The sequence below is a fragment of the Hetaerina americana genome, unplaced genomic scaffold (genome assembly GCF_022747635.1).
Source record: "Hetaerina americana unplaced genomic scaffold, ioHetAmer1.1.p SCAF_19, whole genome shotgun sequence".
Taxonomy (NCBI): Eukaryota; Metazoa; Arthropoda; class Insecta; order Odonata; family Calopterygidae; genus Hetaerina; species Hetaerina americana.
Window position 1 is genome coordinate 1,124,169 of NW_027286752.1, and position 72,089 is coordinate 1,196,257.

Below are 72,089 nucleotides of genomic sequence, written 5' to 3' on the forward strand. Positions count from 1 at the left end.
ATCCAGAATGGTGATTTCAACTGAATGGTGGGTTTCCCTCTCCTCTCGGCGGTCAGCGCGCAGGGTGTCCCAAGTTACAACGAGTTAGAAACCATATTCGGGAAAATATTTTATGCTGCAATACAATAGATTGTAATAGTGAGACTTACCCAATCGGTGAGAAATGAACAAGATTCCTTATTCCTCGCATCTAAAATTTGTTTCTCCTCGTGCTGGACATGCACGACTAAAATTTAGTAAAGCAATGCGAAAGAATTCATTAGCTACTAGCTATTCAATACTACATGAATTCTCACTTTAAATTCAGTATTCCTTTCATATTGACGAATATGAAGTCCTCTAACATTCTCATACGATTTACCTGTGTTATGCTCGCACTTCCATTTACCGTCACACTCACTCCCAGAGCCGGAGGCCGAAGCTGTTGGCATGTGAAACTGCGGAAGAGGTCGGTGAAACTCCCAGTAGGCATCAGAAATATGTATTTTCGTGAAAGTCATATTTGATTTGCAAATGTATGCCCTCTAACAACAGTGGCCTGTTGGTCTAGGGGTATGATTCTCGCTTTGGGTGCGAGAGGTCCCGGGTTCAAATCCCGGACAGGCCCAATTTTTTGAGTTAATATTATAAAATTAAAATGTTAATTTTTAGGCACATGTCTTTTGATCCCATGTGAAATTTAATACCATTCACAGATATTTTTGGAGCAAATTTGTGTCCTCTTCAACAGCCTTGCCTTGTGGACAATAGTCGAATTTGGGTTTCGGCTCCAAAACAGTCATTCCTACATTCAATCAAGTACATTCTAACTTTACGACAAGAATTTACCTAATAAGTGAATAAATGTATGGCATATAAGATCCGCGTAGAGGCAACTTTCATGCAACCATGAGCATAAATGTATGCGGATAGAGCGTCCTGTATTTAAAATTCATATTATGCTCGCGGAAATGTGTCGTGCTGAAAGAGGTAATTAATTTTTAGTTACTTAGTACGGGGTGCGGCGAAATAACTTCCTTTATTCAATGCAAGTTTGTAAATTAGGAAAGTTACGTTGCCACACCCTGTACACAAATATGCAGAGGTGAGGAGTAGCGTTGAATTTTTCTAACGCCGTACTAGTCTTTGGTAGAACTTATAAATGTCTAAAACTGATATTCATGGATGACTTTTATAATTTTTCAAATTATTGAATCTTCCTGGAATCACTAATGAAATTGCATTGCTCTGGGAAAATATAACTGACTACCTTGCTGTTGTGTTCGATAATAATAGTTCCTCAATAACTGACCATCAAGGAAAGTGTGCAAGGAACTTTTAGGTAAAAGAAAGAAGTATTGTTCGGATTGATTCAGTATGGAGCCCCTAGATATTCCTCGCTTAATCCACACTTCGGTCTTCAGCATTTATATCTACACAATTCAATTCAGGCAGCAGTAAGTGCAATGTGGCGGGGACCCATGCTTATACCACATAGAAGGGAGAAAATCTTTTCAAATCATCTGTTCTTGAAGCTGATTAAAGTATCGACACCATAACTTCAAAATTAATTTTAGACAGTGGCAAACTAGTTGTTGATAAAGGCAAAGAAATAGCCATCTTCAGTAATTATTAGCATTAGCATGTACAGGCATCAATAAATGGCCGTGTTTTAAGTTCGCACACGCTTGTGGAACGATATATTTATCTAATGTGTATTAAATGTTATTTATCAACTAGGGCAATATCAATCGCTTGTGCGTCTCCTCTATGCCTCCTCTATGGCTGCATGGTTGTAAACAGCCATAGAAAAGAGTGATTATAATGCTATAACCACGGCTAATAATGATATTGATACAGAATTTTGAATTCAGGTAAAGTCTGTGAATCGGGAAGTTGCTACTGACTATAAGGTGGAGTAGTTTTTAGAGAAAGATGCGATTTATAGCTATTAACCTCGTACCATATTTATGTATACATTTTGTCCACCAATTTATTCTTTGCTTGAAATAATTTGATATATTACATCAAAAATTACTGTTTTATAAATAATCACGTTTAAAAAGCGTTTTCCTGATATATTTCTATTCATCTTACATCCTTACTAAATTATTTTAAATTATATTTTTTCAGTTTTACGCTATTATTTTTTGCACAAGTTATGATCCATTGATTCATAAATTAAATACGCATTTATTTTGTTGATTAAAGTATCTACGTTGTAGGAGGAATTTCAGTCGTAACTTGGGCTGGCAGTCAGGCACATCAATTTGTTTAGTATACTAGTTTATTCATGTTACTTATACAGTCCGTCACTAAAAGTCTATCACATAATTTGTGGGAATTAAATGCAATTTTCGACTAAACCTTTTTGTTAAAACATTACGGGTAAAAAATTAGTTTCGACTAAACATTTCGTACAAAACATTATTGATTTTCGAATGCAATGACCAGGATTATTTTTTGTTGACCCATTGGCTTGGCCTTCGTCTCCTAGTTCCCCCTACATCTGTATCTCAATGGCTATCAAACTACCAAGAGTGGGAAATTAATATTCCTCACTAGGCTAAAAACACTCCACTATTTTTTACGGCTTGGATTTGTCATAAACATGCTCCAGCTAATGAGAAACGCTCATTCGTGGGCAGTAGGACAGTGAAGAAACCGATTGGGTGGCTCCCTTCTATTTTTTTATTCTCGTCTGGGCCTCCCGCCGTGAAGAATCTTACCTTTTTGACCAGCCGTCCTCTTGACTCATGCACTCTTGGAATAAGACCTCCACCCTACTCTAAGAGCCCTCCCAGAAATACGATTTTTATGCTGCTTTATGTCCACTGCATTATCACATGTCAATACAATAAGCTTGAAGTTTATCCCCTGCCTTGAAGGGCGTGGGCGGGACTCGATCCGTTGTAACTCATTTACCACTGCAAAATATCCCGGAGTAAAGATCATTCCTTCTCTTGCCTGCAATAATGCTGGTGAGGGAAATGAGTTTCGTTGCCTTCATGTCTGGTCTCTATTTATTGAAGTGTTACCTCATGATCACAAATTAATGTAACATATAAAACAAATATAGAACAGCGGGTCAACAGTAGAATTATCAATGAAAGATGAAAATGTACACTAAAAACAAAATACCGGATATATGATCACATGTAGCAAATAAGGGGGACCGAGGCGGTGAGGTGGCTAACGCACTGGCTTCCAACCGAGAGGCCAGGTTCGAATCCTGGAGACGGCAGATACTTTTTCGGTGGTATCCTGATCCCTACTTGAAGTGTTTTGTGGAGAGCACTTGGAGTGAGTACGCCGTCCGTCGTTAAACTGCGGACCCCTTGGCACCTTTCGTTAAGAGTTGGCTAATGCCGACACCGGGTTTCTCTCCACCCTTCTTCCTTTTCCATCCATCCCTAATGGCGCTAATGACCTTAGCTTTCGGTCACCTGCTCTAAAACTACTTCTACTATGAATCAAATAATCATCCCCATAAATACTCATAAGGAAAATATAATCTCCATATGCCGTATTTCAACCTACAGAACATGTGCGGAAAGTGATTTTTGGGGAAAAAATCCGCATTTCGCACCTGTACAATTGGTACAGATGATGAACCCTTGAATATTGAAATATTTATAGAAAAATATCATTTACTGCCACTCATCCATGGAAAATATCAGTAATCACCTGCACCCATTCGAACTACTCGTATCAAGGGCGATGGAAAGGAAAGGTTGCGTAGAAATTGCCTCGCTGGAAATTATTATCTTCCTGTTTTGTTAATCTCCATATCATTTATTTTATATAATAAGGAAAATCTTTCCGTGCTTCTAGGGGAACCAGATGCGGAAGAAGCTTCGTATTTTCGCACCCCACATGAAATAATTGACCATTAAATTTCAAGATCAAAACAGTTCCATTGCCTGACAAACAGTCCCTGATGGTCGTCAACGGAGGGGTTGGCTTGATCTCAAGGAACTCGATCACCGTGCGTTGATTCCCATTACTACCATTAACCTAAACTTTCCTCGCCGGCAGTGCCAAAGTGGTGCCATCTGTGCAGCACACTCGCATTACTTCACTCAATTAGGAGCATCCATCAAAACCACTATAAGCCCCTTTCAGCCCTCCTCGCCCATATATATATTTCTTGGGCGCATTTCAACCCTTTTTCTTTCCTTCAAATCTCCTCTTTCCTACCACCCCGGGTCCAGGATGCCATCTCTCCCCCTCGACGTTAAAAGCCCCGCCTCTTATTGCGTTCTTCATCTTGGTCTTTGCCTCCGCTCCCCCACCCGCGCTCTCCTCCGTCGTCGCCGGCCCCACGGGGGCGGATGGCTGAAGAGGGGTGATGGAGAAGGGGGAAAGGGGAACGGGGGCGGCCCAACTAATTGTAAGATATTTACTGCAGCACATAAAAAAGGAAGGAGACTCGAAAGACTTTGTGGGGGCGAGGGAGTGGGGGCGGGGAGGAGAGAAAGATGGCGACACTGAGATGGGGAAGTGGAAGGGGAGAGGGGCGGGGAGAGGAGTCGAGGTTACGTCTTCATCTGCAGAAGCGAAGGGGGAGGGGAAAGAAGGTCGACGCCGCCTCACTTGGCCCGCGGGTCGCAACCGCCTTCGTGCGAAATGGTTCACTTCAGCCCGTAAGGCCTTGCCGTTGGACCTTACCACAACTCGGAAGACTCGGACTTTCATGATCTCAAAGCAAAAAATGTACATGTCCAATAATGTACAAGGCGTGTACCAAAACGTTGGTTCAAAAATTAACAGAGGTGAGCAATGCCAAATAATTGCCTTTCCGGAAATTATGAAAGCAGAGACAAAAAACCATTGCTATATTAAATAATCCTGAGGCGGAACATCTTATTCAGAGGTAGAGTGAAACGGAAAACAGCTACCACATCATAACATTTTAAAACTGCGTGTTTAATTGTTTGCGTCTGCTTTTTGAATCCTTTCCAATGATTATTATTCTATTTTTTCGGTATTATAATGGATATAGGCTACATAGTATCTCCATCGGTAATCCGTAACCAAAAATTTAGTTAATTCGAGTGTGTAACCCTATTATATTAGTTAGATTAATAAAATGTTCACTCGCATGAGAGAGCAGGTAAGTACGAGGGGGTCGTATATCAATTACGGTGTAGATAATACCAAATACATGGAGGAAAAATAAGAATGCATTTCACTAACCTCTGCACTCTACTTTATGATAATTAGCCTCCAACTCAAATATCTGAGGGTTATGTGAGTGGAGGCTAATTATCATAAAGATGAGAGAAATAGACTGCTCTCAGTTTCCGTTCGCAAAATATTGTCATGATTTTTATACTACATTGAACTAGGGGGTTCGTGGTTAGGAGAGCCGTTTCTTCTGCGGTCTAAAACAAGAGAACCCTTTCCACGGCACCAAATACCGGAGAAATGTCTTGGGAGCAATACATTGCTATGATTTCGGAGCATAATAATTTTTTTAATGATAAAAAACCAAAACGGAAACAAAAAAGAGGAAAAAATTGTGACACTTTATAACGTAATTTAATTTTAATATAATTTACCGAATCACAAAAACTACAACTTTCTCGGTACATCCCACGCCTGAGCATTGGTCTAGCATGCTGGTACTTTTGAATGTATTTATATTCCTCCCAATATTCAAAGACTAGATACTATTTACATATGTGCCAAAAACTGCTGATTATGCTTAAATATTAGATAAAATCCATTTCAAAGGTTCTTTGGTGCAAATGAGGGTAGATTAGTCTAATGTACGCAATTTATGTCTTAACAAGGGGAAAGAGCTGTCGTTAGAATTTGCTGGTTGGATCAGACTGACCATGCACAAAAATAAAAACATATCGTTCACAAAAACGAATATTCGGCCACGGTCGACTACTTTTAATCCAATTAAAACTAGAGACTCCTAATATCTTCATAAATTCAAATTTAAAACCTTGCACTAATTGAGTTATGAAACGATTTGTGGTCATTGATGAAATAAACTATATCAACACATTTGAACATCTTACGCGAAAACAGGGAACGTCAGAATTCTTGGCGGTCATAATTAAAAAAAAGTTTATTCATGGATGAGAAGTGATGATAAATGTTTGACATATACTTGAGTAGTTTTAGTAGATATTTAGATATTTCATTTCTAAGAAGAGGCAGGCATATTTGGGACAGTCATTTTAAACTCCCAGTCATTTCTTTTTTAAGCAAAGCAAATCCGTTTCGGGATTTTTTCGTAATATTAATTATGATTTGAAATATTTGAGCGACGGATTTCCAAAAAGATAATTGTGGACATCATTTTTTTCATAGTTTCCTGTAGAGTAAATGCAGAAATATTGATTCAAAGGATTTTCTAAATTTTGAAAAAATTAATGCTCCAAGCCAAGGACATGAGAGAACGCTAGCAAATTCAATAAACTATGAGAGTTACGAAGAAACAGGTGTAACGGAGAGGAAAAATATTCTCGAAGACGGAAAGGACCGAAAAAGACAAATGTCAAGAGAGATCAAATTAAGAAAAAAAATAATTAATAGAACCAATGTTACCAATACAAATAATGAAATCCCTCGCCTTTGTATCACAGTATAACATTGCTTGTATTCAGGCCAGTCACTGATAAGAATAACGATTTCCAAATTTATTCCTTAAGATATATCAAATCCTGTCATTTTTTTTAAATATCAAACATTTATATTCGCAAACTTTTTTTAAAACGTGTTAACTGACAGTTGCATCGATAACATGCGGTTGAATTTCAATAATGTAGTAGCAATTGTACTTATATGATATATAATTCTTACCCAAGCTAAAAATGACCAACTATAAATTAATACAAATTGTGAAGAAAGATTTAAAGACTTGGCGTTTCCAAAGGAAAGAATTTATTATTATTGACTAGTTTCAATGCAGGAAAACTAATCGACGGTAATAAATTCAGTTCAGCAAAAATATTCGGGCAAAAATTAGTCGGGCGTGTATTCACCGCCTGCCACACACTCTGGCGGTGGCTTGAATGGGCACTAAAGAAATCCAAAAAAATATTTCCTGTGGAAACGCAAAGTCTTTGATTATTGCTTCGTTGCTTTACTAATGGATATCCACAAAGTATCGACCTCAACTATCTCTCAAATAATAAAAACCGATTTAAAACTTCATCCGAAACACTTAACTGCTTGCTAATTTACTCGGTGAGATTCTTTCAACAGCTAATTTATGAAAATACGTACAAAAAAGAATATTTTACGATACTTAATAGGAAAGGATACGGTAAAGTTTTGATATTCGTGACGACACTTGAAAATTTTAAATGAGGCATACTAGCTAACAAAACTAAGATAGATAGTAGCATAATTTAAACAAATCTTGGAGAGTGGTGACATAAAATTGAAGAGAGAATTAGCTCATACGATGAACAAAGGTAAGTAATCAAAGTACATGAGGTTTAGGAAAAACACAAGTTGTAACATCCAAGGAGAGAAATACACAAGAGCCCGGGAAGTGGTGTGGTGTGAGTGGTGATGGGGGTATGAGGGAGGGTGGTGGTTTGAAAAGTAAATTATGGCAATAAAGCAGCACGGTGGGCCTTGGGTGAGATGTGGGGGGGAGGGAGGGGTATGGAAGAAAGGACGAGGGCTTGTGTTTTATATTAAATATATTTCGTTATTTATAGGGAGGGCCGGAGACTTATTTCCCTTCTCGCCCCCGTCTCTCTCCCCACTCACTCCCCTCCCCGCACTCATCCTCTTCTCTTACCCTCCGCTTCCTTGCCCCCCGTCGTCTTGAGATAGGGTGGAGCGCATCATTTCGAGAGCTATCCGAGAGAGGATTTACTGGCATCGGAGGAGTGGTGGGGGCTGGGTGGCGCGATCTCTTGGGCGGACGGGAACCGCTCCTAACCTCCCACCTCCTCCCCCTCTCGTCCCCCCTCCCACATCCACACCCTTTCTCCTCGTGGGACAACGGAGCTAGGGGTTGCATAGTCCGTGCCTGTCTGTGCACAATGCGGAGGCGCCATTGAAACAAAATCATCGAGGTAATTTTTTATCGAGACATTTAAAACTCCAATCATATTATACATAAATTCCCAGCGGAATTAATTAATTGGGTTTTAAGAAATCATTCTTTAAATTCCAACCAGTAAATTTGATATATGAGCTGCAAAAGTTCGAAATAAAGTAAAGGATAGTAGATTATATTCAGGATTTTTTTCTTTCCTCCCGCAAAGAAAGAGTTTCAATTAGGCATAACCCATTTCTACTGACCCTCAGTGAAGCCTATTAAGGGTCTTGCAGTTGTTCTCACGTTTAAATGATATGCTTTAAAAATTTAAATGGAGTTTTTCAAGTCCATATAATAATTTGTACATAGCGCAAAGTATTTTCAATCGTTTTATTCAGCATTAATAAATGGTGCTCAGAATAAGGTCAAAAATGCTTAACCAAATTTATAAAATGTCTAGATGGTAGAGGAGAATGAAACAGAAAATTAGGAACACAACTTCCACGGCAAATTTTCGGCACTTAGCCGTCGTCTAGTAGTGAAGAGTCAGGCCTGGGTGCTCACACTTGAGGGTCGAAGGGGGCGGAGGTGAGGGAATTGGCATGTGTAAACAAGAAGACACGATATTCACAGACTTCGAAAAAAAACGTCGACCTAGTACTACACCATAAGCTGACATAGGAATTGCGATTATGTCGAATTAAAGACACTGCGACTAATTGAGTTCGCGATTTACTTTCTGGTCGAACAAATAAATAATTCATGGAGCGAGTTACGATTTTCGTATTTGTGGAAGAATATCCTGGGTCCGTTCAATAAGTATCGGGACTGGTTTCAAAAAATCAAAGTTTATTGCAGGGATCATTACAATTACTTAATAATCATCAAAATACATTCCTCCTGCATCGATACACTTAGTTCGGCGCGTCTATTAATCGTCAAAAGCACGCTGGAAGTCGGTTTCCGGAATACTGTTGAGAGCCTTTGTCGTCGCCACTTGAACCGCCTCGATGGAGTTGAACCGATATCCTTTGAGCTCCCTTTTTATTGGCGGAAACAAGAAAAAGTCAGGTGGAGCCAGGTCAGGGATGTCGGGGGGGGGGGGGGGGTGAGGCAACGTTGCCCTGCCGAATTTCGTCAGCAGCTGCCGCACAGCAAGCGACAGTTTTGTTCCTCGCTTAAGACTTTCGGCACCAGCTTCGCGCGCACTTTCCTCATCACAAGATTCTCTGTTAAAATGGTGTGGATGGTTCCGACTGAAAGGCCTCCTCACTGATAAGGGCGATGGTTAAACTCCCGTCAGAGTCCAAAACTTTTTTCACTTTGGCCACCTGAGCATCAGTTCGCGCAGTCGTCGGGCGTCCATCGCGGTGTTCGTCTTCCCTTAAAAATTTTGTCACTCAAAAACTCTTGTGCGGCCTAAGGCATCTTCCCCATGAGCCTGTTTAATGAGTTCAACGGTCTCCCGAGTTTAATGCAAAACTTCACAGCGTAGCGTTGCTCGACGGTGCGCTCCATGCTGGCGCGCGACAAGCAAACAATCACACGTCACAAAAATCCACCTCCTGTCTCAACGCATACCCGGAGGCGACTGAACAAAAGTGCGCCTGAGTGGTGGGGGACCCCTCTAGCGAGCCGACCGGTCGGACCCACATCCACCCACCCAGGTGAGGCTGCAGCGAACCAGTGCCGATACTTATCGTACGGACCCTGTATCTATTCACCTATAAATTTACAACCTCGGGGGGAGGGGATCGTCGGGGAAAGGACAATTAGTAGTAGTATTTAAGGGAGGCGACCGACAGCTGAGTTCATTTGCGCCATTAGGGATGGACAGGAAAGGATGAAGGGTGGAGAAAAACCTGGCGTCGGCATTAGCCTACACTTTACGAAAGGCGCCTAGGGGTCCGTAGCTTAACGTCCCATCCGACGGACGTCGTACTCACTCAAAGTGCTCTCCACAAAGCACCTAAAGTAGGGATCGAGATACCTCTGAAAAATATTCAACACCACCGGGAATCCGGGCCCTTTGGGTCGGAAGCCAGTACAATAGCCACTGCACTACGCACTGGATAGGACAGTTTTATCGAAAAATTGCCGATCAAATATAATGCCTAGGAGTCACATTAACATGAGATCTAACATAGGGAAAGAAGTTAGGAACAGTTGCACTGAAGATGATTGGCCTCATCAAGCAAATAGTGAGGAAATACGAGATTACAATGAAAAATTAAGGTGAGGTGTTACTTTACGTTGGCTAGACATCAATTTCAGATGAGTTGTTTGGGATCCCGAGTAAAAGCGCCTAATTTCTGAATAAATCAAGACAGGTGCATGGGAAACTCTCTGTTTTCTGAAGAACAGATATAAAGGAATAGGAGGCACAAGAATCTACAGGTTGGGAGCTTCTACAAACATGAATATGACGTGCAGCTTAAACCAATGTATAAATACAAACCATGTGAGTTAAACGCTAGCAGAGATTGGATTATTCTAACACCGCTTGATAAAGGTAGGTTAGACTACAGTGAGAAATTAAGGGAAATTGATTCCCAAACAGACCAATACAATGAACGACCCTTTTTCCCTCACTCAATGCGTGACCCAAGTAATAAGAAATAGAAAGTATTACCATCAAATCAATTTGAAAAATAAAACGATAAGGTGGCCTTTTAGCAACGAATAGAACAAATGACTTTTACATGTACGAGTATAATATAATTTAAGAGCGTCTCATGCTTCAACTTATTAAACCCTTTGACAAGCATCCTTTTGTCTATATGGTATATATTTCTCGTCGCATATGTATTATTATTATACGCCTCACTATTATTTCTCTGGGCAAGACGCCAAAAAAGTCTGATTTTATATTTTTCCGAAAAAATTCGTTTCGCCGATTTATTCCATATTAATCTATCACTGCATACGTTAGCCTCTGTTCACGTACTGATAAGTGCGCGCTAATATATTCGTTTGGTATAATTTATTTATTCAGTATAAGTCCGAAAACAGCACATGTTGGCCTTTACATCGAACTATTAACAACGATAACAATGGTCACATTCACAAACACCCAAGCCCTAGGTGGAGGAAAACTCACCCAGGCGGGAATCGAACCCGCGACCCTTGGAATAGCAGACGAGGACGTTACCCCGCCGCCACCGGGGTCGGCATAATGTTTTATCGGCATGCAAGAGTTGGGAGATTTAACTCTCATTCAGTTGGTAAAAAATTATGAAACAAGCATAAAACACTTCTTTACGTCTTATTTTTAACTGGTGTCTCCAACCCAAATGTTTATAAGGCAATCATTTCCCAGCCTACCTATTTTTCTCTTTTTACTCATACTTAAAGCAACCTTAGTCGTGTATCAGTGCTCACTCTCACAAAAGAGATATCCATGGTTAGTAAGGATACGCAAGTGCTAAAATGTGCAATCTTCGTATGAGCCTATTAAAAGTGGTGCCAACTGCAAACATTTGAGATACAACGAAAGCTTCGTTGCACCATTTCTTATATCAAGGTTCCTGCCACTCCTGTCTGTCATTAATCGCTTGCTTCTTTTAACTCATCGTTAGTCTTCCTCTTGAATTCATTTTTTCTTAATCATGGTTTTTCGAAAAGTATTGTGCTTCTATGTATGCCCAGTTCGTTTTGCTCAAGTAGTTCTTGGCAATGCTCTACGTAGGCTTCCCTTATCCCACACTCCGAAGATGCTGATCATCAATCACCCGTTAGACCCATGTTATTTCATCGGTCATCAAGAGACTCGAATTTCTGTGTAAAATTCTTTTTACCAGTACTAGCGTCAAGCTGTAACAATGGTAAATACGTAAACTACCTACATTGATATCTAGATTGATACAACTTCATTAAATATGTTCAGACTTCGGTGTTACAGACATCTATACAGTGTCTACTATTTGTCAATTGTAATAGTCGCACTCATCTTATTGATGGCAATACTAATTTGTGCTATTCTGATTTTCATCCACTCCTCCTTCCATTTCTAGTAATCATGCCAGCTAAAAAGTTTCAGGAAAGTCTTCCTAAGTATCATGCACATACTTGGGACAATCCTTCACGAACAGACAATATAACTCCAATCTGGACTGCGTGTCATCGTTGCAGGCAATCGGGAGATTGCCGAAAAAGTGAAAGCGAAGGCAAGGTTGTAATTATTATGAAGTTTGAAGAAAATTTCTGCGTCTCAAGCGGCCTGTTGGTCTAGGGGTATGATTCTCGCTTTGGGTGCGAGAGGTCCCGGGTTCAAATCCCGGACAGGCCCGATATTTTTCATTTTCGTCATACTTCCAACATGCTCAAAACTATAGCCAATTAGCATTACTATCATTAACTTTATTATCATGGTTTTTTAATTACTAGATGTCGGAATCATCTTTTTCCTTTTCTGCATTTTTCCGTTTCTACATCTAAAAGAGTCGTAAGATAGCTTAAAGGATTGACGCGTGCATGATAAAGGAAAAACGAACGCTAACTAAAGGATTTACGGAGACTAATGAGATATCGTTCGTAATTATACAATGAACACGGTTAAATCCCGAGAAAAATACCCAGCCTATCGAATCTACACCACAGAAATCTCCGAAAGAATAAAATATTTTGAATTGTAACCATATTTGCCACAAATGAAATATTTGACACGCTTTTTGAGGCTTCTTTTTGAGACTCGTAATATACCTTTCTAATAATATAATACGTAATAATATCTAATTATAGCCGTAATATACCTAACTAATATCTTATCATAAATATTCATTTTAATTAGTTCAAGAACTGAAACTCACTAAAGTTAAAACATTAAATATCCCTCTATGCTGTATACCTACCAGTCATAATCAGAGAGATCACCAAATAACACTGAATAAGTTATGAAAATCATTTCCAACATTAGTATGAGCACCAGAGAAATGATGTTTTCTTCCAATCGCCGCGCTAGTTTATTCTCATCCTGACTATTTGAACCTTACACGGAAGAATTATTGCACTTTATTATATAATAACTCCATACTAATCACAAATAATGGCTTTCACGAAGATTTTGTAAAAATACAAATAATAAAAGAGAAAATACACTCGTATATATGTAAAAGTAACAAGACTAATTCATTGCTTAAATTATCCACCCAAAAAAAATGTGCAGAAAGGTTTGGAATACCGCAGAGACGATACAAGATGAATAAAACAATAAAAGGAACCGCAGTTGGCACCTTTGGGGCTCGAGAGTGGCGTCCGCCATTCATGAGGCGAACGGCGGAGTGGAAAGGAATTAGGGAGCGACGGGGAAAAAAAGCTGCGGGGGACCGGCAAACCAATCCCTCGGGATTTCTGGAAATCACGCAACAATCGGCTCAAAATAAAGCCGACGGATTTTTTTTATGGCACCCCCAACAAAATAGCTCGAACGGAGGGTAAAACTTAAAAGAGCACCGCGGAAAAAAAACGACGGATGGAGAAGTGACGCCGCAAATTTCAAGAGAAAACACAAATCTGTAAGCTGGCAAAGTTTTTATTTTGCCCGATCGAAAACCCAATGTTATCTACGTCCTAAAAGGTAAGAAGAGGGAGTCCTTTGAATTTCTTCACAAGACGCCATCAAATATGAGGGGAAGAAAACCTTAACAGTGAAGAATAGTATTCACCCCCAGGGAGTCTTGAAAACAGGGACGCATCGGAGTAATATGAAAAAAGCAGCGTTGTGCGTACATCAACCAGCATTTGAAAAAAAACATCCTCAGTGCTATTACTAGGTGAGAGATTGAACAAATTCCCGATTCACAAATGTTGTCCTTTTTTAATTTCGCATCTTAGCTGATATAAAATTTAGATTCGTTTCTTAAATTAGACGAAAAATTGTCGGTATGTACCTCCATCCACGTCTTAACTGCCTAGTTTAGTGGCAGGTAGTTAGCCAAAAAAACTCAACTTTTTCCTCATTAAAAGCTACAGTGATTAGTTGTGCCAATTCTCTGGATGGCTTAGCGAAGAAAATCTTGTTACTGCATATGAAATATTCAAAGGAAAATACAATTGGATTAACATAAAAGTGCTCGCTATTTATAATCATCAGACTCCTTCGCTAATTTGCAATACGTGTTTTTCTTATCTCGATCCCTACTTGAGGTGCTTTGTGGAGGGCACTTTGCGTGAGTACACCGTCCGTAGGATGGGACGTTAAGCTGCGGGCCCCTTGGCGCCTTTCGTATAGAGTAGGCCAATGCCGACGCCGGGTTTCTCTCCACCCTTCATCCTTTCCTGTCTATCCCCTATGGCGTAAATGACCTCAGCAGTCGGTCGCCTCCCCTAAATACTACTTCTAATACTGTGTTTTTGTTTTGAGCGATTGTGGACTCCTCATACTGTCATTTCTTCCTCATTCTATTTAGTTTCTTGAATATATAAGGCATACTTGTACTTGCCATGCACGATCGAGCTTCTAAACTACATATCCCAAAAAAAGGAATAAGAGCATTTGTAAGGTCTATCGTTCTGTAAGGCATACTTTCCTGTTCAAATTACGACTGACCAAATCCAGTGCAGCGAACCGAGAGAACTCATGCTTTGGGGCCCGGACGGTTGCTTTTGATAGACTTCTCACTATCCCATTAATATACCCTTCTTTCCACGGGCAATGTGATACTCTCGAACTGTAACATTATCCGTCTTTGAAATAAAAGCCTATGGCCCAACAGTATAATATCGCCTGTGCCATTAAGAACGAATCCTTATATTGGCTGAATCCACGTTACGCGCCATTTAGATGAGATTTGATTAACGACCAAGATTATCCAGACTTACACACCTTTGTTTAAATCTTTTTAGGAAAGAAGAGAACTAACCTACGAAGTAACACTCAAGCCTAAATTATAATTCTGATCGCGAATTCAATATTGTTAAATGTGAAATTACATGAGAAACGGCATATATTTCCATAGGTACGTTAGTTAGTAATAATAGCAAAAACTTGAAGATGTTTGCTTCGGCCTAGCTATGAAAACCTTTTCTCAAGGCAATCCCTCTTCCTTGGTTATCTCACCCACGACTACGATGCACGGTTTGGTGTACGTATTAAACAGTTTTTTGATTAGTGAAACTAGTGTAATTTTTCTAGTTTGCAAAATGAGCAGTGTAGGGAGTTTCTATTGAACGGAACCAAGAAAATGACGTCTGTTACATTATTTGGATGTTCATCAACATTGTGAGTTGCCTGAATGTCAGTGATCCACCTATATCCACCGTGCGAGACTCCCTGGCAATAAGAAATGCGTACCAAACCATTGATATATTTGATATTTGTGTCATTCGAAGGGATTTCACTTTTGTGTTCCAGCTCTTCTCTCGTTTTTGACGATCTTCGGAAGGTTTAGGAATATTCCTGTATCCTACGGTTATTGAAGTTATATGACGAGACTCGGAGTATTTGAAACTATTAGCGATTCGAAGATTTGAGACAATGAGCATCGCATTAATTTATGAATGAAATTTTAAAAATATAATAATAATAATACTTTATTCATTTTAAAAATGGTACAACCATATTAAATGTCGTCAATATAAGTATTATTTAACATATAAACATACTTTATTTAACATATAAACTACAAATGTGATGAAAATTGTCACAAAAGAATTCATCCAATGAGTATAGTGGGTGAGCAAGTAACCAGGTATATACCCTATTCTTGAAACTCTGGATACCATCTGATTTCAACTGAGTAGGCAGATAGTTATACAGTCGTATGTTCATATTGTGAAATGTGTTGTAAGTTAATGACAATCTACAATAAGTAGTATTTAGATTCGATTTACCTCTTGTGGAATAGTTATGGAGGTTGGATCTTAATAGGTAAGTTTCTAGATTAACTTTCACATGAATCAGAGCCTTAAAGATATACAAACAAAATACAGTCATGATTCTATACCTAATAAAAAAAGGTTTGCAGGAATCACGTGGTGGTATATTAGCAAGAGAGCGAAGCATAATACCAGATATATAGCAAAGCATAATATTTTGGAACTTATGTGTTTTACTAGGGATAATTTAATTTTCTAAATGTCTAGCATTAAGGAAAGAAATAGTAGGAAATGAAACTTTTAGGTCCTAATTTATTTAGCTGCGCAGAAGGAAAAACGATACATAAAGATCATTGACACGAAAGGTGGATAATGATATTTAAAATAATTTTCTTCAAATTATCCATCAACAAAAAATTATCAAACTGTTATATATCAGTTAAACCTGTAAAAACTGAACAAATAATGAATGGGGTCCGGGAAACTATGAGGGATTGTTGATGAGCATTTCAGTCCTTATCTCTCCTTCGCGAATATTAAAATGATGAAGATATGAATAAGTTTGCCAGAACCGGGCTTCCGATTTCTGTGTTACGATTCTCAACAAAGCCTAAACTATTAGATGGTATAATGTTGTAATGATATGGAGAGCCAAGTCTCTACCATGGTTACAGGCGCAGGCAATTCATGCCATTGTGGCATATTCCACCTAAACGATTCACTGTCCTCCGAGCGTGCTACTGTACCGAGCCGTGGACTCGAAATTGTCTCTACAAACCTGTAGCGTCAAGACTCCTGAGAGAAGATGTTTCCTATCTCACACCAATCGAAATGAGAAGGCGAAACCCTCCATTCGAAATAACACAACCGTGCATTCACCGATCATCCAGCATCAATAAAAAAATAATCTCTCTCGAATGCAGCTATTGCCATCTTTCATCAGATCGTTGACTTTAAGAATTCATTCGCGCACAATGGTAAATTAGTCTCTTCATTTCCAGAACATCCTGGCAATCACATCCCAACCAAGGGACAAAAAAATAGATCCAGAAAACAAAAACGTAAACAGAAAGGGAAGAAGGAAATCTCTCACGTAATTTTTTTTCGGCCTCCACTCGAGGAGGAGAAAAAAAAACCTCAACTTTGACGCGTCGCTCCTCCCGTTGGAGTGAATCCGGTGGGTGCGGATTCTCTCCCGCTCCCAACCAATCGGATTCATTTATTACCGCGCTCATCAATTCGTGAACCCCCCCCTCAAAACCGCTTTCCGCCTCTCTTTTGTGAGAGGCGAGAACGGCGGCGTCCTCATCTCGTGCGGCCGAGGCCCGCGCAAAGCAACAATGGAATAATGACTTCTTATTGAGGCGCGGCAAACAATAAAGGGAAATTTCCCCGATAGGAATCATTTGGAGTTTGTGGGAGGTTCGGATGTGGAGGGGAGAGGGAAGAGGGTGGGTAGGGGATAGAATGGGGAGGGCGTTTGAGGGGAATGCGATCCGAATGCTGGGTGGGTAAGATGAGGCTACGGTTTCTACCTTTCGGTTTGCTGCTCTTGTGTTCCTTCGAGGAAAACGATGAGGAACAAAAAGGTCGTCTTGGGAGACGTCCTTCACGACTCCAGTTGGTCAGGATGATGCAGCAACCCGTTCGCACGAAGACAATTTCTTCTTTTTTTTAAATACAGAGTTATTTTTACTTTGACCGTTAAATGCATAAAACTATTTCAGGCTGAATTATTTGCCACATGAGAGGACGAATTCGTAGTCCGTATTAATACACATATACGTCCAAAGCTCCCTTGACCGTGCAAGACATCGCCTTTAAATTTAAATATAGTTAACCCCGAAAGGAATTTTTGTTTCCCATGAATGCATATGGTCGGTAGTTACTCAGAAAATGACGGGTACTCGATTGGTGAGTACATGAAATAGATCGCCACGAATGTATTGCCTTAGGGCCATGATGTGTGCCGCTACAGCTTGCGCGTGTTTCAGTGCATGCACACATATTTGGAAAATTTAAGCTATTACTAATAGATCATTGTATCAAGTTGCGAAAACAGTGCTTAACTGAATGATATTTCAAAAATATTAGTATTACATGAGGTATCAATCAAACATATAATTAGGTATTTCAAAGAAAGACTAGGATTTGAAAATATGAATTTCCGACTGACCGAATGACTCGAATTTCTTTAAACTATTCTCTGTTTTTGTGCTTATGCTGTAAGTAATGAAAATTATACTTCGGTAATTATTTTAATTTCCCAAAGAAATTAGTTCATCATTTCAACATGTTTTCTGCCCCCCCCTTACCCGTCTACTTTACCTATTTTGGGTGTCCCCCGTCCTTGTCACTTCGACTTTGTTTGCAGGCAATTCCTTCAGTGCTCGAGGACTATTTTGTAGCCGAAATGCGAGGGGGTATCGTAAACTTTTAATTATTACTATAAATGATCGAGAAAGAAACTCTATGACTATTTGTTATTCTTAAGACTTCTCTACATAGTCACTATCCGCGATTATACATTGATTCCAGCGTTTTTGATCTTTCAAAGGTCGTCATTGTAGAATACAGAATGCTGCGTCGAAAACCATTGTTCTACCTCTTGAATTATGCCAACTCTGTTGACAAATCTCCAACTCTGCAATGCTTTTAGAGCTCTGAAATTAACAAAAAGTCGCTAGGGGTGGATGTGGCAATATGTCAAAGACACGCTGCTTTGATTCCTCAACTGCACCATTAGATAAGTGAGCAGGTGTACTGTCGAAGAGGAGACAGATACCTTCGATGATTATGCCTCGCCAGTTCTTTATCCGAGCATGACGCGATTTGTTCAGCAGTGTGCAGTAATAGGCACCAGTAACGCTAATCCTTCTCCAGGTAGTCTGTTAAGGTGATTCCACGACAGTACATAAAAACAGACAGCATGAGTTTCCCTGCAAGCTTCTGCACCTTAGCCTTCTTGAAGAGTGGTGAGTCGCTGTGCTTCCTCTCCTTACTTTTCTATTTGGTATTTGGATCATAATGATAGATCAAATTTTCATCCATTGTCACCAGGTGACCGATAAATCCTCTTCGCCTTGCTCCAAAAGATCGAACATCTCCATTGACAGGGCGCGCTGTGTCTGCTTCTGAAAAGGAGACAAGTCGTGGAACCCAGCGTGCTGACAGGATTAACATCTGCAGTTCTCGGTGAATAACTTTCCACACGCTGCCGTACCTATAATCAGTCTCATTCATAATCATTTAAATGGTTGACCTTCGCTCTGATAGGATTAAGTCCTCCAATTTCTTCAGTTTGTGAGCATCCAGCGTGAGTGATGCTCTTACGGTTCTTATACAGGTTCTAGTTCTTCCTATATCTTGCATTTCCTTGCTACTCATTCTTAAGTTCATCACAAAATTCAAATTGCTCCAGTTTTCCTTACTAATTTAATAAAGAATGTGAGTATGGGGATGGTTTACGAGGAGCTCCAGCATTTTTTCGATAGAGAGCTACTGAGTTATGACTGTTCCATCTCTAGTTCGAACGAAAAAACGACTAATGTGGCCAGATTTAGCGGCAGCTAATATTCGGCTGAAGGTTCAATCAATTGTACCGTTGAAATGTTGCAACAATGGACGTTTATTCTTGGACTCTGGAAAAACCGCAAAATACTCTCCGATAACAGCAGTCTTTATTTTAGAGAACTACTGGTGGTTGGAAAACCACTCCGCACACTGTTTGAATTTTATCTCCTTATCCCAATTACGGCCGAAATAGCTCAGTTGGGAGAGCGTTAGACTGAAGATCTAAAGGTCCCTGGTTCAATCCCGGGTTTCGGCATATTTTTTCAATCTTAATTTTTTTTTCAATTTTGCGTCTATCGTTTTCACTGCCGTTCTAAGTTTAAACAAAGCTATTTTTGCAATTTTCTACAGTAAGAGTGGCATTTCAGAGTTATTGCCATGTTAGATCACAAAATTTTCTCAGTGGGTAAATGGAGCGAATAATATTACATAAAAGCATTTTGTAAATTTATAAAGTTCTTGCAATATAAAAAAAAGACAAATAATGTAAAACGATGCTGAGGCACAATGCGATTTTTAAAACTATGCCTTTATTTAAATGACGGTTTCGTCGACATTAGAGCTCCAGGTCTGACAATCTGACCGTAGGAATACAGGGGAGAGGCGGGTTAACAGAATTTAAACTTTCCTATCAGGACGTGGTCAACATATCTCCATAAACTATTGCAAATTCAAGGGCAAATATTTCGATAAATGAAACTAGAAATATTTTGAAAAGATATACTTGCTTCTTGAGAATTACAATGAATAAATCAAACAAACCCGCTGTATTTTCCCAGCATTTAGGTATACATAAATTTGTAATAAAATTTTCAATTTATCTTAAGATGTTACGCTGTAATGAAACCTAGGTCGTAATAAAAAAATTCGATGTGGAAAAACAATGTGTCATCTTTCATCATGAAGGATTTCCGTCATCTTACGCCTGAAACTGTCTAATTCTCGGCGAGGTTATAAAACAATAAAATCATCTAGGTTGTCTGTAATAAATGACTATGTAGACAAATCAAATGTATTTATCATTACGGCTTCCTAAGTGAGTGAGATGTTTCACGTGGTCTAGTTTACTCTCACCAAACTCAATGATTAAGTTACCATTCCTATTCCAAGTGAACCTCTGTAACTTAATTTTCTATTGATCAATTCTCATACCATACTTCTACCTCTGGCTTTATAATGGCTCATGATGATTATAATTAAACGATGGTTATATTCCAAATTAATTTCAATCTGTAATCTAATTACTGCTATACTTTTACGCGTGCCTCTTTCTTCTCTGAACCTTTCTTTTCCTTTCTGAATCACACTACCCGGACCTAAGCCAACTTCACATGCATCGTAATGTTTAGGTCTTAACTTGTTGACCAAATTTCTATCCTAGTATATAGTTTTTGTGTGCGCTCTTTCTATCTTGCCTGGGTCATTACTGTCCGGAAATTTCAGAGTCGTTTTTTAAAAATTCATGCAGATCAATTATTTTTAAACCCCACCTTGAGAGCAGAATAAAATCCGTAGATTTAAATAAAAGCTATCGAGTATATGCATACACCCACTGTCGTTTTGTTTTTGTCATGAAATAATTTTAAAAGTATTTAAGCTACCCACAGGTTGTTTTATTTATATGTTGGAATCTGGTTTTAAGGCGATTAAAGCAACTGAGAGTGAGAAATGAATCATATCTCCGAATAATTCCACTTCCAAAGAAATTATCAGATTTTTCTTTAAAGCTATTTTCACAGAAACATGCAATGCAAGTTCGACCTGAACGAAATGATGTACACACAAGGAGTAAGGGTTTCAACAAGATTGTCAACAAGCCATGACCTTTTAGGACTAATTAAAGGCGATTTCAGGCAATAGTAACTTTGAAATTTGTTATGTCGCCTCTGCAGACAGCCAAAACTGGAGGGAAATCGGTCATCAGAATGTACTTATACTTCTCCCTCAAGCTAATCCAATCTTATAATTTACTGAGACTCGTATTTTCCTCCACCAATGGCTGTGGTCACTACGAAACGTGCAGTCACAATCAGCCAACAGTTCAAGGCGCTGACGGTACCTTCACCTATAACCATAATCTCTTTTGATCCTCATGCCATGGTCTCACATCAGAGTCAAGCAAGAATCTTTTTGACATTTTGCTCTCGCTTGCCTGTCCTTCGCACCCATTCAGTGGAAATAGACCACAGTTCCGGTATTTCTGATATCCCTAATGAAAACTAAACTATGTTTAAGCCATATTTTCACAGCTATTGCTATTTTCTGCGACACTTTTGCAAGTGAAGGATCAGGAGTGCTATGGGTTGCGTCATTGAATAACTGGTTGGGTGAGGGCCCTACTTGTGCGTTTCCTGTGTGGAGCTTGAGTAGGATATCACTTGTTAGCAAACGTGATTCAACCCCTCGGCAAGCCACGTGGTGTTCAGAGGTTCGCTGACTTTGCAAAGAGATATAATGGGGATGCATATCGCCGGGGTCATTTGACTTGGTTCATTTCATTGCATTGCTTTTTTGGGTGAGGACAACATATTGCTCTAGGAGCAGTGCCAATTAAATCAATATGTACACTTAAAAATTAGAAAATAATAGTTCCTTTGTATATTATTATGAATAAGGACAACACTAAAACAAAATGCTTAATATTGTATTTATCTAAATTGTTACAATTTGAAAAAAATCGTATTGACTTGTTTCTTAAAAGATTACTTTTCCTCAGTGGGGATTTAATCGAATTAATGACAAGAATAAGGGCATAAGAAGTGGATAAAGGCCTGGGAGATCAATAAAGAGAAGAGACAGACGAAATGTAAAACGTTGGAAACAAACAATAAATAAATGAATTCATATTTTCTCCTTTACCTTCTGTCAGTTTTTAAATCATCAATGCTGAAACTTATTCCACTTTTTGAATTCGGATTGCATGCTGTTGCTGGTTAGTTATAATCCAACGGTTAAGGTAGGTTTTGAATGGACAAATCAACCAAATAAATATCTTTTTTCTCCTAAGAAAATTTAACCCAACATCCTAATCTAACACATGTCCCGGTCAACTTTCCGCGGTTTGGAAAACTGCGAAGTTCAAAGAGAGTCCCTAAAACCCTTCGCGACAAACGGATCAAAATGACAAAGAAAACATTAGGCACGTGCAAAAATATAGTGTTAAGCAGATCAAATTACACCGCCAAAATTGAATTTGATCTTTATGAAATTTAATGATTTCTTCTCCTCGGAAGCACTCGTGTAGACTCGTTTTGAGGACGGCGATAAATAAACCAAGGCACCCTAGGATTAGCGAAGATATATGGCAGGTCTTAATGGGCATCGGCGCAGGTAGGGGTGAGAACGGTAAACCCGAATGAAGCCGCGACGAAAGTAACGACCATAATATCCGGTGGAAAACATAAGGGCCCTGTTCAGGAGCCTTCCGGTTAAGTGCAGTGAAGAAGAAACTACAGCACGGGAGAGAGTAAAACCTGACATAAAAACATCCGGAACTACAGGCAACACATCTATGAGTTCAAAAGACAAAATGATTCAATAAAGTCTCCAAAAGGAGAGGAGTCTGACAATTTAAAATTTTACAAATAGGTTCTAAGGGTTCGAATCCGAATACGAGTATTTAATATTTCTTGGGAGTGCTTCTCCAAAATAACGAGACAAATGATTTACATTCACAAAGAACTTCCTAGCGATTTTCTATACTTCCGAGTTACATCCATATTCTAACACAATCATTGGTCACCAAGTTTTCACTATTGTGCATAATAAAACAATCCGCGAATGAAAGCCAGACTTAGAACAGGGAATGAGTGATTGCTGAGAATGCAGAAAAATGGAGCTTTGAACCGTAAAAACTCACGTTGGATTGGATAAGGGCTACCATGTAAGCCATCATAAAAACTGATCAGGGAAAACATTTTCGTGCAAAAGTGTAACTTTAACTGCTGCAATCATTATCATTGGTCGTTCAATCCTAAGATTGGTTGACTGCAACCATCCATCCATCCCCTGATCCATCTATCTGATGCTAATTGGCTTACTTTCTGGTATTTTTTGCAAGGTCTTTCTTCGTTTTGTGTCCCATGTATTTATCCCTTAGCCTTCCTCTTGGAACTTTTCCCCATATTTTTCCTTCTATTATATTCTTCACGAATCCATTGTGCCTCTTGGTGTGGTCAACCCATCTGGTTCTCCTCTTCTCTATGGTGTTCCATAAGGTCCGTTCTTCGTCTATTCTTCTGTACTTTTCTGCATTTCTTATTTTATCGGCCATTTGATCTTAAGCATCGCCCTCCAGCACCAGGTTTCGAAGGCTTCTAGTCTCTAGTCTGCTGCAATTGTGTTAAATATATTACATGATTTGTACTAATAAAACCTGAGAAGGAATTTGAGTAAAAAAATAGTTCCAAGGATGCGTATTACTAAGAATGTGACGTAGAACGTGATTATTGATGGTTTATATGTTGTTGGTAAACTTTCCAAACAATATTTAAAACAATTGGATCCACGTAAGCTCTTAATTCTGAGTTAGATTTTTTTGCTAAGAAAAATAATTACTTTATAAGATATTAAGCCAACTCGATGCACCTTGCTAAATGGAAGGAGTGATGGTGTGATGCAAAGTTCGTCGTTGAGCCCTCAACTTCCAAGAAAATTTGCACCGTCGGCCAAGGTGCAAGGGAGACAGGAAACTGGGAACTTTTGAGAAGACCACCCATAGGCAACGGATATCTCCTCACAAACTTACACTTTTCAAGAAAGTTTATGGGGCAAAGACTCTTTTGATGGATTCATTAACAAGACATGGAATCCCTTCGTTGCGCGAGGGCCAAAAAAATTTTTTATACCCTTGAAAGCGTGGGAAACTTCTTCTTCCTCGTACCTTTACGAGAAGATACGGACAGGAGAGATTCATAGAAAAAAACTCACTCACTCATGTGAAAAGTTTGTAAGTTTATATGTGCTACACACAGAAGCAGGTAGGCATACACCAGCCCGTTTAATATTTTTAAGAGGTAGTTGAAACAAAGATTTCCTTTAGAGTTTCCTATAAAAACAAAACTCTATTTGGTCAATAAAACCTAACGCTATTATCACTGTAAATCTTTCGATTCTCTCAGAGCCTGATGTTCCAAAATAATGACTACTTTCGTTTTTACGGTTGGTGACCTAACACCCCCCGCCACACGCCCTTGCGGCGGCTTGCGGGGTATTATGTAGATGTAGATGTAGATTATCATACAAAGCCAAAGTTGAAAATTTTGCTAATACTGTGATTTTGAACGCAGACCAGCTTGAAAATTTATCAAAGGAAAACAATTTTGATAATGACTTAATAATTATTCATTGCCATATCATTTCTTGGCACAAAAAATAAAAATAACGCAATAGTTCTATCGAAAAATCTATCATTTACTCGTTTGATTAAGATCATTGGCGTTAATATAAGAAGTGAAAACATACATTGAGACAACGTGGTCATTGTTAAGAAATTTCATTTTAAAGCGCACTCCTCTAAATACTCGCAATATTATTTTTTCCTAGGTGTTTTATAAATGAAAACAAGACCAAAGCAATGTGCCTCGCTGCGCATATTCCCACGCTGTGGAAAGTAATCGGAGAATATCAGCAGGGAGAAAGCAAACAAGAATAATGCATCCCGCACGCCAAAAATTTACAAAAAGAATGATGTCGACGCGAAGAATATATATACCCAGTGAAATAAATTATACCTCACGGCGTCGCGGGAAGCTTTCAAGATGTCCTTTGAGAGAAAGAAAGATTGAGAAAAAATATAAAAGAGAAGAGGAGGAGAGACCATTTTGAGAATAACAAGAGGCAAGCGAAGGATGAAGCCGAATATTCAATAGAAAATATAGGAGGTGCAACACATAGGACCCGTGGCGTGAAGGCTTCAATTATTTTCAAAATATGAAGTGACAAATAGGCAGGAACCCTCACGGGACGTTACTACATCGTTGTATTATTTTTTGTCCAAACAGATATCATGTTTTGTGACCTAAATAAGCAGAAGCGTGTCTCGAAGCAACAATATATCTGAATTCATTGTCTACACGCTAGGGAATGTTGATGCGCGCAAGATAGGGTCGTGCGTTTAAAAAATAATAAGAAAAGAATAAAGAATGCAGATGTTCAACCACTTACCATTTCAAATGCTGCATTGATAATCACACACAAATCTCGAAGGAATCTCTTGCAAAAGCTATCGAGGTTCATAGCATGTACTAACATAAAACCGCCTATGATCACCGTCCAAGCGTCCGAAAATCAATCAGCCAATTATGAAAGGACATTAATCAAATTGGTTTTTAATTAGAAATTAAATACTTGAAATAACCTAACACTGAATTGAAGTCCATCCGAAATATAATTTTAATGCCGCATAAAATTGTTCTTCGAGATTTTACACATACTTGTACACAAGAGCCCGCAAGCCGCCGCAAGGGCGTATGGCAGGGCGTGTTAAGGCACTAGTCATACTGGCAAAAATGTTAGCTCTTACACACACTTAAACACGTGTTAGCTCATATATACAACACTCATGTATGCACATGCATATGTAATTCAGGCCATGGTTGTTGCTTTTGGCCAATTCATCAAATTCTATTATCGACGTTAATTTAATTCTTCCGGCCTCTTGGGTTCTATTTTGGTATGTTTACATGTATGCATCGTCCGAGAGAAGAACAAGAACTTGAATCTGTCTTTGGCAGCATCCATTTCTCTTATTTTATCTCGATGGTGGAATCTACCGATTAAATTTAGTGGCATAACAATTCCCTCTGTGTCGCAGGGAAGCTCAGGTGCCGTGCACCATCCTATAAGCCAAAGTCTTTCCTATTACTTACGTGAACCATGACCCTTCAGCGTAAATCCTCCAGCATACCCACGACGCTTACTCGCTCCTCTTAGTAATTTTTAACAAACCTAGAGAATTATCCCTCTATTTTATCTAAGGCTTTGATCAACGTTTCATCCCATTATTCCAAGATACGTGTATGCATTTATGAATTTTCGGTTGTATATACCACAAAAAACTGCGCATTAACTTTAGTTGTTGTAGTTATTGAACGAATTCTAGTAAAACGACATTTCTCACAACCTGTGAGCAAAGTAATGAATTCATCCAAACTAGGCAGAAAATGATGGGAACCTTAGGGCGCGTAATTAAAAGAAAAAATAAATTCTTCCGCGTATAAACAAACAAGAAAAATATCTGGAAAAGAAAAAAAATCAAGAAGAACATACCTGCGATTCAACTCGTTGCCGGCTAAGTTGCCAGTTGCCGGCCGACTTAGCCGTAGCTACGTCCATTGGAACCCTGCTTTATAAGTTAAATTTAACTTGAGGATATTCAACCTTCGACAGGGGGTGATGCCAGAGGTTGTTTCTGGGCAATATTCTGAAATCTATTTATAATTGGGTCACAAATACTTACATAAAAATGACTGATTCATGCGTAACATGGGTTTCGAAGCAAAACGTCAGCATCATATACCTGATGATGGCGATTCACGTCGCAATCTGTGGAAAAATAAATTACGAAGAGGGCACCACATTTTATAATAATTCGGCTATGGCAAATATCTCATTATAATACTTTAACAACCCAGCGGTTGGTTCATTTATAGCTTTGCGGTTTATCCCTATCAGCAACATTTTGCCATGATTAAAACTGTATGTACGAAGTTTTCCACCTTTTTTTACGCGTAGGTCTTAACATTTTAAAACGGTCAGGATACACGTGATCTACTACTATCACAAGGTCCACTTTTTGGTGAAAATCCTATGTGTACCTCATCTGACACCATCGAATTCTAGAACTCTCGTGGGAACGTGCGCTACCGCCTGGCACTCAAGAAGTATATTTATTTATCTTCCTGGTAAAATAAATAGAAAATACCTTAAATTTGGTCCTTTTCTGAATCCCACGTTGTGGTCATACTCACTATTTCAACGTCTAACTTGATCTCTACCACCTCGCGGAGATAATTATAGGTGTACCTCTGACATACTTTATTTCAAAATGATTCAAATTCTTTTTTATTTTTGCAGATAGTGACAAATTAAGTACAGATACGTATTTCCATATTAACGAAGAACAATGAATAGAAAAATCAAAAATTATTTGATACTTTTTAATGCAATTTCCCGACACCTGCATTGTCAAAACAACCCGTACCGAATTATTAGGATATGCGTAAGTTGTCAACCATGTTGCATTAATTGGATTGTCAAATCTTTTTTCAAAAATAAATATCCAAAAGAAATAGCGAGGAAGGGAAGAAAACTAATCATTCAGTGGATTCAAACTGCAAATTGTCACGATTTTTTAAATCTTTTCCCCTGTAGACTTATAAAAAATAGACGAAATATTTACAAAAATACCTAAGTAAGGAGTAATTGACTTAAAACACTCACCCAAGAGTCAATCGACGATTTACACCATACTTTTGATTTTAATTAGACATTAGTTCCATTTCAATTTCAAGAAAAATAATTTATCATAGAAATAATTCAGACTATATTTGTACGTTTGTGCTTACATACACATACGCTCCCGATTCCCATCCCTCCCATTCCCAGTTGAGTGTGGCCGTGATCCCACGCCCCACTCCCTCCTCCCCAGTCTGCGCCTTGTTTTCGTCGGAAGAGAACGAAAGTGATCATTTCTGGGAGGAATTCGAGGATGAAAAGGTCTGAACGTGTGCACAGAGCGGGCGGGGTGTGTTGTGAAAGCCGCAAAGGGAGGTCAGGAGGGCTCCGAAGAACTGGCGGCGAAGTGGAGAAGCCTACCGGAAAGCATATCTATCCTGTTGACTGATTCCACAAGCAGGTAGCCTCCACTCTCCTTGTAAGCCACCCCGTCCCAAGATTAACATCGCTGTTTTTCTTTTGGCGGAAGGAAAGAGCAGAAAAGGATGCAGGTAGATCAGAAATATGAGGGATACAAACGAATGGAATCTCGGAGAATCATTCTTCCGAATCCAATGGTTTAATGCTATCCTCTAGTTTTTGCTTCTCCGTATTACTCAATGAGCATCACAATACGTAAGTTCTTAGGTAAGCTTCGGACGGTCCCTAGCAACCATCATTTAATAGTCGTCCTGCGGGCTTCTGATATTTGCCCTTATATAATTTCCTACTTCAATTCCTCACGGCTTATACGAGCGCTCGTGACGTCCAAAAAGCCAATTTATTTTCCACGCTAGCGTAACATCCCATCTACCCCTACGGCTTGTAGCATTACTGTCTCTCAGTATCTCCTTCATTCGCCTTTTTATCTTGTTTCGAATTTCGCCTTCCATTTTATCCCTCCCCACAATATTACAAATTTCACCGTTTATCTTCCTCATCGTTCAACGTTTATCCTCCATGACCGCTCCATACCAACTTCTTAAAAGCCCGTAATAAATGCATAGCCTCTTTTCTGAATGGCTAGTTCTTATAACTCTTATCTTCCATACTAAAATCTTTAGCGATCCTTTCAGAGTATTTTTTTCTTTGTTTCTCGTTTTTGTGATCGATTCCCACATTGTCGAAGTCATCCGCCATTCTCGTATATCTTTTTCTCACATCAATACGGTAGTAAGTTACCATACAAAGTAAAGCATAACCCCAATGTCTTCACTTACCTTACTTTACCAGACATAATGAAAATGTGCCTCACTTCCCATGAATGCTTTTTATGCCATCGCAAAAAAGTAGCTAGGATATTAAAAAGAGTTATAATACTCCTTTTTCAATATCTACAATGCTTAAAACCATGGCAAATATTAATAGTGTTCAGTTTTTTTATATTTTATAGTACCCTGCAATTCACCACAAGGGTGCGCGGTAGATAGTAACTATTATTAACTAAACAGGTTTGAACTATTATTTTCTAAGTTTTATTGATCTTTCCAACATTTCGTAAATTAAAACTTTATCCATTCCTTTGTCCAACAATAACTTTTTTCCTTCTGCTGACTTCGCAGTAGTTAGGAAACCGTACATATCACATCTACATCTACATAATACCCCGCAAGCCGCCGCAAGGGCGTGTGGCGGGGGTTGTTAGGTCACCACCTGTAAAAAGGAACAAAACCACACGCAAAACCTCCGCATCCTACACGCATGCAATTACATATACTATCATCTAACAAATAATTGCACCTTAGGATGCAGTAAGAAATTTATCCAATAACGTGCAAGACCGTACTGACATAATTTGCATCAAGTTCCTGAGAGTAAGGATATTTGAGATGAAATGTTTCCCATAACACAAATGTGCATGTGCCATGACGGTGTTCTATGACACAACAGTACTACTGCGGAAACGAAAGGACGATGTGAAAATATTCACCGTACATCGGCCGAAATAGCTCAGTTGGGAGAGCGTTAGACTGAAGATCTAAAGGTCCCTGGTTCAATCCCGGGTTTCGGCATTTATTTTGGCTTCAAACAAGCTCAATCAGTTTGCTCGCTAAGGTATACTATTATTCATTTCAGGTTTCCAACCACGTTCAAACATATTATTCCTTATGCATTACTACGAAGTAGTAAATACGCAGTATGTTAGCATCTTATGAATTTTTCTACAGAACCAATTTTCTTGATTTTTCACTCAAACGCCACATGATCTTGTGCATCAGTCTTTCACACACTTTTTGGTTGCGAGATGGAAATTAGCATTGATTCCTCTGTAATAACCTTTGAACTTAGCAGTTGTAATGGAGATAAATAGCACTTTCTCTTAAAAGTTAGAATATAAATCCACTATAATATTTTCTGATCAATAGAAGCAATACATTAACAAGATTAACATTGTGTAGTTAATTTGTTCTTATGCAGTTTATTTTATTCCATTCACATACCTGAACCATTTTTTCTTCAATTTTGACTTCTTTATTTAATTACATCTGAATAATGGTGAGCACAGACTGAACACCGCTACATTTCAAGTTCTCGTCTAACGAGACAAGGTGGAACATGACATTGTCATAAACCCTTCCATGCACATAACCGATAATCATAAGCCCTTCTTCAAATCTGCATACGTCCCACCTTCTTTTCCTCCGTCCTACATACATATCCTTTTCCTCTCCCTATCCGGATGACCTAAGATCCTCCAAACCCACCTTAAATGGTAGACCGCATATAATGACAATGAATGTCAATATGCAGTTTCGGGACAAGCATTCAATCAGAAATTAGCTAAATAAAATGAAGAATGGGAAAGTAGTTACAGTTCATCTTAATGCTTCTCACGAATAACCTAGTATAAACGGAAAGGATAAATTCTAATTGAATTATTTTCATATGTCGATGCAGTATTTTCCAGTAGATATCAATAATCACTACTATATCTGTCGACCCTTATGTCATTAAAAAGATAAAGGATTCTCATCGTATTAAAATTTAAGAAGGGGTCTTATTACTGATTTTTCGGGAAGAATCGTTTCACAGGCAAATGCGATGCCCAAATATGGTTTAGGTCTTCAGTTAGCAGCTACCCACTCACCTCGTTGGCCCGTAATGGTAGCAGCACGAAACACAATGCAAGATGAAATGAAATTTATCAAAAAATTTGCGGATTTTAAAACCCCCTCCCCTATTTATATGTGCTGTTAAGACGCCAACAATTGTCCACCGTCGCTCGAAATGGTTCTCAAATGCACACACTTCCGCAGCAAACCAAGAAGGGGCGAGTGCCGCCCGAGTCGCAGGGGTTGCCAGATGGCGCAAGACCGAAGGCATAAGAGTCCGAGTACCGGACGACGGCAAAAACCGAAGCTGTCCGGCAAATGCCATAATTTCGGTGTCAAGAAGAATGCAGCACTCAGGGAAGTGCCCCCCTTCAAGCGGAAGCTCCCGTCACTCAATTAGCATTGGGAGACCGTGGTCCGGCCACGCCCTCCCGACGTTTCCCACAGGAAGGAAGAGATGCGAGCACGGGCGCATAGATGGATTCCTTTCGGTCCACTTTCTCGGGGGGAGGGCACCCGGAGAAGAGAGAAAAGTGTCGAGAGACTCCAGGAAAAGAGACGAGATTTCTCGAAAACAGGAGAACCGGTGGATTGCCTTTTGAGTGCCACTTTTCAATTACTTACACTCGGAGTGACCCGAATGAAGTCTGAATCTTGAGTCGTACATAGCAAAGTTAAGGATAGCATTAGCATTTTTAGAACTAGATGATATACCTTATTCCTCTTTTCGATCCTCGGAGATACTAGCATTGGTGGTTCAAATGTTTATTGCCCAAATATAAATAAAATTTCTAAGAGTTTTGCAAATATCGTGTAACCACATGGTGTTACGTGATAATATTTCAGCCCTAACCATGAATTGTCCAAATAAGTGTTTTCCTTCGTTTTATAAAATAATAGGGCTTGGAGATAGTCAGCATAGCGTGATAAATTTAACGAAGTAGAATTAATTAAACTCCTATCAAGCGTGTAATAATAAATACAAAGTGTACTTTTATAATTAAAATAAATCACTAAGTCCAAAACAAGAGCATAATTATAAAAAAGTATTATCTAGGGACCGCGGGGCTATCTTTTATAACTACAGCAGGAATGAACGGTATTCAATGCCATAAAATGATTAGGATTCCCCCGACTGCTTATTTGAAGTTATCAAATTTCTGGATGAAGCTTGAGTTTTAGAATTATTTCCAGCTTCCCTAAAGAGTCAATTGAATTAGGATGATACTAATTACAGTTTAATCAAACATAAACCTTGTAAATCATTCAGAAGTAGTAGTCCCGAAAAAAACATTCAACAAGATCACTTAATCCGGTAGGATGTCTACAAATACTTGCTACCCCGCAAGCCGTAGCAAGAGTATTTGGCGTCAAGTGTTAGGGCACCAGGCATACCATTACATCCAGAAATATTTTTATACACATTCACTTAAATGCATGTTAGCTCATATATACCTACATATAGATAATATACCTCTCATCGGGTAGCATTTTTTGACAAATATTTCTGATTTTCTCTGAATCTAAATGGAATATGAGTGATTGGGTCAAAGTGTGGACAAGGAACTGTGAAACGAGGAGAGATGACTCTGGAAGTTAGTATGCTAATACATCTGATGCATGCACTTCCTTATTATAGGCTTGCGTGGAAGAGTTTTCCAGGTAAGTTAAATAATACCTAACGCCCCACTGTATGAATAGTGACTTCAGTTTTAGAGAGTCCATTTTGAAGAAATATATACATACTTTTAAAAATTAGGGTGATTAGGAAATCTTATCCCTGTATCAAAAACGTGATGTTAGTTACAGGTAAAAATAAGATCAATATCAATTATATCCCAAAGAAGCAAAAGATAAATCTACGAAAGAAATCATAACTGACACGGTAAAAATATTACATTTATTTTTAACAATTGATTATGTTTAATTCAGGTATTATTATCAGGTTTCATTCTGCAAATAATATGATGCCGTGTGTGATCTATTTCAAGGTTGTTGTTAAGATGATTGAGTAAATTTGGAAACTTAGTAAAACGAAGAACGTTTCGGGGCACTTGGCAGTTCCGTAAGTTTGAGAACGTTGTGACAGCATATCCGCCGAACACATTCAGGAGGTCTGAAGGGTGGACATGTTAAAGACGTCACTTGAATATTTTTTGAAGATGGATCGACGACGCGAGGCAAGTTGGCTGGATGATTGGAGCTGGAGGATCGTGCGCCCAAAATGAAAGGGTTATTGTATTATTTTTGACAGGCGGATGGAATGAATGAGTGGCCATCGATCGTGTCTGTAGCTCTAAGGACGGATATGGAGGTAAGACCGAGACGAAAAAGAGAAAAATAGTTATTATTTTTACTGAACGAACATATTATTCTCATTTGTAACATAAATGCAACATTTTAAGAGACTAAGATTCTTTCAAAGCAAATTAAGAGAGGAACGTGAAACTCTCGTCATCATACCTACATTCTCAATTGAGGTCACTGAAAGTGCATATTAATTAAACTGTGTTATAGGGAGGAAATTACGCAGAACAGCCACTTGAGTGATTAAGGCTAGTAACCGGAAAATAGTTGTGGATGAATCTCAAAATTGATCACCGCAGTTTGGGCGTAGAAAATTAAAATACTCTGTCCTTTAACGTGTGCGAAAAAGCAAGTGTATTGAATTTTTCAGTGATATTATATTCATCTACAATCCTCAAGAAAAACTCAGGTGCCCTGTATTTTTCGGAAAGTCTAAGCCTTACCTGCTCTCTTAGAGGATTAAGAGACTCCCAGCCTAAATCCTCCAGTATTGTGCAGATGTTTATGCAAACAATTAACAGAAAATATAAAGAGTTCTGTGCTTTATGCAGCATGCTTTGAGTAAGGATCCTCCTAGGTAACAACAGCCACCTACCCGCCAGCTGTCCCGCCATAAACCCTCGCGCTGGCTAGCGGGGGAATTCTCAATCAACAAAATACTCCGCGGGCCGCCGCGAGTTCGTGTGGGGGTGGGCGTAAGGGCATCACAGCCTTACATACACAAATATTATTCATTCATATGCTTGAATACATGTTAGCACATGCTTAATAATAACTCCCGTGCCCTTTTGTTTGTTGCATGTTGTTCCATTTGAGTAGAGCGCAAAGGCAGAACGAGTACTCGTATCTGTCGGTGACGGTGTCTATTTCTATTATTTTATCCCAGCAGTCGAATCTACCATTATAATTTGGTGCTATTATAATTTACTCAGTGTTGCAAGTAGACGAACTGCTTATAGTTAAAACTACTACAGCTACTAAAGAATTGTCATTTTAACTTATTATGCCCGTACATCGAAAGAAAATCAAAATTATGAAAGCCAAAAGAATGAAAAAATTAAACATTGAAGCTTTATTATTAATTGCAGCATTGCATCTACACCCTTGATTTTCGACTAAGTCACGCCTGCATAAAAAAATTCACGCCGTTCCATTTCAGGGTACACCAAACTCCCGGACTTAAAGTTGTGACAGGAAACTTTCTCCCTTTTACCAATTTACTCACACTTTCATTTAGTGGCAAAATTCATTCCAATCTGACACGTTTACACATGCTCTCTTCCGTCAGTGAGACCTCTAAGATTCCTTACTTGAGTATCATCTCTTCGATCACATTCGCCCCTGATTTCTTCGGTCCCTTCCTCTCAAACCATTTTTACGAGTTAGTTCGGTGATTTTCTTCTCTCACATTCCTTAAACGTGGCCAAATGAACGAACGTACGTATTAATGAAGCACACAATCGAAATTTCTTCACCCTTTTAATCCTATTAACGGGAAATTCTCCTCCTTAACAATTACTGTATATCAACCGCGCTTAGCCAAAGTTTATGTTTTTCCTGGCACACCCATGCATCACTTCAACAGAATAATTTCTACCCATACTCTTGTCTTTCACAAACACTCTGCCAAGATACGCAAAATCATCCACTTTTTCAATGTACTTGCTGTTTAGCACTAATAATGCAGTCATTCTTCTCCATCAAGGATAATTAATATAACTTATTATTAGATTTTTTGACGCATTCAACCCAACTGAATTTTCTCCTTGCGTTATAATAATCGCAAGATTGAAAGTGATCATTCGCGACTGAGTGGCAACTATTAAGACCAACTTAGGGACCCTTCGGATTTAGGAATTGAAAAAAAAAGAATATACGAAACGAAGCAACTCTAGCTTACGTACCGCTGCACTTTTTCGTCACAGGTTTTCCACAGGTTTTTCGCCAGAACACGAAACGTCGAGTGCGGTATGCCATAAAATGCTTCACGCGAGGAAAATATGAAAAAATAATCTGAAGCTCCATAAGAGTAAACTAAGCTTTGCCTAATTCCCTAAAGAAGGTAATCTGCATTCTAAGAATATATAGAAAACAAGCATAATTCCGAGTAAACTAGTAAAATCTACCCAGTTTCTGGAAGAATGGTTTTACTCCAATCTCGGACAAAAATAGGTTGGAAAATTTCGAGTTGATTGATTAGAAACCGTTCTCTCTCGTATCTAAAGCTATGCAAAAATTTGTTACAACTACAGCGACAGTTTCTGGTTGTAGTACAAATATGGTCACGTTGAAGTTCATAATAGAGGTAGATATAAAAATAAAAAAACAAACCATAATTTTCACTACACGTAAAACACTAAAAAGCATTCATTTGATAAGGTTTCACTTCCTATTCCCACCGAGAGATTTTGGCTTCCCGTGAGAAACTTAGTATTTTGCTACGAATAGATACTGTGGCATTGGGGTTCGAAATGGAATTTGATATCAGCATGGAAAACAAATCAAATGAAAATAGCATTTTCCAACCTATCCTAATTTTGTGAATAGAGCAAAGCAACAAGGGAAAGTCGGTAATACTGTAGGAATGAAAAGGAGATCACGGACGAAAGAGAAGGAAGGATGGTGAAGTGAGTGGGGAAATGTGCGATTGAGCAGTCTTAGGGAGTAGAGAGTATGTATACGCTAGGAAGAAGGGGAGACCGAGGAGAAGGGGGCCGGCGTCTCCCTGGGTGGCCGACCCCTCTGTCCCACTGCCCACGAAGAGAGGGACAGGGCAGAGAAGTGGAGTTGACTGGGACTGTCTGTGACGCTTCTGGGAAGGGAGACAACCGAGAGGGTATGGAGTTGGGTGGGCGGGCGACGGCGGGAGCGGGAAATGGGGGCGAGGGTGAGTGGCGGGGGAGGGGCGCGCGGGTGTGGTCAGGCCGAGGGCAGTGGTGCGCTGCAAGGGAGAAAGCACTGCCAAGTAAGTAGGATGACTGTGGGCAGGCGGGGTGGCCTGCCAGGGGGAGGGGATGGGGATGGGGCGGGCAGGGGGAGTGGGGTGTGTTGTTTGCTAAGCTGGCAGATAATTACTGCCTCGTGCTCGTAGAATGGGGTTGGGAGCGAGGAGCCTTGTAGATGAGTGCCCTGGGGTCGAGTGTGGTATTTTGGTGGGCTTCGGAAATAAGCGTGGCGGGAGACGAAAGATCTTACATATTTTAACCTTGTAATAGTTCTTGCGAGGAGCGTCCGTTATATCGTTCACCAGCGGTGAGCGTGTGCGTACATTTATTTTGTGAGCGAGTATAATGCGATAGTATTTAAGATGTTTGGAGATTTCTCTTCATTGAAAACGGGAGCACGCAAGATTTAAGGGGTGGATGAAAACATGCATCTCTTTGGACACTGGAAGGCCCAACCGTGATCATGAATTGCTCACAGGTGATACGGCTTTCTATGGCTTTATGCGAGCCCAATAATCTATAAAAAAGATAAATTTAGTTTAAAATTCCAATCAATGGTTGTATGCCAACAGAAGTGTACCACTATTTCTACGTGGGGTCGGGCGTTAGGGGTGGGGACTTCAAATTGCACGATCGTAGTGTAATTAATATCTTCTCCTTCTTGTTTTCCCGTAATAGTTTCCCTAAATTAATTATTATGGTGACAGAGGGGACATAAGAGTGGTTGATGTTCATTTTTGTCCCATTCTATTTAATATGCCGGAAAACTTCTTTAGCGGGTAAAATTGACACTTGTCTGGAACTAAGTCTGTCGCTAACAAGTACATACGAGGGTCATCCGGAAAGTAGTACCCGTTCGTGCCGCATGAAGTGCTGACGACGCGAGTAGCCGCTGGACGAGGTCAGATAGCTTCAGTGGCTTGTCTGCCTTCTCTGAGCCAAGTTGCGTGACGCTAGCATTGCCTGTGTTGTTTCTGTGATTGTTTACAATGTTTAAAAAAATTGAAAACGCCGCCAGTTGTGAAGTGAGGGCAGTGATTAAATTCCTCAATGCAAGAAACGTTCGCCCATGTGATATTCATCGCCAATTAAAGGAGGTGTATGGAGACAATGTAATGGACGAGTCGTCTGTTCGGCGGTGGTGTCGCAACTTCAACATGGGGAGGGGGAACACACACGACGATGAGCGTTCGAGGAGACCGTCTGTCATTACAGACCAACTGGTGAGCTCAGTTGACGAATTCGTGAGGAACGATCGGCGCGTCACAATTGATGACATCTGTGAGCATTTTCCCAATGTTTCTCGAACAATTGTTCATGAAATTGTTAAACACCATCTGCATTATGCAAAAATTTGTGCAAGATGGGTCCCTCGCGTATCTCAATGAGCTGGCGGCGAAGGACTATGCAGCAGGAATACAGAAACTTGTCACACGTTATGACAAATGCCTTAATTTGCTTGGAGATTATGTTGAGAAGTAGTTTAAAGTATCCTCTTTCAAATAAAATTTTTTATGTTTGTTAATATTTACTTTTGTGTCTTTATTTCACGAACGGGTACTACTTTCCGGATGACCCTCGTATATATTAACATATTTTTCAGTGATTTTTAGACGGATGTACTTATTCTTTCTCTTTCCTATATCCTCCCTCTCCTTCATCCCATACCCTTTCCATCCTTGCTTGCTTGCACCTTCTGCCGTATCCTTTTTGGTGAACTACCGGGTATTTATGTAGATGCAATCAAATACTCTCAACCATTGCTAATCAAGTGAAATCTTATACGTGTATGTATTAAAGCCATAAACACAGTAATCCACCAGGAGGTCGGTTTGGTAGGTGATGGTAGAGTTAGCCAAGAACTAAGCCAGACGGCGGGTGAAATTCACATACGATACAAGCAGGGTAGCGGGGCCAGTGCCTTTCCTTATGCCGGTTATGGTTTCCCAGGTATAGCTGGTACCCGAAAAATCACAAAGCTTGGCTGGAGCTGCTGGTGCCCAGGGAGGTTTGCCCAAAAATCGAACCCGAGTCCTCCAGTCAGAAGTCCAACGCTCTACTAAATATTTTGAGAAAAATAACCTACCTTGAGCAATGAGACCTTAGTTCACTTCGAAGTATTCCCATTGGGGCCTCACACACATCCCAGCGTCTCTTCAACTTTTCAAAAGCCTCGGCAAAAATTCCTCTTTCAGAATTGTCATCAGCTGCCTCGTCACATTCTTTTTTATCTCGTCAACGTCAAGAATTTCGTGCAGTAGTAGATTGTTTCAGGGGACTTGTTCCAAGCCGCAAACGATGACCGAGGTTTCCTAAAAAACGGTCATAATTGGAGATTAGTCATGTGTCTGCAGCTAGGACCCTGAAACAAAAGCCCAGCCCAGTAGTTGGTTGACGAGCAAAATTGTCGATATGGAATTTTCAAGAAATTTCTATTGATGAGGTCACACATAAAAATGAACAACATTGTATTGCAGGCACGCATTAGCATTGCTCGCGGATATCTTTAATTCATTAAGCATGAGTCCTTAAGGCTGCTCTTTGAGCATTTGAAGCGCTGAACATATCGTTATATAAAATTAGTCATCGGCATGGATATGAAAGGCATTACCGGTAATCAGAATATTGAAGTTGGGGGGAATCATCGAATAAAGACGACATTCTGTAGAAGTTTCAACAGTGGATGAAGACCCTCAAAGGCAGCGGTAGAGAAAAACGGAGAATGGTGAGAGAAAAAAATGAAAAACCTATCGAACGGCACCAATATGGGTTTAGATAGTATGGAGAACTGAGGAAGAAATTAGAGCAGGCAAAGGGAATTTATGCTGAGATAATGCACTCTGCAAGCTCACGACGAGGGGTTTGTGTATTCGGGAGCACTCCGAAACCACCCTTCCAATGGCACATCTACATGTACACAACCCCGCAAGCCGCCGTAAGGGCGTGAGGCTAAGATTCAACTAAGATTCAAGCCATATTTATATTTTTTTAAATATATGATTAAAGAACTGAAAAGCAAAAGAATAATTGGATATTTTCAAAAATTCCCCGCTCTAATACAAAATGAACTGAAGAATTTGGCACGAAAGTATCTAAAGAGCCTTTAAAATATTCAAACATAAAAGTATAAAATTTTCGGTGGAATCGAAAATTAAATTGAACGATTCTCAAATAATCCTGGATTGTATTTGAAAATTTCCAGCTTCAATTTGAATTACCTTAAAGAATTTAAAATCTCAAATTTTTATTACCATAGGTTAGGAGCAATGTTTTATCACCATAGATGATAAAAAATGGATCGAAATACTCGATTGCAAATGGATCATGAATTAAATGAAATATTTTTTGAGCCTGTATTTATCAAAGATTTAGTTATTAAATCAATTCATAAAAAAGTGCCTAATTTTCCTTGTTAGGCTAACTAAAACCATTCCCAATACCGTAATGCGTATTACGCGTTCATCTAATTCCGTTCTCCGAAAATTTACGTAAAACATTTGAGGAGGTAGCACAATGGCTTTCAGAAGTGGTATCACATTCAACAGAGAATGAAAGAGAGGTGACAGTAAGAATTTAAAACTGCTTTTCGTCGAAACTTGGCCATTTCATACCACCACATGGTTTACGGCGGGAATAACTCATTTTTTTATGGATTGTCTATTTCCTCCTGTCAAAATGGAAGTCCAAATCTATGCTTGTTCTGGGAATTTTGGGAAACATTTGATTATAACTATTTCCGGTAACCAGTAGTAACGTACATGTACATGTAGAGTCTATATATATATATATATAATAATTATATTATATATATATTATATATATATATATATATATATATATATATAATATATATATAATTATATATATATATACACAGGATATATGTACTGTACTATAAACTATACTAGTACCTATATATACATAAGATAGGTATATAGTTCGCCGAAGCTGTTTCTCTTCCATTTAGAAGATATTTATATGTATATATAAAAAACATAACCATAAACACAATAATCAACCCGAAGGTCAGTTGGGTAGGTGATGGTAGAGTTCACCCTGTACTAAGCTATATACGGCGAGTGAAATTCACACATCAAGGCAGAGGGGCCAGTTCCTTCACCTGCGCCGGTTATGGTTTCCCAGGAAGATCTGGTACCCGAAAAATCACATAGTCTGGATGGAACTTCAGGTGCCCAGAGAGCTGCTTTCCCGGGAATGGAACCCGGGCCATCCGGTTAGTAGTCCAACGCTCTACCCCTGCGAATGCATGTGTATATATATATATATATATATATATATATATATATATATATATATATATATATATATATATATATATATATATATGTAAACACATAATAAAAGACTTCTGTAATGGATTTCATTGCCTAAATATAATTTTTAAATTTTCTCTTTTTCAGATGTTGGCCTAATACCCCCGACACACTCCCTTTCGGTAGCTTTAGGGTTATTACGTAGATATAGATTAATTTTAGCACCAACGTCCTCTAATGGAAGACAGCATTGGTCGTTGATATGGTTGCTAATAATTTAAAGGGCACATATGATGCATCATCGACAAATCATTGAAGTAATGCGATCGCAAAGCCTAGACACTTTGACCAGGTCACAATCAAAGTTTTTTCCCCACGCAAAAATCGCAATTTTTCTCCCACATTAGAATCCTCTTAATAGTCCCAAGTAATCCTTAAACGAGGATAAGAACCTCCCTTCGAGCTCATCCATTCCACCGCTCATATGACCAACACAATGAAGCCTCAAAACTGGTCCTTCTATATCCTAAAAATACAATATTTTTCTTTCGAGTTTTGTGTACGTTTTTCCTCCGATTTTTTCCCTTCGCCCCTCTTTAGCCCCAAGGCTTTTGGAGAAGCAGCACAAGGGAGAGAAGGTCAAAGGATGGTGGAGAGGCGGTGGGTGAAGTATCCAAACCATTTATTTAGAGTCTGGCCCCAGGGCCGCACAATGGCTCAAAGGTATTTTTTTTTCTTTGCTCTCCACGAAAGCCACTTTCCTTTGCTTTCTCGCAATGGTTCCTCGAAGAGGCGAGTAGAGGAGGGATACAAGAGAGTAAGAAGCGAGCGAGAAAAAGAGAGATCACTGACCTTGTGTGACAGTTTTAAACCTATTGGGTGAGCGCGGGGAAATATATCACTCGTAGGAGAGGAGGAGGGAATGAGAGGTGATGGAGGACGAAGCCAAACGGGGTGAGGAAGGCAGATGAGAAAAGAATGCTCCTGCCTTCCCTCTTTCGCCGAAAAATCACAGCACACCACTTCCGGAGAGAAGGAAAGCGTTCCACAAGTTCGGAAAACGGACGTGCAGTCAAAGTTGGAAGCTTCGGAGGAAGGCTAAAGAGCAGAGCCGTAGGCGCAGGAAGTTGAAGGGTAGTAGCAGTGGGCGTCACTAAACCAAAATTGTCGATGCTCATCTTGCGAAACATTAAAAAAAAGAGTCACTGAGTTAACTTTCACCCAACGCATGCAGAATCGAACATGGTTTCGACATATGTCATTTAAAAGGAGGCGATTTCAGGTTCAATAACCAGATAATCAATAATCATGGCAGTCACGGTTTCAGGGAAGGCGATCGGGAGAGGAAATAGGATGATCGGAAAGAGAAAATGGAGTCGTAAGGTCGTTAAAGGGTACACCCAGAAGATTTAAATGAGGCCGCAGAAGACAACAGCTACTTGACGACCGCAAAGAGGGTGTTGGGGGAATATCTTTAGCTCAAGGACATGTGCACTTAGAGTTGGGAGATTGGACACGAGTGTAGGTATAAGAATTTTAAGAGGAAGTGAATGGGAAAAGAACAGTTTCTCATTAGATTAGATTTATTTTCCAATCAAATACAAAGGTGTCCCTCTAAGCAATGATCTCTCTTGGAGTAAACATAATCGTACATGAAAGAGAATTGAAAATTAATTTTAATCGAATGGACAATGGGGATACTCGCTTGTTGGACATGACTTCTTCAAAGTTCGATTATCAATTATTAAGTCATCGATACCTTAAAGTTATGGGGCAAGTGTTTGGGATTCTCACGAATGAGGCTTAACCAAATAATCAGATAGTTCTCAGCATAGAACAGCGATATTAGGTTACAAGAAATTACAACAATTAGAGCAATATTATGACAAAAATATTTAACAATTTGTAAAGGGAACCAAACCGAAATCAAAGATAGGTTGAATCTCTCTAGTTTATTTTGAAACAGTTAAAATACTTCAGAATAGCAATATTTAAACTTTATGATTAAAGTTTCACTTTGTGGTACCTCGTTATAGTGAAATAAACTTATCAGAAGGGTTTTATGGATTTTTATAACTTTTACTAATAATGTATCGAATCTACATGAATGAAGCAATGGCTGAGTCAGGTATGGCAGAAGTAAAAGAAATGTACTAGGACACGGAAATGTCGAAAATGTTAGTGGCAAAAAGAAGGCAAGTTTGCTGAAATAATTAAAAGAGTGGACTTTGTTTAAGCCGAAAAGAAAGGAGTGAATGGAGTCCCAATGAGAAAAATTATTCAAATTCGTGACATTTTGCAGTAATAATGTTTCAAAGATGCTGATAAGCACCATTTTCCACAATAAAAAACATGCCGAAACCCGGGATTGAACCAGGGACCTTTAGATCTTCAGTCTAACGCTCTCCCAACTGAGCTATTTCGGCTGATAAGTAAAATCATTGTTTTGAGAAACCAAATCGGACGCAATTAATGTCCATGGGTTACGGTTTGACGACAATTTAGGAAAACCCTTAGTTGTATTTGTTCCTCAATGGGGGAGCCATGCGGTGTAGATCCAAGGAATTAAACATGGTCCACCCCATATCCGACTGCAAAAGTTACTTCTACAAAACCCAAATTTTTATGCACCAGATTAGGTTCCAGAGGATTATCAGCAGAAAAATGTAAAGGTATAATTTCATAATTCCTGATTATTATTCTATATCTACATCTAAATAATACCCCGCAAGCCGCCGCAAGGGCGTGTGGCGGGGGTGTTAGGTCACCAACCGTAAAAAGGTTATTCTTCATTCTAAATAATTTTTTGAATAATTCTACCAGTTTTTCTTCAAAGCATTGCATACTTCAGCTCTTCGTTATTACCACCATTCTTGGCCCATAATTACTATTGAAGGAAATATATAGTATAAAAGGATATTTCAACAGTTGTTTTGAAAACCATTTAAATTTAAGGGTAACGTCCCTCACAACGGAAAAAGTGTAACATGAACCAATCATTTATTGCCATCGTCATCTGGTAAACGTATCCACAAGTTACCCGGGGAGAATGATGTCGGAAGGAAACGGTGATCGCAGTCATTTTATACCGATCCCTCAGTTTTTTCAAACACGACTGACGGGGAGTTTGAGACGCATAGTCTCGGCCTTGGCTTTACTAGTACCACAAGTCTGACCGGAGGCCGCTTAAAAGCGGCCTGAAAAGATGAATTACGGTACTGATGGAGGGTGAAAAGACTCTTGCGACAATTTGTTCTGGCATCACTTCCAAGAGAGTTGACTAAATTTGAGTTATGGACATTAATGTGTCCGTTTTGATAATTTAAAACGTGCAAATATGAAATCAGCCGAAATAGCTCAGTTGGGAGAGCGTTAGACTGAAGATCTAAAGGTCCCTGGTTCAATCCCGGGTTTCGGCATGATTTTTAATGTGGAAATTGGTGTTTACCAGTATCTTCGAAAGTTTATAGCTGCAAAATGTCACGAATTTGAACAATTTTTCTCAGTGGAACCCCCTTAACTCCGTTTTTTCGGCCTTAAACAAAGTCCTCTCATGACTCTCCATTCTCGGGATTGTTTTTTGGACAACAGTTGCTTCGACCTGAAGACGCTCGTTGGAACACGGGCGAAACTGTTGTCCAACAAACAACTTACGTGGTGGTATCCCGAGAATGGAGAGCCATTCATCTGAACGCCGCGGAAATCTTCGATATAATTAAGTACTCTCATTTTTAATTATTTAAGCAAAGTTGCCTTCTCCTGGCCACTAATCTTTTCAACAATGCCATGCCCTAGTACACTTCTTTTACTTCTGCCATGCCTGACTCATCCATTGTTTCATTCACGTAGATAAGATACCTTATCAGTAAAAATTAGAAAAATCTACAAAACCCTTCTGATAAGTTTATTTTATTCGTATGAGGTATAAGGTCCGGACCTCTGACAAATTCCAAAGAAACTGCGGGAGATGCCGCAACCGGACCTCCTCACCTACCCGTCATCTAAAAGTTTTCTCTAACCCATTCTCAGCATTCTTACTTAAAGTTCCTGCCATCGATTCCCCATTCTTAATTAATGCAATTCTTTTTATTCCCCTATGAATTCGTCCACTTTCATCAAAAATATTCCTCACACAAGCTTATTATAAGACCTGAAGATGACTCAAAAAGTCAAAACCCAAATCATATCAATAAAATATTAGTGAAAATAAGTGTTTTGTCTAATCCTTTTCCAACCTGAAAAGTTACCACAAAGTGAAGCCTTTTAATTTACGATTTTTTCAATAAAATTAAGGCTTGATAAAACAATATTTTGGGGTACTTAGAATTAAAAAAAAATTTAATCCCTGACCGCGGTCGTATACAGATCCCTTAACTTTCTCGGGTAATAAGACATCTTAATCTGTCATTTCAATTCTTGATCATGTGGATATGGATTATGGAAGAGTGAAGGCACGCAAGAATTCTGATGCTATCGGAATCTAGAGTGAACAGGCTACAAATATTTTACATCAACATATGAATAAGAGAAACCTATCCGCAAGATGAGTACCGCGATTTTTCACATATTGCCATGTTGTGGCATGTACCAAGGCCGGTTAGTAGCTGTTTCAGCAAAATTCGCACGATGCAATGCGTCGTTCCGTCACTGTAGACGATACATGGATATGAGTATAACCACATTCGCTATGGATACACAACCGTAGTTACAACCCTGAAACCAAGGAACAATCCAAGCAACAGGTTGGCAGTTTGGAGGCTGCAACAAAGAAAGCAAAGACTGTTCCTTCAGCCCGGAATACTATGGCGGCGGTTTTTTTTGGGATTCAAAAGTAGACATATTCATTGGCTATTCTCAAAAGGGCCATACTATCACTAATATTTGCTATAAATCGTAATTAGATCGTTTAAAAACCGAGCTACATGAAAAAAATCCAGGATTGGGTCACAAAAAGTCCTTTTCCATTACGAAAAACACTCAAGCTCACTTCTCTGAAGTTGGCCATTGCCGTAAAAAAATTGATGAAGTTACGAACTCTTCCGTGGTCCGCCGAGTCTCCATATTTGCCTCCCTTGGACAACAACCTACTCTGCAACATGATAGATGGTTGGCTGGAATGAGGTCTTATTCAAGCAAAGCTGAAAAAATGTTTATTTTGCAAAGTTGGGACAATTGCATTATTTATAAGCAAACTGGAGCAGCGTTGGACAAAATGTCTAAGCCTACTACTAATCTCATATCCAAAGTGATAAAAATATCTATTCATCTGTAACATTGGTGCGTCCCCCTTCCTCCAATGGGTCCGATAGCCGACCCTGGAGAACGTCATGCGGCTGTGCTTTTTCCGAACAAATTTGCTCGACTCCACAGGGTGATCTAATATACGAGTATGTTGTATTGGAATAGGGAAGAAACTTTCCACCAGACCGATGGAAAAAGAGAAATCTCTCATTCTGCCAAAGTTCGACCTAAATCGACATTTCACATCTACATCTACTGTATGCTTAAGGACATCTATATAATGAGCACGATTAGTAAAATTTCAACCTTAAATTTTAAGATATCATCTTCATATTGTACAAATCATAATTTGTCATAAAACGCATGACACTATCATGCATTGAATTCTCAACCCCAATGAGCGTTTTGACAATGGTTAAGACGACTGTAGAAAATTTATATATTTTTATAATAATTATAAAATCTGCAGTCAGCGATTCTGGGGTGACACTTTTCTTATTTTTTCCTGGAAAAACTAATTGCTTGATTTATCAGACATGCAACGTTACCACAAATGTGAGATTAACAACTTAAAAGTACTATTTTCACGAATAACCCCAAATATAATTGAGAATGAGGAAATTCTTTTGTAATTTATGTTTATTGGCGTAAGATTTTTCTTTACTTTCTTGATGGTATCATTTTTCATTGAGTTCACCTTATTATTTCAATATTTTAATATGCTACTCAACCATTATGTTTCAACCACAATGATGCCATTTATTTATAGGCGCATGATGTATTGCGTTGAATCATATGATACGAATCTGTCAGAGGGATTTCTGATTCCATCATAATAATTCTTAATAAATCTCCGAATGAAAATTATTTATACAATAGCATATCTTTGGCTCTAAAAAAATATCTAAATCGAATTACTCAAGAGGAAGTGGAAGAAAAGTTAAGTTATCCGTTCTAATGTCCAGTAATGCAAGACTATATTGCAGCCTATAGGCTCTCTTGCAAAATTTCCCATTTGATATCTCATTGCTGGCTGTTCCTCCTATATCTAATTTCATGGGAGATTTCGACGCATGAGACTTCTTCAGAGCTAGGGGACAACTAAATGCGATGTGGCAGGCCTCACTCCGATGTAATCCGCACTGTTCAATAGTGAAATTTAAATTTCGTCGGCCCCAGCAGCAACCATTCCAGAGAACCTGTGCCATCCTCTCACTTCCCAGAAACTCTCTCCTACCACCTCTCCCCTCTACCCCCGTATTCCCATTTCCACTTCCACAGCACCCTATCTCTTTTCCGTACCCCGCGCCACAAATCTCTCTCCAACCCTTAACTAACTGCTATCTCATCTCCGCCGTGGTCCCACGGAGACGTTACCGCACCCCCTTCCACCACGGGCCCCTCCTACACGGGCGCCCTACGGCATCCGACCCGCGCACCCTTCCCTCCCTCCGGAGAGGGGCAGCGTACCACGCGCGCGCGCCACACAGCTCGTGCCCCAAGCAGCTCCTACCGCCACCCCCACACACATACATCCCCCACCAAAACACCCCTCCATCCTCCAAACACCCCCTCCAGAACCAGGGAGTCCCCCGCGGACCCTCCAACCAGCGAACCCCCCGCGGATTTCACTTCCTCTCGCTCCTTGCGCCCCTCCTCCCTCCGAGGAAATACGTCGGCTCCTCGCAGAGCTGCCAACGGAACGGCGATCGATCCCCATCGGAATTCCTCTACCTGCCGTGAGCTTAATTTTCACAGTCGGGGAAGTTAGTTCAAGAGAGTAAATCGATGAAGGTATTAGTAATGTTTGACGGTCAAAAGAAGTTTGTAAGACCTGAGCCCTCAACTTTATTCTAAACTGTTTGCATTGAAATGAATGATAAGTGTTCACTTGGGTCATCCTGATATTATAATGGTTATAATGCAATTCTGATCAAAGTGAAATTGAAACATGGAAAATAATAAATAAACGCATAGGAAATATTTAACCTTAAATAGGAATAATGTATATTCATGTTAAGTATTTCCTGCCCATAACGTACATTTAGGACCAAACATCGACTGATATTTTTTGAATACGTAAACTTTATTTGTTAATGGTCGATAATAAATGACCAGGAGTAATTGTATATTATTTGTTCAGAATACCTGTCTCCCCTTTACAATTAAGTTGTGTAATGAAACGGATTTTAAGACACAGCTGGGTTACATAACTATACTTGTATGTTGAGCATGAGCCTTATGTTGTTACACTCGGCCTTCTGGATAAAATAAGAGAGATTAAAACCGCCACGCATAGATCCATATTCTCGGTCTTCCCTCGCGCGATATCTAATCATAATAAAATCAAGCCCAAGAGCCCAAAAACATTAAATCAACTTGAATACTAGGATCGGGTGAATTAATCAGGCGCAATACTTATTGCTCAATGTATTTATTGGCACATATGAGCACGGGGGTTGAATATGAGCTATTGTGTTCAGTACGCATGAAATAATATTTCTGTATCCCACTCAGCGACTTGCAGGGCATTGTGCAGATGTAAATGTACGAGATACTATGGGAACCTACCGACAGGCCAAAAATGGCTTGGCAGGATGAAGTTAGCAGATCATCATACGTTTCTTCTTGATTTATGATTTTACGATATTAGGACTGTAATATTACAGATACATATAGGGAAATAAGTTCTTCAATTCCATGGATGCTAAATGCTTTAATAATATACCATCTCCGTGTAGCAAAGAAAAATTGTAAAAAAATAAGTAGCATGAAATAAACAATGAAGTACAAGAATGTGTCATTAAAAGCCTTAGATAATGCACACCTATGGGAAATTCAATAAGGTTCAACGGAGAAAATAAATTTACAAGTAGAATTTATTATTGAATATTTATGTGCATACTGATATTTTTCTACTTCTCCAAAGATGTCCAGTGCTGATTTTCTTATATGCTAATTACTATTTTGAAATATTTCAAATAGTTTCAATTGCTAATTTTTATTTCAATATTTATTGAATATTCTCCTGACCAACAGGTAATTATAATTATTAACTATGGCCCATACTGATATTTTTACTACACCGCAATCCCTATCTAATAATGTCACTATGTGGCTTAATTAATAAATATTTCATGATAATTTTCATTGGTATTAATATCTTTTGCAGAAGGATCTAATTTGTATTTAATGATAGTAGAAAATTAACCGAATAAACAGTTTTAGCATAACAAGCGGTGTAAGCAGGTCAGGGTTGCGGTGGGACTCCCATTGGATCTTTTTTACATTAAGTATCTACGTAGAATATTAGGGCATAACCTGACAAGAGGGTTAATAACCTCAAATAGAATAAATTGTTTTTACAATGCTTATCACTCGTCCAGTTTTACATTACATTACTTTTAAAGTGGAATACGGGTCATGGGCGAAAATCAAACACATGGAATCCGCATAAGTCGGCATGTGTGCCTTATTGAACTGAAATCATTGCCAAGTATCTCAATGACTATTATCATGAACTTTCCTAAGGCAGCTGCCAACTTTAAATGAATACTTTAAGTACATGAGAGCAGGCATTCTCACTGCCAGGGGGGATGAGATTTCTCTCGCGTTGGCAACTCTCTCCCTCCCGCCCACCGGAGCACGCACCTGACTTCTCTGTTAAACGCTTTTGGGCGTGTGCACCGGGGGGTGGGGGGTGCGGAGCGTGTGTCTTTCGTGTGTGTTCTAGCAACTCTGGTCTGGACAGTGGTCATTACAGGGAGGGGGAGTCGGCGACCACCCCCTCCTCCCGACTCCGACAATGGCTCCCAAGTTAAAGGAATCGCCCCTGCTTCAAGGAGGCACGAGAGCCTCCATTGAACACGTGCCGGGTGAAACGACTTCCGCACCCCCCGCCCGCACCCACCGAAGTCCGCCCCCCCGCGCTCTCCTCCGCTTTGTCACGCTCTTCACTCATTCCCTGCCCTCCCCGCCCGCCTCCATTCCGCCACCCTCTTCCCTTTTCTCCCATCTGCCCCTCGTCTGGACTAGTGAACCTCCTCATTCCTTTCGGCTCTTCATTTGCTGTCCTTTCGGGACACTTGTCTCCTCGAATTTGCTGCAACAAAACGGTTATTCCATTACGGGCACATTAGAGCACTGACAAAGCAACATGATTTCATCCTCAAGGGATGCGGAAGGATTCATCGAAATAGAATGCAAGTGATTTTTCAAGACGATTCCACTGCAGTCTAATCATATCGAGAAGGTTTCACTCAGGTCTCTTTGTTTACTCATTTGCAATTAGCTAATTCAGAAATAGCATCGATTACTCTTTCCTTCCGCGGGGATAAAAATAATTACAGTGAATGACGCTCATCAGTTTTTAACTAGAGACTTGCGATAAAACGAAATCATTTATTTATTTGTCCTGAATTTAATTTGACACTTTATAATTTTAGGATTGCATGTACTAGGGATGAGTGGAGATACAAAATTTGTAATTACGTAATTGAAACCTGGATCCCTCGCGGGCGTCAGTCATACTTCATGAAACTATTTATGATTACATTGTAAATTGACCCTAATGATGACCAATAGAGTATCTCCATCAAGCCATTCATAAATGAACTCACGAGAAAGTCCCCCGAGTGGCTATGGGATTTAAAACTCGCGACCTATTTCAGTCAAGTTCCAACTGACAACCTTCCAAAATCTTGTCGTATGTTTTTGAAAGGAAAAGAGGAACACCAGCCGAAAGCTGTGAGCAAACGTCTTTCCAGGAGGAAGGAAAATCACACCCATCACTGGATTCCCAAGAGGGTGCATCAATTCCCGCCGTTTTAAAAATAAACCCATATCTATTTCCATTTCATTCACGCAAAACGAGACCGTACATTCAACCATCCGTTGAAAGGAGCAGGAAAGGGGAGGGAGAAGGAAAAAGCATCTCCGGAGGATGAGAGCTGTAAGTGTTACGCTCTATCCGTCACCAGGGAGACGGAGAAGACGGAAGGGTATCGTATTGCCGGGCGTTCAAGAAAAAGGTCGTAGGCCAAGTCAACGCATCTGGCGAGGAGATTAAACAGCGTTCGGGTGAGAAGTTGAGGAGGGGCGGAGGAGGGGAATTGTGAAGAAAGTGGCCGAGGGGTGTGGGGGCGAGAGATGTGTTCACGGGCCGGAGGCAGGAGGAGGAGCAGCGGGGGTAAGATGATCTCTTTAGGATTTGGAGTCGAAGATGGCGTCGACAGGGTGGGCGGGAGAAGCGGCAGAGGAGTGATCGGAACGAGGATTGGATGTGATTGGTTGGGAAATGAGGCATGGGCATACGCTAATTGGGCCCCAGCGGCGGCCTGTTAATGTCTAATCTCCGTGAAAGCAGTTTTTTTATTCCAAGACGGAGGATATGCTTATGCGGAACAACATAGTGATGAAAGTGAAATGATCAACTGGATTTCCTACGATTTCCTATTATTTCTCATATCCCCAATCTGGAAGCGCAACTGAGACATGACACTGCACCAATCACCGCGGTAATATATTTCAATGGAATCTCGGCGATCCAAGAAGAAATAACCGAAATTAATTCGTCCTCATCATTGGGAGTCTGCTTACATCAGGTAGATTTGAACGTTTTCTAAACATGTTTACATAGTATCTTCGTGATACCAGAGCCAAATATTGCGTCAGCCTGGCGTGCTGTCTGGCCTGATAGTACTAAGCTTAAGCTCTCTGCCATTTGCTTTGATCATTCCAGCACCAGCTAAATACTATTCAGCCAAAAAGATGAACAATCACACAGTTCAAGAAGCTGAGAATGAGTACCCAGAGTGGTACCCCGGAATTGTACTCGGCCCCACCGGACAGTAGTCCCAGTAGTATTTACCCTCTAGATCACCACGTTCCATTTTAGAAATGTAATGAAAGTAATTAAATATTATATCTATTCTGTCTATTGTATTTTACCTATTCCATGTAATAAGTATGAACACCTAAAGCAAGAAAAATTTATTTATCAATGCAAAATTAGGCATTGTCAGACAGCCATCCGTCCTGAAGCTCTGTTTATATGTAGTCGAATAAGTAGTGTAATAGCCATAATAAGGACAGAATTCAACAAGTGAATGACATTAGCGGCGAAAAAAGTTTGAGAAAAAAATTCAGACCTCGACTGCCGGAAGATGACTTATGAAAGGCAAGGAGCCAAGAAAACTGCACAATCAGGTGTAAAAGAAACTTAAGACTCCATCAGAAAAAAATGAGCTACATATCTCATGCATATCTACCGAATGGGCGAGGGATGACTTAACAGTAAAATATTAATTTTTTTTGAGAATAGGAAAACAAAGTTACGCTAGTTTATGAGACATGCAGGAAATGGGATTGCAGGAAACAAAGGTGCGCCATAGGTCACCAAGGGTTTCCGAGATAAAACGTATTCCAGGATCCAAATAACAAGGAGAAAGAATAGGAGGATAGCTCAGAGTGAAAGAATGAAGATCAAGGAAGAAAGAGGAAGATCAAGGATGGGAAATTCTGATTCATATTAACATAGTCCATAGCCGATCGAAACGAAAAACCTTTTTTTAGACGAACAAAACATTTTATAGATAAACCAAGCTAGCAGTTTTTGTGATGATTAGGCAAGCCATGGGCTTAACTTACTCTCTTCGATACTATTCCCCAACCTTTGGTTATTTTTAGGAAGGATAATGCAGCAGGAGGTACAAAATACACTTGCAACATTCATATATATGTACTGTGCTCATCAATGGACTTTAATCTATCTGCACACAAGTAAACCTTTCTTTTTCTGCAAATTTTCATGGTAAGATGAGGTAAAGGTTTCATTTTTGAAGTTGCATCTTGTATTAACTTGAGTTTCCCTCAGGTATTAGTATTTCCTCCAGTATTTCTTATACCCCATTGGTTGACATTGACGGTAACATTCTGTGCGTGGAATTAGTACTAATACCGAGAGAGACGAAAAATTTCTCTTTTCATCCGTAGATAAAATATTTTGACACGATGCAATGAACCAACGAATTTTCTGATCCCTAGGACAACTAATTGAGATATTATCCTTCCTGAAACTTTCAGAAAAGGAAAAAATACTCCCTCACGAGAGACCACCCACCTCAAACGAAGACCGTGAAAACAGACAACAGAGAACGCCCCTGTTCCCACCGATGAAGAAAGGAACGAGAAGATGAAGAAGCACAGGCGGGCGAGCAGCCTCACGCAGAGATATTCACGACGGCGGCGGCGGAGGGCATATGCGACCCCGGCGAAGTGGATGGAGGAGGACCGGCGATGTGAACAGCAAATTTTGAGGTATCTCCACCCGACGGCACAAAACGGAAACGAAGCCATAAAAGAGTAAGCGAGGAAAGGGGAGAAGAAAGAGGGGGCGTGAAATAAACGGCGAGGCAAGGACAAAGGGGAAAGGGTAAGAAATGGGAGGCAGAGAGGGAAAGGATCTTCCTTTCGGGGACAAGCATAGTCTTTCGGAATGGGAGCGTCAGGCATTTCGGGAGACAGGGTAGAATCTTCCCTTGGAATAAAAGGAGGTTTATTCTTCCTCCGTGACATGTAATACTAAGGCGATGAGATATAAGTTTTCCCGGGGGCACGGACGAGGAGCGGGGGAGGGGGACGTGGGACAAAGACAGGGTGCGTAGGTGGCAATGGGAGTCGAAGAGGAGGAAGAAAGGGACCCTTGTTGGGTGCAGCTCCCCCAAGAAGAATGATGCGGGAAGGGGCGTACGAATGGGAGGGAAATAAATACGTTCGACCGCGGTCCCCCTACACGGAGGGCCACGAGTGAGAAGGAAACGATCGATCCTTCATCGCGGTGAGACACCTATTCGAAGGGATTTGTGAAGCGAGGAGATTTCCATTAGTGAGGCCTTTGAATGATACCTCAAGGAGGGGGAGGCGACCCGTGAGCAAGCCTTCCGAGGGAAAGAGGGCAGTGGAAGGAAGGAATAATCGTTGACAAGGAGGAGGTTGCAAATTCAAAGTCCATTCCCAATCTCTCATATGCTTCCTCTTAAATTTGTTTTCGAACACCAATGTTTAAATATTGGTTCTCTTTACCTGGAGAGCAAATTAGATTATGCAGGAGTAAGATTTATACGAAAGCCTATAAAAATGAATATTACGCCAAGAAAAAATTAATTACGTCCCATAACTTCCAAAGAATAAGAAACCACCGTTACAGTGTGGATAGGAGTAAAGGTAACTTAAAAATGCATGTTACTAATATTCGCATTATGATGAAAATAAGTTTTCAACTTTGTTTTCATCATAATAGCATATTCCACCATATCAGACATGATACTATATTAAATGTTTGCATGTATTAAGAAAAAAGGCATGCAGGACCTTGAAATCGATAAAAGGAAACCAACGGTAATGAACCTCTCAATAAAGTGGAAGGCTGAGGTAAAGATTCAAATTATGAGGGACAAGCTCGAGCAAGAAGAACAATTCACGTTATTTGAAAGTGCTATAGACGAAGGTGGAGAAAGTAGTTGCGACATTAAAAGAAGAATTGCATTATGCAAAGAAACTTTTACGATAAAGGAGGAGTTGACCTCAAGGATCTTAAATAAATACAAAGAAAACACAAATTAAGGTTATGACAGAGAGCATGATTTTGCATAATTCTGAAACCTGGTTATTGGGACAAGAAGGATAAGAAGCATACTTATAGAAACATACGCATAGAAGGATAGGCTTTTGAGAAATGGAAGATGAGAACAATGGCAAAAGAAGATTGCGCGGAAAGGAAGAAAATGAAGAATGCTGGGCGTATATGTAATGGAAGAGGTGAGAGAGTTGGAAGGTTTTCAAGGAATACAGGAAAATTGCATGCACGGCATTTTGTGTGACAATGGAATTTCATGTTGCAGGCTTTATTTAGAGAAAACATCCCATATTCATGAAGTTGAAAACACTTTGCTGAGTACCTTATGAAATCCTTACTTTATCAGAATACAAATAGTTTCAGGTACATGCACCTGTAGATTCCTTAGTGGGTGAAACTAGTTTTGCACCGTCAATATAGCATTTTTATGCATAAACTAGGAACTCGTTATTATATCGTTGGCGCTAGAGCATTGAAGTCTGTAGAAGGGATGATATTATAGGGCAAGAGGGATAGAGATAAGAAAAGTGTATGATTTTTGGACGAAATGAAAGAAGGTAGAAAGTATTTGAAGTTTAATGTAGTTTAAGAATGGCGAATCACAATTTAGATTCATGGTATGTAGAGGCATGTTAGGCCGGACTTGTACTGTAGCACTGCTTAGTGCAACACATCAAGTTCTAGTTCTACTTGTCCATCAAAGTCTACTTTGACAGGTAGAATATTGTTGTAATAATAACAGGAAGTTAGCTCTGATGGCGTACTTGAGGACCGCCGTTTTGAAAGAGATAAAAAGGTATTAGGTGGGCGCAAAGGAAATCAATTTTAGCATTCGTGAAGAATTTAGCTACAGGTAAAAAACTCGACAGAGAAATTCAAGTTTTTGTGTTTCTTGACTGCCATTAGTGTCAAATCAATACAGCTTATTATAACAATTTTTAATCGATCTACTTTAATCGATCACGTCGTGACTGCAGGTGTGTGTCGCCTCTTTAATAGGTAAGCAACATTTTCAATTGTTCAAGTATTATGCTTATTTTTGGTAAGAGCTATTGCATTATGATTTAAATAATAGTGTTTGACTTGAATAATGTTTCTTCCCCACCGTAATTTCAAAATTAAATAATACGCAGCCAATCGACACCCGGGGAATATTCACGCAAAACAATGTTTGCGTTCACGAAGTGTACATCCCCCGAAGCTTTTCAATCACACAATTTAAATTTTACCAGTTCAAAGTGTTCTCATTCGTGACATACTAATGTCTCTCGTATACGACTACATCCACCCGAATTGGATTCAGTTGTTTCTCCTCTTGACGTAGACGTCTCGTTTTTTTCTCCATGCCGGGATATACGTGTATGTTTCCGAGCTTCTTGGAAAAGAGACGTAAAGCGGACGAAGGTGGGGAGGAGAAAAAAATGAAGAGAGGAATGATGGGAAGAAAGAAAGGGAAAACTCTGCGTCTGGAGAGGCAGGTGAGGAAGCGAAGGAAGACGTATCCTTCCGCTTCTGGTGCGGAGGAGCGAGGGATGCATGCCGGGGGAGAGGCGGAGGGTGGGGCGCAAGGTGCAAGGGCGCGCGTAGGGATAATACGTATAGGTGAGCGTTATGCCGGTGCCCAAGCCGCGTGCGGGTGGTTTACGAGGATTTTCTCTCAACGAGCGGAGCTCTCGCACGGACCCCGTGGGCATAAAAGAGGAAGGGCAAACATTGAGGGCGATGGGGGTGGAGGCGAAGGACGGCGAATAAATGGGTCCATTCCGGGAAAGAGAGGGGTGAGGCCGTGAGGAAGTGACCGGAAAAAAGAGGGTGGGAGGGACGGGAAAAATGCTTAGGTCACACGCACGCACACACACTTACAAAAGCTTAGTCATGGACCTTAAGAAGCGAAGGAACCAGGTTCTTTCCCCTTGTCTATCAATAATAGTGCCGGGGAGCAGGGAGAAAAGTTGTTGGTCGGATAGGCGAGAGTGGTTTCCCGAAACATCCCTCGCCTCATATGGGCGGGAAGCCGCACTCTTTCGGGATAAGAAGAGAGAGAGACAGTACCTTTGACATGTCAATTGCGTAGACGGGCACCTACTCCTAGCCCGAGGAGGTGTAATAGTATTTAGCGGTCTACTTAATGATGTTTAGGTATTATTTCAGGTGCCATAAAGGTTGAAAATTTTCGCGAAATAACTGATAGTTCATCAGAATCATCGCATGCAAATGCTGATGAGTAGATGATAATTTGGGAAAATCCTGAAGATGTTGACGGGAGGGCATGGATTACTCATATGAAGAAGAGCGTAGAATGAATTCTTAATAAAGGAGGGATAGGTTTATTAGAGCTTACTTGGAAATAATTTTGGTTACAGTTGAATAAACAAAGATTTTGGAGCATAATGTATCGTAAAATATGATATTTATGTTTATATTAGCCCAATGGACACATAGGAACGAAATCTGACGCCAGTTTTCCATTAGAAAGTACAGGGTTCGTCCGGAAAATAAGTGTACTGATTTTTTTCCCGCCGCTCCAGGCGCGCCCAGCACCGCTCTGACGGGCTGCGCTTGGAGTGGGGTATGTTGGCAAGCGACGCTGAAAAAGGCAGTCGGCTCTGAGCTGTGGTGTAGTGAGGAGCTCTGTTAACGCGAACCTCCACGCTCGACCCACGTCACGAAACGCGATGCCGAAGTTTTTGGAGCAGCGTTATTCCATCAAATTTGCGGTAAAGCTTGGGAAATCGTCTACCGAAACTGTCGGTATGATTAACCAGGCTTACGGGGAGTCAGCCATGCCCAGAAACATGATCTTTCGGTGGCACAAGATGTTCTTGGAGGGCAGAGAAGAGGTCGACGACAAACCACGGCCTGGACGCCCATCAACGACACTCACCGACGAAAAAGTTCGCGATGTACTGAACTCTGATCGTCATCTTAGTGTTCGGATGATAGCAGAGCAGTGTAATGTGCCAAAAACAATAGTGCACGAGATTATTAGGGAGCAATTACAGATGCGAAAAATTTGTGCAAAGTTGGTGCCGAAAGTGCTCAGTGATGATCAAAGACTCAATCGTTTGGAAATCGCGGATCGAACAACTTGCGGATCACTGCAAAAATGATCCACATTTTTTAGAGAACGTTGTTTCGGGTGACGAGACGTGGATCTTTGAGTATGACCCGGAGTCGAAGAGACAAAGTGCGGAGTGGCACACCCCATCATCACCCCGTCAAAAGAAAGCTCGCATGAGCAAATCTCGGATCAAGGCGATGCTCATTGTCTTTTTTGACAAAAGGGGAGTCGTCCACTACGAATTTGTACCTGAACGACAAACTGTAAATGCTGCATTTTACGTCCAAGTGCTCGACAGGCTTCGAAAACGAGTCGCCCGCGTCCGGCCAGCGATCAAAAACAACTGGCGGCTGCATCACGACAATGCGCCGTCTCACACCGCGCTTGTCGTGTCGGACTTCTTGGCCAAGCACGGCGTGGCAACGCTGCCGCACCCGCCCTACAGCCCGGACTTGGCACCACCGGACTTCTTTCTGTTCCCGAAGATAAAGAGGAGTTTGAAAGGAACGCGATGCGGGACTTTGGACGCCGTCAAAGAGGCCGTGACGACGTGTCTTCGAGAGGTTCCCGATGATGCCTTCGCGGGAGCGTTCCAGGAATGGGAACGCCGCTGGAACAAGTGTATCGACTCACAAGGGTCCTATTGTGAGGAATATTAGCTTAAGATATGTAAAAGTGTAATAAATTTTTTTTCCTGAGCTCAGTACACTTATTTTCCGGACAAACCCTGTATTCATTAGTGGGATTGAGCACGTGTGTTAGCTGTGGTGCAATTTTTTGTCTTACAGAGGTTTATGGTGGTACATTAGATCCTGACACTGGTTTCGCAGTCTCCTTACCTTTTTATTAGTTTTCTTAGGGACCAAATCGCCTGCATTTATGAAACATCCAATGTCCTGGATATGGGCTTTTCGTCGGTGCATTGCCCATCAGTCTAATCCAGTCAGATTAAACTGAAATAAGGAATACTAGTTCCTATCCCTGTGAGGATAAACATAAGAAGAATACGGTATATTGGGAGTATACATATATTAATCATAAAAATGGGGACATGGTAGTCAAGGGGTAGAGCGTTGGATTACTGACCAATGGACCCGTGTTCGAGTCCCGGGCAACCTCAGCTTCATCCGATCTGTGTGATAATCGGGTACCAGACCAGGAACTTAACAGAGAAATCATTAACGGCACAGAGAAATGATCTGGCACCCCCTACCCCGTAGTGTGAATTTCGCACGCCATTGGTCTTAGTAATAGGTGAAGGACATCGCCTATCAAACAGACCTTTGAATTGATGTGTTTATGGTTTAACCGTAATATCATTACTAATTTTCACCACTTCGGGAACTCGAATTGATAAAGCGGTTGGATGGACATTTCAAAACGTCATAGACTTCGCTTTCGTATTGAACCCTGTAATAAGTCAGAGAAGTGCTTCGTTGAAATATTTGATAATCTAGTCTCACTGTTCAGGTAAATTAACATATAGGGTTTACAGGAGAATTCTAAAACTTAATCGACAAAGATGTGCGTTTAAACTTCATTAAAAAGTGAATAAAAATTGTAGATGATTTTGACTAATGGATTTAAAAATAGGATTTTGTAAATGCTTACTTCTCAAGTGCTTATTCATTTCCATGTTTGTTATTCAGGAGTACAATGGCCATGGCACTAATGACATAGTGCTAAAGATACCCTTACCAGCAACAGAGGCTAAGGAATTTCATGCGAATTTTCAAGTTACCTATACGAGATGAGACAGAAAAAAACGGAACTTATTAGCTCTGTTTCATTGTATGCGTAATCGGTAAGCGTAAATGCCACGCGTATTTGCTTCAGTGGACTCTTATTTGCCGCCAAACAAATGGTTCAAACCAATAAATTAACATCACATTAACTAATGGTTTGCTATTATTAGCAGTTTTGCAAGGTGTCAACAAACATGAAGACTGAGGTAGTACAGATATTCCAAAACAATAGTCGTAAGGAATGAATTCGTTTCGTGGTAGAAGGGTCTACGTGGCCCGAAGGACGACAAGCAGTAGGTTAGTCAGTGAGTCAGGAAGTGAGGTCAGTGGGACGGGGAGGGAGGTGTCAATAAGGACATGGCCAGAATAAGAGAGCTTAAGCAGGGGTCGGTGCCTTTGAAGGTACATTATAGTTACATTTATAAAGAATAAAGTAATTTTAGGAGTATGTAACAGCTTAGCTTTTTCTCTCAAGTGGACAGTAACTGACTTGCTGAGCAAAGTTCAGAGGAAATGATAGTTTGATTTGGAGAACAATTTTAGCAATCATTTAGTGTATTATTTATGCTATGTTTATTGTGTTTCAAGTCTTAATACTTACTCGTATTTTAAACGAGTCGAAGCCTTGTCTCTTCAGGGTTTTCTTACACCAAGTTTTCCTATGATGCATTCTCTGTTGTTTAAAATGACCTTAAAATGGCAGTTACTTTGAATATTTAAACGGAACTCAAGGTATTGACAACTTTATAAAATTCTTTCCGTGCCTAGGCATCACTTTTGATGCACTTTGAAAATTGTATATCATGGATACTTCTACTAATTGAGATCCGGAACATATTACCAGCACACACTGAATTTGATTACAGGCGAATAAAAATGCGTACTACAAATACAGAAATCTGTTAACGACGACAAATTTCTGCTAGTAAAATGAGCCAAAGGTAATATGCCTCTCTATTCTACCATAATACTTTATTTAAAATTGAGGTCCATATTGAAATGAAATTATTGTCTTTGTAATTCCACAACTTTATTTAAAAATACGAACCAGGTTTCGACGCTGAACGTCATCATCAGGTGGTCAACGTCGAAACCTGGGTCTTGTTTTTAAATAAAGTATGTTGAATTACAAAGACAATAATTTCATTTCAGTTCAATATGTTGGCCAAATTCCATAAAGTTACGCCAGGTACAACAAAAAATTCGATAACTTGCTGAGATCGCTTTTAGCTCTTTTTATATCAAGAGTACTGAATTGCAGTACGACCTCCACAAAAAAACTACCTTCGGATCAGTCGTAGGAAAACTAATTTTCAGGCTCTCATTATGAGTGCCTGAACATTAGTTTTCCTACGATTCCTACTCATAATTAGATAAACATAGAAATATCATGGCTCCATCACAAAATATTCTTAAAATCTGCGACAGCAATTATGCCTAGGAGTATTTTTACTTTATTATTTTTACTATGCCGATATGCCTTCAAATTCCAAAATTAAATAAAAAGCTGGTATTGAAGAATATTTTCGAGATTTAATTGAAAACAGCATTTTAAAACATTTTTTTGAAAAAAATATATTTTCCTCTTTTGGAAATAAGTGTGCTTGTAGTTTTGACTTACTGTCATCAAAATTAATGTTCCAAACTGATGCTGTTTGTAATATTGAAGGGAGGAAAAGAAGTTTCGGCAATGTCTCGAAGCGTTTCAATTCGAAGAATTCAAGGCATATAATACATATTTACATTTACGTTTATTTTCCCATTTCATTGCGATAATTTTCCATTGATCCGGACTGGCTCAAACATGACTTGTGTATCCACTTATCATAAGTGGGAAATTCCATCCTTCGAAAAGGTACGTCAAAACAAATTAGCCAATTGATCATGTATCGATGGATTGTTAAGTAAAAAAAAACAACCATTTCAGATAGCATAAGCTCGGGTAGTTGAACGGAAAAAAGTTAAGTGAAAATTGAAATACTGATGGGATAGGGGAAGTTGAATGCTCAAAACGACATTGCAGCGAGAGATTGATGACGTCTCGCGGTTAAAAAAAAAGCACGGAGTCATTCCCACCAAACTCCATCTTTAGAAAATACTATACCCTCCTAGCATGACTTTCTACGAATAATCATCAGCTTAGAGTTAGAATAACCATCAGACGTCGGGATGGATGAATCCCCGGAACGCAGTCCTAGAAATCACGGTTGGAAAGAAATGTTTGTCCCAGAGTATCGACCGGTAAACCGCACCGTTACGGATATCATCGATTAGTTTCCTCCAAGCATACAAACTCTTCAAAAGTTCAAGGTAAGGGGGCTCAAGTGTAAATGTGCTTAAGTGGAGACCTCGATGACGGCGTTTACCCTTCGCCATTGAAGAGACTAACCCTCGTGGGGAGACTGACCGACCTCATGTGTGACTTAGGAAAAAGAACTCGACCCGTCCCATCCAATTGTCCTTTTTTCCCGTGAAGTGCGGCAACGTCACCCCGTCGACCTCAAACAGCACCAGCACCTCAAGGAAGAGACACCATGACCTACCCTCTCCTCCTCTCGACTAGAAACCACCCTTCCTCACCCCACCTAAGTTTAGGGGGGGATACGTATGAAGGGGGACTTTTGGCTGTGACAGGATTCTTTCTGGGTCCCTGACGCCCTCTCTCTCCCTTAAGATTTATTTATTGCACCGGTCTCTATGCCTCTCCCCGTAAAAAGGACCGTTTTCTCTTTCCTTCCCTCTCGTTCCCTCAATCCTTCTTCCCATCAGCCCCGCCTTGCATAGTCACCCTCGAAAGAATTGGGAGAGGAAACAAACGCACGCGACCTCTGCCAACCCTCATTCTTAGGCGTCTTCTCTTTCTCTCTCAATTCCGGGGAAAATAGAGCTTTGAATAAACACGGAATGGTGATCGGAAAATGAATTGTATAAGAGGATAGAAACAACCCAAGTGCGAGGGGAAAGTGTGCGAAGTGAAAAAATTGAGGACATTCGACACGAGTGAATTTGCTGGTTCGGAGGGTGGAACGTAAATGAGAAACTTTGATAAATTTGTCAATCTTTTTCTAATTTACGCTTTTTTCATCAACTTACAATTCGATTTGATACGTTAAGGTGAAAAAATTTCAGTTTCTTTCAAGCAACAATTGAAGAAAACACTATGTTGAGAATATTATTGTAATTAAGACTTTTAAAAACGCACGAATTTATAAATTGCAAGTGAAACGATTTTTCCCATTTTCCCATTGTTACTCTTGTATCCATGATTTCACTTCAATTAGACACGATTGTTATGGAAACTTCGTGCATGGTCATGAAAATAATGAAATTAATCTGAACCAAAAATTTAGATAAAAATAATTTTACTTTATCGAGATTTGAATACAGGCTACCCATTGCAAATTAGGTAGTTTACTTTACAAATCAGGTTGTTTTCTATGTTACCATGTCGCTCTACCCTCTTGAAATGAAGGAGATAGCTTTAGATGATACTACTAGTATTTTATGAACTGTTCCCTTATGAGCAGGATTCTTTTTATAGTACAATGGAATGCACACGTATTTTCAAAATGATTATATGCTATTTTATTGCATGAGTATGTGAGAATGTCATCTTTTTACTAATTTGACACAATAAATACCTGCATGTGAAGTGGCTGTGTGAATAGAGAAAAAGCCTAGAGATACTACAAAATTTCCAGCTGAAATCTGACTTTGTAGTTGAGACTAAAATCAGGAGCCTTTAAAACAGAACAACATTTATCTGGCGAAAGTATTGAATATAAACAAGAATGAAGGGCGTCCCGAGCCCTTTCTATGGATACAAGTTGTAAGTTCCGGGCTTACAAAACGGAAACCATTGAGCCAATATATTTTGTTTGGGAAAAGTGATGGCAAGATAGCAGTTAACGTAAGAAAATTGTTGGCGACAGTAAATTCTCAATGAAGTCTATCTGCAGAGTGAGTTAAGCCTTATGTACATAAATCCGTTTGGATTTACCTAGATTCGTCACAGGCGCTCTAAATCTCGTATTCCAAGGATAGGTTATATTGCGATCCGGTAAAAGTCATACTTGAAATCTGTGCTTGCAAACAGCTATAGGGGACGAAAACTAAAATGGATGCGGAAGAAACGACGAAATGGCAGTTAGTCGTATTGAGCTTTGATTAGAAAATACAGCACACACGCACATTTAGGTACGTATGAAATTAATACGTGACAACACCTTTTTAGAGGAGATTCTCCTCTAGAAAAAGCTCTTTTTTTAAGTTTAAAAAAATTCTGTTATTAACATTTTAAACCTTAAAATTTTTTACCTTCACTTCGATTTTAATATTTGCATCAAAGGGATATTTTCATAATTATACAGCTTTCAAGGAATCATTAAAACATCTTTTGACTAATATTAAATATTCCCATTAGACAAATGGGAAGAACACACAGGTACTCAAATGAGAGAGAAAAGATGCGACTTGCAGAATGACACGAAATCCTTACCTGGATATATGTAATGATAATTAAACATTCACGTAAAAGTACTAAGAGCGGAAATAATTCAAAATGCCACGTCATCCTCATAGAAATGTAAAGTAAATTAATTTTTATGGAGTCCTTTTAGATCACATCTTGGTGCCGTTTGGGCACACCTATTGCCCAAATCCTGTAGATCTCTGATGTCAATGATATTCCCTCAGTTGAATTTTGAAAAATTACCTTCGTCGGAGTGATGCTTCCCAAATAAAACGGGAAGAACTTTCCCTTGACTTAACTGCGGCTGATGTAGTTCACAATTCCTTCATACTAAACCTTATTCTGTCAAATATCAATAGATTTATTTTACTTTCATTAATTTTAGCATAATTTTCAACATCACCCATTTTAAGTATTTTCTCCTTTGTCTGGACATATTGCAAAGACCTAAAATCTCACTAATTTCATTTATAAAAATGTACACCCGCATACTTATTTTTTTATTTCATTTATTTCTTTCTTGCATTTAGGTTGAGCAGGGACGAAAATCTGCATCTCCGTCATGATTATAAATTCTTCGAGATAGTTATAAATTTGGTTATTTTTGGTCATGACCAAAATGATGACGTGTTAGCCCAACTTCATCTCTCGATCCCAATTGTAATTCTGGTCTGTCTAAATGAACGGTCCTTGCATGATTCAGTAAAAATATTTTAATACTGCAAATAAATTGGTATTTCTACCATGAAAATATCGAAATGAGTAACAAACAATTTATTTAATAAATAAAGTAGTATTGACTTATTTTTCAATAATAGATATTATGTTACCAACGAGGATGCAATAACGAAAACAAATACCTGCACAGAAAAACTGAAACCCTCTTCAGCATATAAGTAATAGGTTTAATGTTGTCTCTTTAAATGGCACCCATTTACACGATTTAGTGCAACAAATTCGCGACACAAACCGCGCAGAGAACCATCGTTTAAAAATCTTCACAAGACGGATTAAGGAAACGGTGGAATCTTCTGAAGGGTGGAATTCGTGAAATGGAGAGGAACGGGAAATAATGACCGAGGACGAAAAGAAGAATAACAAGAGAACGATTACGAAAAAGTATCTTCAAGGAAGGAAAAAATAAGAGTCGATGTGGAATCAAAGGAATTGGTTCGCGGCAGTGTAGCCAATTAGTTAAGGCCGAGCAAAGGCTTTTTTTTCAGACTTACCCCGACAGAACTTGGCATCATCGCAGAGGAAAGAGTTAGGTCCAATTCTGTAGTTTGATGTTGCGGGATCCAATCAAAGTTTTCTCGCAAGGATCGAGTGCCGAAAATAAGGTCATTGTCCCTCATCAAAGGACGGGATTGGACGATTAGTTCACCGAGGAGATCGGTTCGTCTTTGGATGACCGCTGTTGGATGAATGAACGAAAACAAGATCTTATGGAATGAGAAACTATTTCAGGCAAGGGTTAAAAAACAATAATATCAGTTAATGTCAAATTCATAAATATTGGCTGAAATTGCTATGTGGCGAGGTTTATTGTTAGTTACGCATTTCCGGTGGATTTTTCGAGCATTCTTTTTAAGACGTTACTGAAATCGGATCCACCTGGGTAATACATGGTTTGGATAAAAAGTATCGGGAAAAGTTTTGATAAATTAAATTTGTATCAAATATTGCTACAAGGCCCAAATATTCTTCAAAGTACATTCTTTGAGCGTCGAAGCATTTTGCCAACCAACTTTTCCTCGACTCAAAGGCTTGCTGGTAGGCTGATTCTGGAAGATCCTTAAGGGTACGCGTGCAAGCTTCTTTGATGGCACATAGGGTCCCATGGTGGTGTCATTTGAGGGAAGATTTCACTTTTGGATATACGAAGTAGTGCGAATGAAGTCTGATGGGCTGGATGAAATGGCAAGGAATCAGCCCTGAGGGCGATGCTTGAGTCGAGTGTCGAAACGTTGGCCAAAATGGAACCCCTGACCCAGTGGCAGACCCGAGAAATCTTCAATTTAAAGGAAATAGTGAGCTGTTACCAAGTCGGGTCTCTAAGGGGGCTGGGAAATCGTCGCGATGCCGTTGCAGAGGGTCTTCGCAAGGAGACACTCGACTCTGCTTTTAGACGTCCGTCAAGACCTTTGGGACGCGTTTAGCGCAGGTCTTTTGTATTGACAAATTTTCAGCGATAATGGCGTGCACTGTCATCTTATCAATGCCAATACGGCCTGCGATCATGCGTGTACTTAACCGATGGTCCGAATTCAGCATTTCACACACAAGTTAGGAAGAAATTGTTACCGATACTTTTTATAGAAAACTTGTAACACAGCAATGATTTGATTATTTAGCTAAAATGAATTAAATAAATTCGAAGAAATACAATGGCAGAAGAGCATGACTACTCTCTCTGTTCATTTTGGCTCTTCTCAATTTGTTTCAAGAGACACGTTATGGTCATGGAAATGGACATAAATGTAGTACACTGATTAGTATACTCGTAGAGAAGAAGAATGTTGAATAAATCAATTCAAGAGAAAACTGAATCTTACTGCAATTACTCTCATAAGATGTCGTATATCTCTCAGGTGTAAATCGACAATAGGCATTTTAAATAAGGAATTTCAGGCTTTCACCAAGAAAACCACAGCTTTCGGGGGGAGAATGCTGACTTACTCTTTAGTAAAATTATTTGCGATTTTTTTATTTGGTATTCTACCGTTTAAGGTTGATTTAGGATGGATAAATACCTTACACACCTACATTCCTTAGCTTCGTTCAAAAGACAACCTGACCCCACACTATCATAAACAAACCATTAGCCACTATACCATACATACGTTATTGAATAAAATATTAGCTTCTTCAATACCGCATACTACTTTCCTCCCTTCATTTCGTCCAACATGCCTATTTTATTTCTACCCCTTCCTCGCTCGCCTAACATTCTCTTCTCGTTCATAGTCTTCAACATTACATCCCCAATTAAAATACAGGGCACCCTTTCCTTACTCCTTTGGATTTCTCCGAATAATCCCCTCTCCTCCTCCTCTGTACCTTGAACTTCTTATTTTGTTTTTCTTTTCTTTACCTGTATGTGCTGAAAAAGTACAAAGTTCTCAGACGGGCTTTTCAATTGATTTTTGAACTTCACGCATTTCCGAATAATTCCTAATTTTAAGAATATGTAACATGGTATGAGTCTAAAACATATGCCATAGAGAATTTTTTCATAAGCAAATGAAGGTTCCGAAAACCCCTTTACTCTATAAATCCACATACACAGCGGAGTGTGGATAGAGGAAAGGACGATATGGTGTAGAAACCAAGGAAAACTAAAATCAGCTGCTTAGGAGAGGTGTGAATAAAACCTAACTGGAGTGGCGGAGAAGGTGACAGCGTCTCGCGAGGTCCGTGAAATGTGCCAGGGGTGAGTGTTTATTAAACACTGACTCTTGGAACGGGGGTCCAAGGGCCTTCAGGTACCCAAACAAGTTATAAAGCGCGGCCCAACGAAAGAACGAAGTGACGGAAGACTGGTTGAGGGTGTGGGAGGGCACGGAGAAAAGATTTTTACTGCCTAAGATGACCGGTCGTAAAGTTTTCTCGCGCAGCGAATTCGTGTTGCCCTCGGTAAGCGTTCACGAACGGCCGAACATAAGGTACATGTGCCCACTCGGAGGCTTTTAAAACATACTTTTTTGTAATTAATGACCCATTCGTGAAGATAGTATACCATTGTCACAAATAAAGAATTAAAAATCAGGTGGAAATTGTTAATTGCCTACAGTGAACATTGAGAACAGATGAATTTAGAATATTAAATCAAATAGCATTAAAAAATGTCTCTCCTGAGAAATTTTGATTTGAATTTGAGCATATCACTTTATTTTTTCTTAACGCATTTATTCAATTTCCATTGCAATTTATATTTAGACTTGAAATATTTATTAGAAATCGTGAGTAAAATCAAACTACACAAAATGACAACTTTTTAATAATTTTAATTTAGCACTGAATTTTCAGGCACCCAGGGGATCCTATTCGATGCAATCCAATAATTGTATCGCTCGAAGCCTCCTCGAGGCAGTTTATCACGAATTGGACAGCATATCGTCCTGCATTCCGTCAATCCGTGAAATAATATTTTCTGTATTAAGTCCCAAACGCTCCCTGAATATTGGATGCTGGCTCAAAAAAATGATTTACAGCATTTTTCATTCATTTTCTCACGGCTATCCTTCCCACTACACATTAATCCTACATTTGCCAAGGTGCAACCGCATGCCTCCGCATGTATCTTTCCCACGTCAAGGCGATGAGATGGCGTTTTTTTAAGTTATTTACCGAATGAGCAATACCTTCACATATCAAGCCATTCCGCGCGTTGGACTACTGACCGGAGGGCCTGGGTTTGGTTCCCGGGCTAGACTCTCCGGGCACCCTCAGCTCCACCCAAGCCTTGTGATTTTCGGGCACTGTATCTCCCTGGGAAGCCATAACCGGCACAAGGAAAGGAACCCCCCCTATCCTCCTGATGTGTGAATTTCACACGCTGTTGGGCTTAGTACTGGGTGAACTCTACCATCACCTACCAAACCGACCTTCGGGTTGATTACTGTATTTATGCTTTTTTATGGTACATCTACATCTACATATACTTAATACCCCACAAGCCGCCGCAAGGGCGTGTGGCGGGGGGTGTTAGGACACCACCCGTAATTTAGAAAAGAACAAAAAAACCATATGCAAAAACCACAAATTCATACATCCACAAAAAACATGGCATATATTCATGCAAGAACACTTACACCCCACACACATGCAAATACTCAAACTACCAACTAATATACCTGCACACGTGCACCTGAAAGTATACCTAACATCTTTGCAATGTTTAATTTTTCTCCGACTTGTAAATTCAATGTTTTTAATATTTCTAAAGTGACTTCGGTTTCTTACTATTATGATTTCTGATTGTTCGGGGAAAGAATGAGCATTTGTATCTATCTGTACTGGAATCTATCTCGCTAATTTTATCTTTGTGGTCTGATCTACCTAAGTAGTTACGGTAAGTTATGGTAAGGTTACCGGGCAATAATGAAGAAAATAGAAAATAAGCACAAAATATATTATATGTTTAATATAGAGCGGTATTTTTTAACATTTTTTTTTAAACTAAATGGCACTTCAGATCGTTGGGGTGATAAGAATCGACCACTATTAACCTCAGGTGCCTGAGAATGACGCCGAAACCAGTCGTACCTAATTAAAAATTTGGTAGAAAGATATATTGATTTTTTACTTCCGTTATAATGGATTGCATATAATATTTCCGACATTTTTATGGAAAACATTTTAAAAATAAGATAGCGCCGCGTAATTCAAAAACATAATTCCTATTTTGTCTGATTACAGATAAACTAACTAATGTATTGTTATCTTGGTTAATCTGCTCAACACAAAATTTAGGGCAGAGACCATTCCCAATGGAGACGGAATTTTTCGGAGTTATATTGGGCCCAATCGGAAGGTATGGAAATACATTAGTAAGAACAACCGTCCGCCGGTCCAGTACAATAGACAAAAATTAATCATGCCCGAAATAGGTAAAAGATGAAGGGATACGAGAAAGGATGGGGAAACTGAGAACAGGAGACAATTAGGCGCCTCAGAAAGGTAAGGAAACATTTTATATGACAAATGAAGGGAGTTAAAATGAAGAAAATATTTCTTTGCCCCTGCTAAAGAGGAAGACGCATGCCTAAACATAGGAGACGGGTCCCAGGAAACCGTGAGATTGACGACGGAGGGAGGAGAGGGGTGAGATCGAAATAAATTAGAAATTTAATAAGGCGTCTGCGAGCGAGAAACAAGAGCGGACTGGGTTGTCCGGGAAACAAAAGTGAGGGAAGGGGTGGCCAGGTGAGGGCGCCGGAGGTTTGAAGCAGAGAGTGGGGCCGCGAAAGAAAGCATTTAAATTCAAATCCAGCAAGGGAATTTTACACGCTCAGTATTCCTCCGCGGTCGTTATTTTCCGATGAGCCTTTTCTTCCCACGTATCCTTTCCCTGACTCCCCAGTTTATACCGAACAAGGCACTGGAAAATTAACGCCTTTTCTCACAGCACCAGTAAAGCGTGAACATTCGGGGGTGATGGATGCACCTACGGTTTCGCTCTTTCCTTCTGGGGCACGTGACGTCAGCATTTTCCATCTTTCACAGAAGAAATATTCACCGGTTCTCACTGCCTTAAACGCTTGAATAAGCTTGATTTGTTGTATTGAAACGACAAATTGATTCCCGTGTAATGCTACGACCCTATAAAACTACAGCTTTATAATTCTACAGAACATAATTGTTCATTGACTAATTAAAGTTTAAATACATTTTAAAAGGGATGCAACAACGTAATTCTGTGGTGATTTTCAGGTATATATGTTTATACAAATACTCTCTCGAAGATCACTTAAACTCGGTGTATATCATGGCCATTCAATCAATTTTGAAGCTAGATATTAATACTTTACTTCGGCTGTTTCTCTCGCATCATAACATTGATTCTTAGTATCACTATTAAATCCTGACCAATGAATACCTGATTTGATCCGACTGAATACCTCAGGTGACTAAAAACATTTAAGCTCTCGGAAGATATAAACATTTTTGGAATTATATTTCTTTTCCTACATGGTTCATTTCAAAGGCTAATATGCAATTTTTCTAGTAGCATGGCTTCAATCGGAACGTTACCACAGATAATTTAAATGGAATAAAAAAATATTTTTGAATAATTTAATCATTCAAATATATTTGTGCCTAATTTTAGCACATTTTATTTAATTTGTTTAATCAAATAATGTTGACTGGTGACTTTCAACTGTGCTTAACACAGGGAGCATAAGAAACCTGAAATGATGAATCTAATAACAAGGTTTCTACTAGGTCAAACTGTTTTTATATAACGGGTATAGAGATAAATAAGAGAGGAAGTACGCGCGATAAAAATTAATTTGTAAATGTAATAATAATGTCTTATTGGTAATAGAGAACATGAAACGAATCTAAAAAAACACAGAAATAACGTGAAACTCGTAAACTAGCAAGTAAAGGGACGAAAATGATGCTAGGACTGCATTTACTCGAACAGTCCAACCAACGCGCAAACAAGGATTAAGGGTTACTGATTACTTGTGCCTTTTAAAGCATAAAAAAATGGAGTCGTAGAATTGGAGGACGATCACTCGCTCGGCACGTCACAACGTCCACAAAGGACTCAGTCGTAATTTCTCCCCACAGACGAAAGGAAATTGAAGATGATTCGACGGAATGAATTGTGGTTGGGTTGTGTGTGTGTGTATGAGTGTGGAGGCGAGACGGAACGTCCGAAATGAAATCGCTGGCGGACGACGATCTACCGAAACCCTTTCCGACCACCCCAAGGCAAACCCACCACGACTCCCCAACCCCACTCCCGAACCCCCACACATCCCTCCATCTCTTCCTGTCTTCCCTCATCCTCCTCCCTCCTCTTCCTCCTTCATCCGCATCTCCTCTGCCACCCACTCTCGCGGTCCCATCTCCCCCCTCGCCCCATTCTTTAATTCGTCTCTTGGAGAACCCCTTCTTGAAGCAATCGCCAACGCCCCCTTCCACCATCCTCTTTCCACCCCCTCTTAATTAACCGTGACGCAAACAAGAGGAAGGCGAGTGAGTGGGGAGGGAGAGGATGTCCTCCCACTACCCTCCGTTTCATCTGGAGAGCCGACTCGTAGCCTTGACAACGGGCTAGTGTACGACAAAATGGCGTCCTGGGCAATATCGCGGCTCTTGAGGGGGTAGAGGAAGGGGAGGAGGCGGCGAGAGGTTGTGGGATGCCGGCAAGAAGAGACGACAGGGGGGGGGGGAAGGGAGAGAGTTTGGGAAGGAAGGAAAAAAGCAGGGAATGACGCGGGAGAAAATGTGTGGAAAGAGGTAATACAAGGGGGAGGGGGGGTGGGAAGGCGGCCCCCTCCCACCCGTGATGAAGCAGGGTTTGAGAAGGAGGGAAAGGGATGAAAGAAGTATATCGGGATGAAAAAAATAGGGGACAATAACCGTCGAATCCACCCACGCACTCTGGGGGTGACCGCGTATTGGTTGGCTGGGGATATAAAATGGGCCAATCAAAAACCAGCGGGGGGGCTTGATTCATCTCCTCTCCTCTCGTGGGAATGCAGCGGGGATAGAACCCGCAGAATGGAGTGGGAGGCGTCCGTGTGTCCACGGAGGAAGGGAGGGAGGAGCAAGCGGTTGCTCGGTCCGGCCTTCCCTTACTTTGGCCATCAACGCAATCTATTTCTTCATTTTTTTTCCCCTCCAGTTCCTGGAAATGTTGTTTGTCGGCGGCGGGGAAAGGCGCTAAGGACGGAGATAGGGTCCTTTTATTCTTGTGTCCAGGAAATATAAAGCGGAAGATCCATTAAGGAGAAAGGATTCTTCCGGGCAGGAAAGGATAAAATGCAGACTAGTGGCACTGCTTTTTGCTGAGA

The 72,089-nt window shown here is 39.9% G+C and overlaps 6 non-coding genes across 6 annotated transcripts; 5 read left to right on the forward strand and 1 right to left on the reverse strand.

Annotated features, from left to right (window-relative positions):
• The first annotated feature begins 535 nt into the window (after positions 1 to 535).
• On the forward strand, positions 536 to 607 carry TRNAP-UGG (transfer RNA proline (anticodon UGG)). The gene has a single exon. It is a non-coding gene; the product is annotated as a tRNA-Pro (tRNA).
• Positions 608 to 12,215: 11,608 nt separating this feature from the next.
• Positions 12,216 to 12,287, forward strand: TRNAP-UGG (transfer RNA proline (anticodon UGG)). The gene has a single exon. It is a non-coding gene; the product is annotated as a tRNA-Pro (tRNA).
• Positions 12,288 to 19,570: 7,283 nt separating this feature from the next.
• Positions 19,571 to 19,643, forward strand: TRNAF-GAA (transfer RNA phenylalanine (anticodon GAA)). Its single transcript has one exon. It is a non-coding gene; the product is annotated as a tRNA-Phe (tRNA).
• A 10,119-nt stretch (positions 19,644 to 29,762) lies between these two features.
• TRNAF-GAA (transfer RNA phenylalanine (anticodon GAA)) lies at positions 29,763 to 29,835 on the forward strand. Its single transcript has one exon. It is a non-coding gene; the product is annotated as a tRNA-Phe (tRNA).
• Positions 29,836 to 42,755: 12,920 nt separating this feature from the next.
• On the reverse strand, positions 42,756 to 42,828 carry TRNAF-GAA (transfer RNA phenylalanine (anticodon GAA)). Its single transcript has one exon. It is a non-coding gene; the product is annotated as a tRNA-Phe (tRNA).
• Positions 42,829 to 43,748: 920 nt separating this feature from the next.
• TRNAF-GAA (transfer RNA phenylalanine (anticodon GAA)) lies at positions 43,749 to 43,821 on the forward strand. Its single transcript has one exon. It is a non-coding gene; the product is annotated as a tRNA-Phe (tRNA).
• The last annotated feature ends 28,268 nt before the right edge of the window (positions 43,822 to 72,089 follow it).